Source organism: Engystomops pustulosus, chromosome 4, assembly GCF_040894005.1.
Source record: "Engystomops pustulosus chromosome 4, aEngPut4.maternal, whole genome shotgun sequence".
Lineage (NCBI taxonomy): Eukaryota > Metazoa > Chordata > Amphibia > Anura > Leptodactylidae > Engystomops > Engystomops pustulosus.
In genome coordinates, this window is record NC_092414.1 from 86,173,919 (window position 1) to 86,246,007 (window position 72,089).

The 72,089-nt window shown below is 44.0% G+C and overlaps 2 protein-coding genes across 2 annotated transcripts in view; both read right to left on the reverse strand.

Moving 5' to 3' along the window:
* The window catches only part of UBE2N (ubiquitin conjugating enzyme E2 N), a 16,110-nt gene extending 5,303 nt beyond the window's left edge, over positions 1-10,807 (reverse strand). The window contains exons 1-2 of the mRNA XM_072146571.1: positions 10,654-10,807; positions 3,189-3,435 (exon numbers count right to left, since the gene is read on the reverse strand). Of these exons, the coding sequence (XP_072002672.1) occupies positions 3,189-3,435; positions 10,654-10,683 (277 nt within the window). The 5' untranslated portion in view covers positions 10,684-10,807. The remainder of the gene's footprint in view (positions 1-3,188; positions 3,436-10,653) is intronic.
* A 7,284-nt stretch (positions 10,808-18,091) lies between these two features.
* On the reverse strand, positions 18,092-28,230 carry MRPL42 (mitochondrial ribosomal protein L42). Its single transcript, XM_072146576.1, has 5 exons — positions 28,096-28,230; positions 25,273-25,330; positions 24,216-24,300; positions 21,766-21,923; positions 18,092-18,245 (listed from the first exon to the last, which is right to left on the reverse strand). Exons 1-5 carry the CDS (start codon positions 28,205-28,207, stop codon positions 18,200-18,202), a joined length of 459 nt encoding a protein of 152 aa, XP_072002677.1. The 5' UTR covers positions 28,208-28,230; the 3' UTR covers positions 18,092-18,199.
* Positions 28,231-72,089: the final 43,859 nt, after the last annotated feature.

Sequence of the window (72,089 nt, forward strand, 5' to 3'; positions counted from 1 at the left end):
TCTTGATGCCTCAGCACAGCATCACATGGGAAGCGATACTCACTATGCTATCCACTCTCATGCCCTGTTTACACCTGCATTTGATCTTTCCACTTCACTCTGTTTAAGGCTGTATTCACTCAAAGGTGGGCATAAGTCCGGCGCAATGGAGAGGAGGAGGGGTCACCCCTCCCTTCTGCAAAGCAATGCATGGCACAGGGCGCCGCAACACAAGGAAAGATTGGGCAAGTCCCATCTTTTCCTCGTGTACGGGTATCGCTCCATGCGCCCATTGCTGACCTATGGGGGACGTATGTACGGCCGACTGCTTACAGCCGTACATATGTTGTGCGAATACAGCTTAAGGATTATATAACAGAAACACAGAATGTCTTCCTTTCCCCATAGGACTTTAACAGGCCTTCTGTTATGTATCTGTCATTAATAGCAGAAAAAAAGCCTATAAAAGGAGCGCAAATAATCATCTTATTATACATTTGTTAAAGGAACCTAATATTCAACAGTAATTTTGATGGGAAATGCGTTTTCCCTTACCCCCCAATCCCGGTCTAAAATTTGGTGGACACTGCAGGGTCCATCCACAGCCTGTGAACAGCTCCTTATAGAGGTATAGATTAATGCCTCAGACTGCGCATAATATGGAGAGGGGGTCTAATACCCTTCCGGTATCCATCATGACATGCATATCATTTGTGTTCAACACACAGAGCATCATGGATGAAAGTGATAACAGATACAGATATTGTGTGGCAATCAACATGATCCTTCCCAGAGCTCATAAGCACTCTCTCTCCCTCTCTCTCGGATGTAGTTGAACAGTTTAGGGCAAGCCATACTTCCTTATCCTATGCTTCGGAAAAGGTTGGGTTGGGCACCTTGAGAAGGTGTCTGCTATAAATATATCCAACCATGGACGGTATGAGGATTCTATGAAGAACTCTACTAGGAGTGCCTGTGGCCCCTTGCTAATCATAATTTAAGCAATGCTGAAGGTTGGTACCAGGATGAAAGTTTACCAGCTGGAATTTTTTCTCTTTGCTAAAATGTGTGTTGTGACTACCACAGGTTCATCTCTGTTCTGATGGTTGAAGTTTTATATTTATCTGCTATCCAGAGGATAAGAGATATTATATACTATTATAGGTGGTTCAACATGAACCACGGAACGGTGACCTACACGGACCACAGATCTCTGCTGTACACTACTGATTCAAAGGGAATCCCTCACCACTAAAATAGCAGCATCCTGAAGATAAAATATATATATATATACTTTCTAACATTGCTTCTTAAGTGAAACTTCCCCCAAAGTTGGGTGAAAATCAGTCAGGTTCAGAAGGTGGAGAGCAAGAGTCACTTTTGATGCATATATCTTGGTTTCTAAAGCACAACCTTGGTTCTAGTTTAAGAATAAAGAAGAAAATTTTCTCTTTCAGAATGGCAGGAGGCCTGTGGTTCTCTGTGCTACTGAAAGCGGGATATGATGCAAGTAAAATACAGGCTATGGATAAAGAATCCAAGTTTGAATTTAACGGCCCATATCTGCCAGAACCACAAGTCTAGTGCAATTTGAAAGAAAATTCCCTTCGTTAATCAGGTACCAGAGCCATGGAACTAGAACCGGAGATATAGGGATTTATAGTGACGCTCCCTCCAGTCAGAATTCTGGAGTGTAAGAATGGTAGCCCCCTCCACCAGTGTATTTCAATCATTGCTTCGCATCTGAAAATTCCTGGGACTCATTTCTTTATATGATCTCACTGTGACCTAGTAAGAAGTACAAGCCTTTCTGTATCTAAGCAGGTAGGTGATCACTTGTCTAAAGGCTGATATTGAAGGTGTACAGAGACGCTTAAGGCCATGCATACTCCCCTGGGGATTCTGGGAATAATGAAATATGTTTTAACGAACAGGATAAGGAAAACTTTCCCTAAAAGCACTGGACCTTAGCTGTTCTGCCAACTGTTGCTTTGTTGAGTTCAACATCAAAGTTACTCTCATGCTTAGTGTGGTTTCCCCATTTCTGCTTCCTATTGAAGAGATCAAGTATCTGAGATGGTATGGAAGGCAGCATTATGTGCCCCAAGGGAAAGCAGTTGTTTGCTTCTCCTCATTCCATTGTATAAATACTTTTATCTACACTGAAGATAGCTAGACAAAGTGTAGACAATGTCTGCAGTGGTCATACAGACTGCATTTTTCATCCAAGAAAAAACTAGTTTTGGTCCCTGAATCCTCAGTAAAACCTCAGTTTTTACTGCACCCTGTGGATAATATTTGTATACACCCCATCCCCGTTCGCTGCTAATGTAACTCGGTGTAGGAACCTACCATGTACAAATTAGGGATGCCAATGTAGAGGACCTGTCCCCTCTCCTGACAAGTCCATTTAGGAATTGCATGCATTCCTCATGAAATCATAATTTTGTTGCATCTTTTCTCATAAAAGTGCTTAACGCAGTCAGTCCCACTGACAAGTAATGATAAAACCTAGATCCAAGGCCCAGTTCACCACTCCAGAACATATGCATAATGGGAAGACTTACATCTGTTCTGTGTGTTTGACCACTCTGGGTTTTAGCTCCAAATAACTGATGAAAATAACTGAAGACCTAACGGAGATGTGATCTGGCCCTAACAATTGATGCTCCAGTTTTTTTTTATCCTCCAGTAAGCATTTTTGCACCAGAAAACAATTTTTTATATAGAATGATCAAATAACTAAAATAATTTTTTTTAATAGCAAAATTGGAGGTGGCTCACTTCAAGCGGTCATATCTCTTGAACCCTGGCACCTAGAAACACAATATCAGGTTTGTGTTTCTAGATGAAACAGAACCAGAGATATCAACTAAATGTTACAGTCAGGAATTTAAAAATAATATTATTTACTATCAGTGTTTATATGCCTGATTCTGTTTCACCTAGAAACATCATCTTATAGTGTTTCTAGCTTCTACCTTAGCACCATCTCCTAGTGTGTCCTGATGTGCCCGAAGACTCATAGGAAGTTAAGTGCAGCAGAGAACGGAGACCACTGGGGCTGCAATTATATTTTTAGTGTCATCCTGTACTACCCCCTTTAAAATCAATTAGGTCTGTTGTTGGCCCTTTGGAGACATCACAGATGTCCCTATTAATAGTGCTTTAGGGATTTTGCATTATAGAGACACACATAGAAGACTTACCTTTCAAGATATCTAAACATATCCTCCCCAGCTTGTCTACATTGGGGTGATAGATTTTGGTCATGAAACGTACTTTAGGAGCCGCCATTGGATACTCTTCAGGAAGGAATAATTCAAGTTTAAATGTCCCTCCTTCAAATGGTGAATCCTGTGGACCCGCAATAACAACATGGAAGTATCGTGCATTGCAGTCATCTGGCTCAGCTTTTATCCCAGGAACTGGCTCTGCCATTAAGCGCTGGGTTTCCTACAAGAAATAACAAACAAGGTCAAATGCACTCCCTTCTGCATATATAGCTCAAAAACATAAGGGGGACGCTAAAATACCACGACCTAAATCTTAATGAATGAAATATTGCAGTTCTTTACATTAAGGGTTGTCCACGACAAAAACAAAAAACAAAAAGGTTGCTCGGAGAGGGCTGCTTAAAAAAAAATAAACATGTACTTACCTCCCAGCGGTCTCAGAGTGTCCTGTGCTGCGGCTGCTCCGGTCCGTGTCCCATGTAAACAAACATGACCGCGGAAGCAGCGCTGCATTCAGCTTCAGGCTGGACCCAACACCCATCCGGACAGCATATAAAATGCTGTGAATAGGGACGGGTGGGCGTGGTTGGCCACCTCAGCCGGCCAGAAGTTGAATGCAGCGCTGCTTTCATGGCCATGTTTGCTTACATGGGGCACAGACTGCAACTACAGCAGTGCTGGAGGTGAGTACATGTACATGTTTATTTTTTTAAGCAGCCCCCTCCGAGCCATCTTGTTTTTTGTAAAGTCTCGAACAACCCCTTTAAATAGTGAAATCTGTTGAGAACATAAAATGATCAATGAAAATAAAAATTAATATTGAATGGAGGTCTGGATTTGGAATGATATTCAAAATCAAAGTGCAAAATCTCATTTCAGGCTGATTCAACTTCAGTGTGAATGCCTCAAGACCATAGAAGGGGCAGTAGTATGTGTGACCTCCTACAACACTTGGCCATGCTTCTCCTGAGGGATATCCTCCCTGACCTGGTTAAAAGTAACAGTCAACTCCTGAACAATCTGTGGTGCAATCTGGCATTGGTGGATGGATGGGGAATATGCCTTTATTATGTAAGAACTGGCGATACAATAGAACCACATGATGTCTTGTACACTGTCCTGCATCAGAAGGAACCCAGGGCCCTTTTCACCTGAATATGCTCTCCCTGTAGGTCCTAGGATCTCACCTGGTAGCTGATGGCAGTCAGAGTAACTGTGGCTAGAAGGGTAACTGTGGCTAGCCGGATCATCAACCCATGACCCATTGCTGTGACAGCTAGGAGTAAGACTCCCGGGTATAACATTCAGCACACTATTATACATCAATAGGAAAATCTCCATATACCGAAATGCTGTAGTATTCGGGTACCTTGTAGGGGGTCATATAAAAAAAAAAAAATTTTTTATTAAAAAGCTCAAATCACCCCCTTTCCTAAGAACTGATATAAAAATGAATAAAATCATAACTGTTAGGTTCATTCCAAAATACGGTACCCAATCTAACAAAATATTGAAACAGTTATTTCTGGGGGTGAACCCTATAGCAGAAAATAGCGCCCAAATGTCTCAAATTATATTGTTTTTTTGCCATTTTGCAACACATAAAAAGGTTAATAAAAAGTGATCAAAATGTCAAATGTTTAAAATCTAGTAAAACATAAAATTTGGAATGGTTCAGAAAAAGCAGAGGTGTCATTTGTAGTACACAGTGAAATCTGTAAAAATGGGGCCCAAAGGAAAATGGTGCAAAAGTTTTTTTCCAGCTTTCAAGTACAAGACATGGACTATTAACCACCATCACTAGGACATACAATTTGTTATGCAGAAAACAAGCCCTCATACAGCCCTGTACACTGAAAAAGTTAGGTTTTTGAAGGCTTGTATCCTTAACAGGGTATTCCCAAGAAGAGAAGTTGCAAGCTACAGGAAGATAAGTTATCCGGGGGGGGGGGGGGATCAGGGAGGTAGGCACATATCTGTGAGTACAGAGATGTAGCAGAACTGACAGTGTCTCATTATCTCTCTGTGTCAGATACTAGTACAGTGTTCAGAAGCCAGATGAAAGTGTATATCAACCTTGTATCCTGATAATCTAACCACATTTCCAGCTCACAGAACAAGATGGATCATAAATGTGTCTGCTTACAGAGTCCCCGCCCACACTCTGGGATTTTGCACTGACCATCACTGAGTGATAGAAGCTAATACAGCAATAAAAATGTAAATCTAAAAATTGTAAAGTAAGTGGTTAAAATGATCTTTATTGTGTAAACATCACTAGGGGATTGAAATTTGAGAATTTTCTTTTGTGGGAAAACCACTTTAAGGGGTTAAATGCTCCAACTCCAAAGTACAATGTTCCCGCATAATACAAGCCCTCAAATGGGTCTATAGATGTAAAAAAAAAAAAAAAAAAGACAGAAGTTGACAGACAGAAGTCTAGTTCTTCTTACAAAGGCCATCTTGTAATGTGAACGGTTGCTATAGGCAACAGCTCCACTTTTCTTCACCTTTAATATGATAAAGTATTCAAAGGCTTGTGCTCAAATTTGGGCAGATGCTGCAAGTGCCATAAGAGATTGTGTAAGGTAAATGACGCAAATCATTTGGGAGACACTTTGACTTATCAAAAAACATGTCAAACATTCAAGAGCTCCTAGGGAGACTTTCCGAAAGAAAAACTTGGCATGCTTCCTGGACCTCATAGGTGACCTTAGTGCAGAAGATAATGCAGCCATACTATGCTCCGGACTCTTCTCCAACACCATCTATTCAATGAGCTGACCCCTCCATGCCTGCTCTGGCTGTATCAATAGAGGCAGCACAAAGCGGAGAACAGATTCTAAAAAACACAAAGTAGACACAAAAGAGTGGAAGGGATGGACCTACTGGGCTACACAGCCTGTCTGGAAGGCTCATCACAGATTCATGATGGATAAACCTTCCTTCAGCTTCACACATGTAATGGGATCCCCCATCTGTTCTCCACTTTCAGGAACCAGGGTCTGGAGACACTTTAACCTTTTACTCCACATGTACACATCACTATGAAAGGTGATGCCACTGCCCAAACCGAGGTACATCTGCTCCTGAATATGGAATATGTAACAACATGTAACATCTTCATGACCAAACTACCATTTTTATTTATTTTTTCTGTTTCATATATTTTCTATTTTTTTTTATTCTTTTAATGTATCATTCCAAAAGTTGGCATGGCCATAGCAGAACCAAGGCTTTTGTTTATTTGTGTTTGTGTTTTGTATTGTATTTGTTTTTATTTGTTTTTTAAACTGTTGTTAAATTACATTATACATGTGGATATATTTATATTATACTTTTTATTCATTAACCTGTCTCTTTATTGGGGTTTTTCATGTGGGATCGCTCTGAATGTGGCACACCCACCACTTAAGGGAACCGAGGACATGTTGTGAGTCTGTCTTTAACAACTTTACACTGTTCTATGCCAGTTTCTACATAAAATGTTTGCAGCAGGACAACCCCTTTAAGCCCCACTGTCTGCAAGCAAGGCATGCAAGTATCTGTGAAAGCACCTTTCCCTGGAGGAGATGATGGAGTCAGACACATGAGGTCACCCCATGACCTGCCTCACGTGGGCACCTAGCTGCAATTGTTGCTTCTTGATGCCTTGCACTAGGTAATGCAGTGAAAGCAGATTAGCTGAATGGCTGGCACTCTGCTCTGAGCTCACGGCTCTTGGGCTATTCTTTGAAGCCAATCCTGTCTGACTAATACAATAATCGGGCTGATCAGACTGACTGGCAACATGACATAAACCTGCACTATTCACCCCTGATGGTCAGGAAGCAACTGTAACTAACACTAGGCCGCACAGCATTCCTGACATAAGAAGGAAATCTACGTGCAGAGACTTCTAGAACGTTCTATGTTTACACTTACAGCAAACCTGACCAATCTGCTCTCCAGGCCTCATGTGAATACTGTACATAGACACAAACAGTTATGCCGCATGAGGAGGTCTATTGCCTGCAGTCTCACTTTCCTCATTGGAGCTTGTGTCAGACTGAGCCCTGCCACTCCATTCAAGTCAATGGAAAAGCCAAGCTATCAGATACTGGTCATATCCCATAGATTATGGGGAAAAGCTATTTAACCCTTTTCCATTTCCCTTTTTTATTTTTCCCCATTTATAGAGCTGCACAAGGGTTTATCTCCGGAACAATTTGTACTTCCTGGTGGCTGGGAAAAAAAATCAAAATGTCGAGATTCCACATTCATAGAGGTTCTGTTGTAAAGAACTTCTTAAACAAATGTCTGTACGTCGTCAGATTCTAAGACGTGCAACTCTTTTTAATTTTATTGCACAAAGACGTGTTAGGGGTCATTTTTTGCAGGACAAGCTTTCGTTTGTGGATGGTGAAACGGAGGCATTTGGATGTTTACTTATGGTACAGCATTCACAGCGTGGAATATTTTATCTTTATTTTAATAATTCCCTCTGTTTATGTACCATACTCGGCTTTGAACTAGGACTAAGGTGGACAAGCCAAAACGTGTCAATCGTCTCTGTTGCAATGGGTTCATATTTAAAAGGGTTTGACCACAAAAGAAAGTTCCCAAATCTTAATCCCCTAGTGATGCTAACATGATAAAGACAACTTTTTAACGCTTACTTTGCAATTTTGCTCAGTTTTTTTTTTTTTGCTGGTGTTGCTCCTATCCTATCATCAGCTAGGTCAGCGCAAGATTCTGATCTGTGGGCGTGGCCTAGCTGATAAGTCACTTCCTGACGAGAGTCTGCGGCGCTCGTGAGCTTCCTGCTGCTGCCTAGGTTATCATTCACAGAGCTTAGCTACATTTTCTTTAGTTTTCTACTTTTACTAATAATATCTACATATAGAAAACGAGATATGACAAGCATATAAAATCAATGAGACATCTATACATTACAGATACATATCCCTTGCTGCCCCCTGTAAAGAGGAAAGCCTTTTCTGCCCTAGCACTACAATTATCAATGTGTAATGACAGCGTAGGTATCTGCTGAATTGCACTGCTCTTACCCTCTGTTAATGGCCACTATTGAAGCCGACCATGTGAAAGGAGGCGTGGCTCACTAGCAGCCAGGAAACTGCACGATTCTTCTATTCTGAATATAACACATATATACTCATTTGCATACCAGCAAAATGTCTGTAATTAAGGTACAGTGCCAAAGTGGCAGATCATTTAAAGGTGATTTCCCAAACAGGATAGGGCCTAACTTGCTTGATCGGTGATGATCACAAGAACAAGGGGTCCCAGGTACCTCCGCCTTACCCCACGTCGAACTCCAAGATTAATGGAGTAGCCTGCCGCGCATGTCCGTTCTGCTCCTTTCATCTCTGTGGAGCAGAAAAATTGCCGAGCGGAGATCAAGAGGATCATGGGTGAGTATCTATAGGTTTTTTTTGTTTTTACAACTGGTTGATTTCCTTTAGCATTACCAGGACACCCTTCATAATAGACAAAATGTCATAAAACACTGAAGCTCTCCTCGCAAAACGTTAGTTGAAAACACTTACGTGACTGGGCTGAGCCCCGCCCCCAGAAGTTTGCATTGTGTTTCTAAACGAAAATGTAAACACCTCGATAATACTTTCTTTTATCTTGAAAGTATAATATCGGTATCACTTCTCTGAATATCATATCACACTAAAAATTCTTGTATCTGTACAACCCTAGTTTGTATGCCGGCTTACTGGTGTACAAGCCCTGAATCCATCATTGGAGGCGTGCAACCCACAACTGAACACTACTGCATGCAAGTGTCCACAGCGGAACAATAGTGCATGTCCACGCCAGGCGGGCTGGAGCCTTCTGATGTATCTGACGCTGCAGATTTTCATCATACAGTGGCGCCCCTAAGAGTGAAAAACAAGATTTCACCATGGTAGGATAACAGAAATCACCCCAAATTTTAAAAGAGGTAAATTGTGACTTAACAGAAACTACCAGCCCACTGGTTTTAAAGGGAATCTGTCACCACATTTTCACAAATACAGTGACAGGTTCCTATAGATCCCTATTAGCTAACAGTCAGCCTTCTTTTAATTCCCTTACATTCCTATAAATCAACTTTATCTTCTATTTTACATGGCATCAATGGGGAAGGTTCCTGCTTAGCCAGCCCCTCCCATCTACTCCTCCCCTGTCTCCTCTTAGCAAGTTATTTGACCAGGTTGATGTCACCCTAAGATCTATAACCCAGTTACATTTGCAACGTCTACCCCCATGTATGTATCTGATCACATGGCAGAATTATGGCCTAATCTCAGCAGCCTCCATGGAAGCTGCTGTGATTTCATGTGATACATACATGGCCTAGCTATTGCAAAAGTAACAGGATCTAAGATGACATAACTCTGGCCATGTTAAGTGGCCAATGAGGTAACATGGCCTAGCAGTAAGACCTGTCAATCGGGAACAAGGAGGCATTGCAATGCATGTAAAATTTACTATGTAGGACTCTACTATGTAGTGTAATTGCACTCACATGAGGTGAGCTGGGAAAGGAACCATTCAAGGATAAGGGCAATGATTTTAATAATTGCTTTTAATGAAGTCATTATTTTGGGTGGTAATTTAAACGACAGGTTTGTTACATGTAATCTTCCAACGGCGGTTGTAGGCGTCCAGTTGAACCATAAACTCTTATTATCCATTTCCTCTGGAGGGTCTGACCACTAGGACCCCACTGTAAATGATCCTCCTATATGAGGTTTATGAGTAGTCTCCCAGAGACATGACTGGAGCATCAGTCACACATGTGCCCTGGCATTTCAGCCCCTGTGATATATAACTTATATGCCCCACCGTGTGTCTCCAATGTATAATCATGATGTTCGGGTACCACACAATGACACAAGACATGGTGACAACTTCTAGAGCGCTGTTCAGACACGGCTCGTATAGCAGGTACATGACATTTCATCTGGTCATGATGTAGTTCTCCCTGTTACCAGTCAGATCAGGCTCGCTGCGGAGTTCACGAGATTAGGAACAGGAAGAGCAACTCCTGTAACCTCCAGGAGCGGCCTCATACATGTGCGTCATAAAGAACGCTCCGGTACCGCACACTCAGCGATGCGACATAAGTAGTGGCGGTACCGCGAAGCTTCTAGAGGGCGTGTGCACTGGCGGCTGTGGGTGTGGCCCCCATAGACCATTCATTGAGTTAGAGGCAATGGGGGCCCGGCCACAGAATACGAGACGCTCATCCAGGATGAAACGCGGGCTGGGAGCTCACAGAGGACACGGGCCATTCATGCCCTGGCCCCGGGCGCCACACTGCAGGCCTCTCCTGCACCCGGCGGCTGCCATATTGGAGCGGGGCGGAGCACTGCCGCGCTTCCACCCCACAAACGAGGTGGCCGGCCCTGGGTATAAGGCCGGATCACCAGCGCTTTGTTACCTTAACGATCCTGCGGGGTAACCCGGCCATCCTGTCTTATAGTGAGTGCAGCCTCGACTCTCTCTGCGTGCCGCCGGATCCTCCTGTCACGCACAAGTGAAAGTGCGACGTCCGTTTCCGAAAACGTCATTACGTCCCCCAAGAGAACCATGGGAAATGTAGTTGCGGCTGAAGTGTGCTGCCCAGTTACTGATGACGTCACCTATAATTAGAATTGTGGTTATTATAACACATTTCCCTCTAGGACTGCATTATTAATACGAACCCTAAAGCACGTCATATCCCATCATGGATTTTATTAGATGGTTCAATATTAATCATTTAATGCCTTATCCACACGTAATCCATTTATAACACGCAGCCACACGGGCCGGAGTAAGACGTATCCGGGTCTAGTGGTGCTCAGTAATGCCTTCCCCCATCTCCAGTGCTTATAGATGCAGGGCCACTTTCAGAGACATTCTGTGCCCACACTCCCTGGTGTATATTAAATTTTTTGCATCCTATACAATATCACATACATCACTACTTACTGTTTGTTTGTTTTTTTTTTGGGGGGGGGGGGTTGTTGGTAGGATTCTGATAGATACATTGGTAGGTTTCTGATAGATTACACCAGATAAACGTAAATAACAGTCATACAATTTCAATAAGGGCTCATACAGAGAGGCGTGTCTGCAAAAAATGATATCCACATGCAGTCTGTATTGTATCTGTTTTTTCACATCCGTGACATAAAGTATGCCTTTCTAATGTATTTTCTACCCTGATCGGTTGGTTGCCATCCGTTTTTTTGCAGATCTATTGACTTCTATGTAAGTCCGGGGTCCACGTGTGAGGAAAAAAATAGTGTATGCTGCTATTTTTTTTCACAGTCTGCTCATCAGACTGAAAAAAAAATTGACATGCGAATTGACCCATAGAAACCAATGAGTTAGTATGTTATATGTAAAAAAAAACAGCATACTGATGTAAAAAACACCTGTCTGAATGACCCCTAACAACTGATGACTCCCCTTTCCCACCCCAGCTCCTAATTCAGAAGACAGACTCTGTGAACGGCACCGCACAGGCTGAGAGCTGTGTTATGTACTAGAAGGTTAGCCTGACACAGGTAGAACTTGCAGAACTGCAGACTTTGCATCCAGATATCTTTGGCTTTTGCAGAACTCCTCCACACTACATCCTGGAAGATTCCACAGCTCTGACAGTATAGTGTCCCCTGGATAACAAGTATGTCCTAAATAATATATGCTCCTCACAAATGATCACACTTTGCCCTCCACATACATATTAGAAAGTGCACTTTTCCCCTTCATATAAAATATAAACCGTTATCCCTGCTTATTCACAATAAATATTATACACCATGTCTCCCAGAATTCTGAATATTACTGTATCATATACACTTCCCCCAATGAGTGATTAATACATTACCCACAATTAGTTATATAGTGACCCCCCCCCCCCAATGGCTTATTATACAATGTCCCCCTTATTATATATACAGTGCACCCAACATGGTTTAATCGTTGGTATGGAAGTCTTAATGCAGTTGGTACAAGCCACTCGTCTTTGAGTACTATTAGTAAGTCATACCATAAAGGGGAAGCAAAACGGCAGTGGTACTGCCCTAAATATATGTGACTTTTCATTGCCCCAGCAGCCTGGCAGTGCATAGTGAGGGGGGCTGTACATAGAACGATGATGGAGCTGTATATAGTTAAAGGAAACCTACCAACCTACTATTGAGGTAGATCAGGTGGTAGGTGCCTCTATTGTACGCGAGGATAGCCCCTGTATCTTTTTATAACTTTTATTTCCCTCATATGTTAATTTTCTAAAGCGGCTACTCCACGCCCCAGTAGCATCTTTGATCCTCCTACCCCCATATCTTCGGCACACAGCTATGGGGAGCTGCGCGCCCTCGTTCGCAAAGCGTAGTTCTGGCTTCGGAGCAGTGACCGTGCAGCCGCGGGCCTGTATTCTGCGGATGGACAGAATGCCGGCTTCGTGGACGAGGGCTCGCAACTCCTTGCCGCAGATATAGGGGTAGTAGGATCAAAGAGGCTACACGGCGTGGCTTCTCCACACCCCAGTAGCCTCTTTAGAAAATTAGCATATTAGGGAAATAGAAGTTATAAAAATATACAGGGGACAAGAGGATTAGGCCTTAAAAGGGCTATCCTCACATACAATAGAGGCACCTACCACCCGATCTACATTAATAGGTAGATCCGTGGTGTTAGGTTTCCTTTAAACAATGAGAGGGCTGTATATAAAATAGCCATGACAAGGCTGTTTGGGAATAATAAACTAGGGAGTATTTTAGTTAGTTTCAGATTTTGCAATGCCACCGCATGACTTCATTGCCCAGGGGGCTACTGAAACCGGACCTGGCTCCAGGTCTCATAGTCCCCTACTCCCAGGAGACACATGACCAGGACACTGGATCACAGTTGCTGTACTTTAGAGACCCGGGCTCTGGAGTGTAGCAGCATTAAAGGGTCTGTCTGGGATAATTCTTTTTATTTCCTAATATCAAACAGTGCACACTAAAATGTTCTGTAGTGGTGTAGTTGCATGCAATTGACTTAAAGGGGATGTTCGAGACAAATGAAAAATACATATGTTGCCGGTCGGGGCTGCGTAAAAAAATAAAGTTGGACTTGGAGGGACCGTGGAGGTAAGTACAGACTTTTCTGATATGCAAATAACCTTTTGTGACTCATGTCTGGTATCTGTGCCTATTCTCTCTCTCAGGCTGACAGTAAACCACACCCCATTATTCTGACTGACAGCTCTGTGTCTCATCATTTCACTGCTCTACCCCTTTGTACTTTGGGACTGTCCGCTAATATTCAACTACACACATAAAAAGTTTTATGTACAGATGGGAAATATTGTGTCAATCATTTTACACGGTGCCTTGTGTTACATTCATGACATGTGACCAGTGACATCATTGCAGGTCCTTCAGCCTTCTAAGAATAGCAAACTGTACACCATGTATGCGATTACATGAGATCACAGCAGCCTCTATGGAGGATGCAGAGGAGTAGAAGTCCATGGAGGCTGCTGTGACTTCATGTGGTCAGATACATACATGGGGTATAGTTTGCTATTATTAAGAGGCTAAAGGACCTGAGATGATGTAACTCTGGTCACATGACATGAACTGTCACCAGTAAGGAGGCATAAGGCATGGGGAGTATTAGATGGGAGGCGCTGGCCGAGCAGGACACGCCCCCCTGATGCCAGGTAATATAAGGTAAAAAGTGATTTATGTGGATGTAAGCGAAACAATTTTAAGCTAAAAGACTGTGTCAGTCAGTTAATAGGACTCTATAGGAACCTGTCACTGGCTGTATATGTGCAAATGTGGTGACAGGTTCCCTTTAACATCACATCAGCTTCTGTATACAAAAGAGTCTGGTACACTACTTGATGGGCATTAATACATTCATGAACAACCACATTAATCCAGTCTTATTACCATTAAGGGCCATGTGTGAATGCACGCTAAGACCTCCTGCACACAAATGTATGTCACCCGCATGCCATCGTAAGCAAGCCTTATTTATAAAAAAAAAAATAAATAAATAAATAAATTTTACGGTGACCTGGCAACCCCTATAATTTTTTTCTTACCTTTTACTAATTTTGCAGAATAAAACCTAATGTGGGGAAAAAGCTTTTTATTTCCAGGTGGCATAAGGGTGCTGTTGGACGTAGCGCTTTCAACCAGTTTAGAAATGGAATCAAAGCACACAGGGCATGCTACAGCACCTTGTATTGTCTAGAAAGCTGCTTTGATGCGTTTAACACGGAACATGTGAATGCAGCCGTTGGCACCTTTCATATTTGCGTTGCAGATCATGTCGGAGTCTGATCAGAAAGCAATCAGGGTTCGGTTAGTGGAAAAAAAAAAAAAAAAAAAGACATTTCATCAGAGCTCAATCCGTTTTCAGTCAGAGTTTGTTCAGTGTCTCAGATTTTCACTATGGTCAATCTTTTCTACGGCAATTGATCACTTGATGAAAAAAGAATTCCAGTTATTGATGTCTCCGTAGAGTTGCATGGTAAATATTTTGTGTGTGTGACTTGCAAAAGTAAAGCATGCTGAGATTTTAACAGATGTGTTTGCGTGAAAAAAAATGCAAGTGTGACAACACCCATTGAATAAAATAGGTCAGACTGCAATGCAATTTCTGCACTTCATATACACACGTGTGAAAAATGGAAGTGTGAAAGAGGACTTTTCTTTGTCTGTGTTGAGAGCTGCTAACAGCCTGTTAATTATAGCTAACACCAGTGTTTCCCAAAGCTGGTTCAGCTCCGATGATGAGCTCAATTGGCGCCGGCTCCATGACGTACAGCTCTTTTCATTTACATTAGTGCATTACACAGAACAGAACTCCCACAGCCTGATCCTGAAGACAAGATGGACAGGATCATTAACTCCATGGGGGAGCCACTTCCCATGTCCACAGGCTCAGCAGCACCGATCGTTTTCATAAAATTCCCCACATGGCCAATAACTTCAAATGACCGTTATAGAATTGCAGTCCCAGATAGCAGGTATATGTCTGGGATCAGGGTGAACGCATATCTGGGTCTATTCTGGAAGCCTTGGAAGAGGAGATACACAGAACTCAGAGCAGAGAAGTGGATCATGTTTGGTCTCAAAATATAAGGGATATCTGGCATGACCTCTGATTGAGAATTTAGAACTCAACTTAGAGTTCTTGGATTTGGTCAAGGTAGGTGGTTTTCTAAAACCTAACTTGGGGTGCGAGGGGCGTTTCTACACCTCCATTAAAAGCAAGTCGCTCCTTTTGGCCATTGCTCTTTTCCTGTGGCACTATCACAACATTGAGGCAGGAAGAATCTGAAAGTGCTGAGCACCATTGGTTCGGCACAAGGGAACTGACATTTCCTTGATTGCTTATACTTGTTGTACTCCAACTTGTACTCTTCCAACTGTAAATATATTTCCTTGTGTGTATTTGTTTAAAGTGCTCTCAAGGTAATATATAAATTTAACCTGCATTACCCTTACATTGATCTACAAATACAGCTCGGTTAGCTATATGCTACCTGGGTTGGCTTCAGGCCCGATATAATCCCGCTATGCACTGGTCTTATATCCAACGAAAGCTAGTAGAAACTACCATGCAGGGCTGTGAGCGAGTGTTGTGCCATATCGGAGTTGCCTCTCAGAACCTGTGCGTCCAGGGAGTGTCTATGAAAAATAACGTTAGGGAGTTCAGAAAGTTACATATCCCTTTTACCTTTTATTGTTAAAGGAAATCCACCACTAATAATAGGTCAAATTAAACTTCACATACGGTTGCGGTCTTCCCCAGGATCCAGGCGCTGATCTTCAAGCTTGACATGTGCAATGATCCATTGCACAACAAAAAGTGTTAGAAAAAGCAGGCTCGGCGCTCCAGGCTGTTAATTATTCACGCCTCCTCTGTGATGTCACATTCCTCTCCAACATGGGAGAGGGAAATGACGTCACATAGGAGACAAGAATAATTGTATCCTGAACTCCGGCCTGCTCTAACTTTTTTTTTTCCACCGATCCCGCAGTTCATGATAAGAGGCCGATAGGCAAGTATGTTTATTTTACTTTATATTGGTGGTTGATTTTCTTTAAAGTTAAAGCCATACACAAAGAAAATGCAGCTAAATTAGACTGTACAAATGCTGTTGCAAAAAGACCAGGAAGTTGGCTATTTATTGCTACATTACAAAAGGTTGAAATCCGTAGTTAAAGGGGTATTCTCGTCTGGGCACTCATATTCAGTTTCATTAATCTGCCATATATAAACATGCTATTATAAAATTTGTTCCTGTGTGAAGATAATTTCTCATAAAATGTAGTCATATAGTCCCTTAGAAACGAGATAGCTTCCTCGGATACGGCCACCTCTGCTGCAGTGATTGCACAAAGAAACAAATTGTTTTTGTATATGAAATGTCCAGGAGTTACTGCATATCCCCCAGCTGCCCTGTGGTAATGTATGCTAAATCCAGGAGGTCAGGCAGGAATCAATAGCGCATGTCTGGCCACCGCAGCCAGAGTGTGACGTGGTCGTATCCGAGGAATCTCGTTTCTAAGGGACAACATGACTACATTTATGAGAAATTATCTTCACACAAGAACATTTTTTTTAATAACATCCAATTGAAGAAATGTTTCCATATGGCAAATGAATTTAATTAAATATAAATACCCTGATGGGAATACCCCTTTAAAGTACTACGCTTTGACATGTTTGAAACACTAAGAGCCCGGTTCAAAGAAAGTTAACCCTTAAAAAGGACCTGTCACCTCCCAAAAATACCCCCACCAAATATGTTCCCCCTAATTCTGTCCCCAGCCCTTTATATTTATTTAATTTTTACTAAAACTTATGTTTGCAACGTTTGTTTTAATCGATCTGACCTCTTACCAAATAAGAGGTCAGATCCTCGTATTCTGTCCCCTGGCAGTCGGCCGTATTCATAAGGATCCGGCCGACACCCCCCCTCCACGCCACTGTCATTCGGGGACCTGTAAGAATAGCCGGCAGCAGTGCATATATTGTGGAATTGCTCCCGACTCTCTGCGATGCTGCGCACTTGACAGGGCCAGCCGAACTGACAGCGGCTGAGCTGCACTTATTTACAGCACCGGCCAAACATTCAAACGGAGCAGTGAATAAGCACAGCGCGGAGCAGCCGGCGCTGCCAGTGCACAGCAGAGAGCCTGCAGCGATTGCACTGCTGCCGGCTATTCTTACAGGTCTCCGACTGACAGGGGTGTGGAGGGGGTGTGTCGGCTGGCCCCCTCATGAATATGGCCGACTACCAGGGGGCAGAATACGAGGATCCGACCTCTTATTTGGTAAGAGGTCGGATCAATTAAAGCCAACTTTGCAAACATAAATTATAAGGGGCTGGGGACAGGATTAGGGGGGACATATTTGGTGGGGGTATTTTTGGGGGGTGACAGGTCCTCTTTAAAAGAGACTTTTCTATCAGCCACCAATAGAAAACTGGTGTGATGTACTGTAATGAAGCGTTGATCCAAGTACTGTATGTGAAATCACTGTTTTAATCCCAGAAAACCTTTTAAAGGGGTTGTCCTCTGTTCTTATACATATCATGCCAAATACAGGCCACAGCCCGAGACTGTAGGTGAACACTGTTGTAGGCCAACGCATCAATTCTGAGCCTCTGTATACAAACAAGACACCAGTAGTTACACTGCAGAAGAGTAATGGGCTGAGGCAAGTATAACTTAATACCCAACAACTTCTTACATCCCTCAAGCCTTTACTTCAATCATGTTAAATTTAGCAGTGGAAATCTAAAAATAATCTCCAACGGGCAGGTAATAATGAAAAGTATATTTCTTGTAAGTTATACATGCACCTTGAGACAATTTACAAACTTCAGAATTTATTGTTCCTTTTATGGTTAGAGTGTAGATACAATGATGTGTGGAATGAGGGCATCTTGGAATTTCAATGTAGAAAACCGGTCATTAAAATTATCGATCCTTAGGAGGGTTCTTATTTATTCGTCTTCTATGATACCTAAAAGAACAATATTAAAATATTTTTAAAGCATAATAGACAAAGTCACACAATGGGATAGATGTATCATACACATGATAGTGGCCATGCCCCCCTGCTGGATACATAAAGAGGCTGAAGCCTCTTGACTTATCTGGCTGGCGGCGCAGTTGCAGATTTGTACGCAATATGTAAAAATATTGTGTAAAAACCTGCAAACAAACGTGCACAGGTTTTTAAAAATTACACAAGCACAGGGCAGGAATGCCTTGTGCCCTCCCACCCTGCTGGCCGCGCTCCTCATGCCATGGAGATGGTGTAGTCACAGCAAGTATCGCAAATTCTTGCACTGTACGATTTGCAATTCTTTCTCTGCTTCTACGTCAGAAAACTGCATTGTGCACATCAAAGTAAGAGACTCCAGTCATGGATTTGGTCAAAAACATCAACACTGTACAGCATGATGCATATATTCTGGATGTAAAATTTCATCTTCCCTGAATAAAATGCAATGGCAGTCCCTGGGTTACGTACAAGATAGGTTCTGTAGGTTTGTTCTTAAGTTGAATTTGCATGTACATCAGAACTGTATATTTTATCATTGTAAACCCTGCCAAAATGTTATGTGTCGCTGTGACAATTAGACGCAGACACCTTTGGTAACACCTGCAGCTGATCATTGTAGCCTGGGGCTAAAGTACAGTAAATTACCAACATCATTACACAGATCTAAGCACAAATAGGAACACAGTCTTATTTCTATTTTAGTAGTATCTGAACATTTTTTAGACCTCTTTTGCATGGTAGTAGCTTGGCTCAACTTTCTTTTGAAAAGATCCTTAAAGGAGCAGATACTTATTAGTAATGTTTATCTTGAGAACAGGCAGGTCCAAGCGGTTATTTTTAAAGGGGTTATCCGGGTTTAAAAATTTTTTTATGGCCGGGCTGGGGAGGGCTAGTTAAACATAATAAACATGTACTTACCTCGTCCGGCGCCACTGATGTCCCGCGCCGCGGTCCCTTCGATCCGTGCCCCTGTTTGTTTACAGGGGCACGGAAGCCGCGCACAGGGAGCTTCCGGTCTGCGATGTGGACGACTCCTATCTCTCAGCATTGTAAGCGCTGGGAGATGGTGCGCATGGGAGCTTCCGGCCGGTCGGAAGCTCCCTGTGCGCCCTTGTACTGAAACCGGCGCATGGAGAAGACGTCCCGCGCCGTGGGACATCGGCAGCACCGGAGGAGGTAAGTACATGTTTATTGTGTTTAAATAGCCCTCCCCATCCCGGCCATAAGAAATTTTTTAAACCCGGATAACCCCTTTAATGAAATCTGCTTGGCCTTTGTAGCCATAAGTGATGTTTACCAGTGAACGTGTGTAGTCACATGGCCTTCACTGCTCAGTATCCAGACCAGTGTGTTCTTGCTATAAGCTGCTTCTGTTTAACTGAGGAAATTAAGGACTTCACAATACATATGGGGAACTGGTACAATGTATGCAGGACGTGACTCCTCCAAGCATCATAGTAATTTAGAATGCAAGGAGTCCCTGCAGAATCCCGCTGTTTGGTGGAAAAGGGACTCCTTGCATCATATATCACCCGAGTACCTTTCTTGCCACTTGCCAGTTGTGTAGTTCTGCTTTAAGCATAAATTGACAATTATTGCTTTGTTGAGCAATTTCTGGCACCTGCCTATCAAACTCATGGGTGTGATAAATACCCCCTATTGCTAAAAATACAATAACTTCCACTTAGGCCGCGGTCACACGATCCGCTAGGCGTCCGTTCATAACGCGACGCTAACGCACAGGGGGAGGTCCTCGGCACGAACGCACATGCGTTAACAGGGAAACGCATGCGTATCCCTGGAAACGCATGTGCGTTGGGGCCGAGAACCGCCCCCTGTGCGCTAGCGTCGCGTTATGAACGGACGCTTAGCGGATCGTGTGACCGCGGCCTTAAAATGTTGTGGTAATTGCTATTTTTTCAAAAAATTACCTCTTTATTGCTGCAGGCAGGAACCGAGAAAACAAGATGGCCGCCGCACTATGCATTAGGACTACAAGTCCCATGATGCTTTGCTCCCACCCACCAGAGTGTGCTCATGCACAGAATGCACAGCAGCAATTGGCAGCTTGTGCTGTGGGCTTGTATGATAGAGGAGGCAGGCAGTGTCCATACAAGTAAGTAGGCTGTATGGAGAATTAACTGTGTGCAGCCCATGTGGGCGCACACAGGAGGGTGAAGACTGCAAGTGGAGGTGGATCGCAGACTGCTTACCACGCATGCGCGGCCAGCGCTGGCGTTTGTGAACTTGTTGTTTCTCTGGAGATGGGCGACTATAAACACCTTGTGACCTTATGACTTTATATTACATTATCTCCCTAGAATCGTTAATAACTTAACCGGTTAAGGTTAAGGGCCCTTTCCTGTTTTTTCATGTCCATTTTTCACTCCCCACATTCAAAAATCTATAACTTTTTTATTTTTACACGTAAAGAGCTGTGTGATGGCTTGTTTTCTGCGTAACATATTGCACTTCATAGTGATGGTATTAAATATTCCATGCCATGTACTCGGAAGCGGGAAAAAAATTCCAAATGCAGTGAAAATGGTGTAAAAACGCATTTGCGCCATTTTCTTGTGGGCTTGGATATTACGTCTTTCACTGAGCGCCCCAAATGACATGTCTACTTTATTCTTTGAGTCAGTATGATTAAGGGGATACCAAATTTGTATAGGTTTTATAATGTTTTCATACATTTACAAAAATTAAAACCTCCTGTACAAAAATTATTTTTTTGATTTTGCCAACTTCTGGCGCTAATAACTTTTTTATACTTTGGTATACGGAGCTGTGGGTGGTGTCATTTTTTGCGGAATTTGATAATATTTTCTATGATATCATTTTTAGGACTGTACGACCTTTTGATAACTTTTTATAGATTTTTTTTATATTTTTCAAAATGGAAAAAAAGTGGCATTTTCGACTTTGGGTGCTATTTTCCGTTACGGGGTTAAACGCATTGAAAAACCGTTATCATATTTTGATAGATCGGGCATTTTCGGACGCGTTGATACCTAATGTGTTTATGATTTTTACTGTTTATTTATATTTATGTCAGTTCTAGTGGGTGATTTGAAATTTTAGGGTTTTTTTTACTTGGACCCTAGGATGTCTGATCGATCCTATCATATACTGCCATACTACAGTATGGCAGTATATGGGGATTTTCCTCCTCATTCATTACAATGTGCTATCAGCACAATGTTCTAGCACTGATCGCGGGTGTTACTGGTAAGCCTTTGCTGCAATATGCAGCAGCCGTGAGCCCTCTCCATGCAGCGCGACCGCGAACCGGTTAAATCAGTGAAGGGAGTGACTTTTGATTATCTAAAAGGTGCTTGGCAATGTCTGACCGTACAACCCCCAAGAGTGTATAGGAGTGGTTTGTGTGTTATGTGGTCAGCCAAACATCATGCATTACTACTGTGTGCTAAATGCTATACAATCACAGGTAACATTCTTGCTTAGAACTTACTGTCCAAAAGGATACCATCGGTGCTTGGTGGTGTAGAACATCTTGCTTAGCTCTTCCATAGTTGGTGCTGGTTTACTCTCCATTTCATACAGTCTGGCTTTAAGAACCTGCTCATGTGATTCTTCCTGGTTGTATAATGGATCTGGTCGAGGGATGGGCTAAACAAAGTTATAAGATAAGATAAGATAAGATAATCCTTTATTAGTCCCACAGTGGAGAAATTCACAGCGTTACAGCAGCAGAGAGGGTACAGAGAACATTAGGGATAAATGAACAAAAAGAAAATGGGGATAAAAAGACAACTGATGAGATTCTGGTTTCTAAAAATATTTTTGCTGCACTCTGAATGAAGTTAATTATACAGCCTACACCCACTGCTGACAACCACGATCGGTGGTGTGACATCGGGGTGTTTTGATCTATTTCGAGGGCAGCCTGGAGTCTGTATGAGACTCCAGGACCTGTCATTCATCATAATCAATAACTGAAGCAAAGATTCATAGAAAATTCTCCATATACTGCAATACTGTGGTATTGCAGTATATGAAAGGAGAGATCAGATCTCATAAGGTTAGTAAAATAGTAGTCTAAATAGTAAAAAAAAAATTATAAAAAAAACCCAAATTCAAATCAACCCCCTAATATAAAACTAAACAAAAACATGGTCCTGAACTATCCACACATAAAAACAGTTATTCTCTGCAGTGAACCCTGTAACAGAAAATAGCGCCCAAGTAGCCAAAATACCACTATTTCGCCATTTTGCAAAACATAAAAATTAACACCTTATAAAGAAATTTTTTCTGCAAAAAAGGCTTTAATATTTTTCAAATCTATTAAAACATAACCAGATTTATATCAGTTTTATTATTTCCACAATCATACTGACCCAAAGAATAAAGTAGAGGGGTCATTTAGAGTGTAGAGTGAAAGCTGTAAAAACTGTCCCCATGAGAAAATGGAACAAATGCGGTTTCTCTACAATTTCATCACATTTTGAACTTTTTTTCAGGCTTTCCAGTAACCGGCGTGGAATATGGGTTCCTGTCACTAGGAATTTCTCTGGCAGAAGCAGGCTGGAAAATTCTGAAAACCAACACTTTTTCATGTGTCGCAGGCACTGACAGCTGAAGCAGCAACCCAATTCAGAGCACCTATGCCAAATGTCTCTTTAAGGACACCTGTCATCAGGTCTGTCACTAGTCCTATCACTACTACCTGTTGGAGCAGCTCATAAGAATTCCATCCCAGCCTTTATCTAGTCAATTCAAACATTAATCATTATAAAATCATATTTTCTTTATTATGTAAATGATGCTGGTCACATGGTCAGAGGCAGTGATGTCACCCCTGTTCATGTCTGTGTGCAATGTATAGTAAAGCATTGCTAGTGTCTGTGCTTTATCTGCTGACATGCTCTCCCTCCTAATACACAGACATCAGCTACACAAGTACCTGACATGTTCTTCTATAACATGGCTGCCTGGAGCTGTTGTATCTATCTTCTACACACACACAGGCAGCAGGGGTTGTGGCCGTCAGCACCAGGAAGCACATGGAGAAGCCATTACACCATTATACCTCACACCATTATACAGGCTGTCAGTCATGTGTATAGGAGTAACTCATACACACAGGCTGCAGGGGGTGTGACTGCCAGCACCAGGAAGCACATGTAGGGGCCATCACAGCATTATACATGCTGTCAGTCAAGCACTGGGGGTGTGGCTGTGCCTCCCACTTATGAATAAGCTTGACAGTTTGAATATGATAATGACTCATTGGACATCTCACAGGTCATTTGCATACAGCTTTAGGACCTCATTGCTTAAGTTTACAGGTATATAGAGGGACAATGAAGGGATAGAGGCAATGCTTTCTAATGGCAGATTATGAAAATATATTTAGTGTAGGGGGTTAATTTGCCTGACGGGTTCTCTTTAAGTGACGAAGGAGAAAAAACTCTATAATCTTTTTACAAAAAAATTAGCCGCTTCATAATATGCTTTTCCAAAGTCAATTACAAACATCTCTTTGTTCCTATTGAGGTCATGATGTTTAGTCTCTAGAAATATGTATGCATGTATCCACATACTTCACTTCAATATGGTTCACATGTACCTGTATGCTAAATACATTGAAGAAATGAAAGCGGCACAAGCAGCCAACTTACTGTCCCCACTAAAAAAAAAACTTCTGACACTCCCTGCTGCTCGTCTCCAGCAGTAGCGCGACGTAATAATGTGCGCGCCAGCGGAGCACACAGAACTAGGTAGCGCAACTGCTGAAGAAGAGGAGAGAAGATGAGCCGCGGGGAGCGACAGAAGGTGAATACTTACGTTTTGTTCTTTATGCGCTGGGGCTGCAGTGTGCTGGCTAAATTTTTTTTTTGAGATGCGCCCTATACAACAAATTACCTATTAACTGCCCTGCACACTAGATTATGTTACCTTTGTATGTTCATATGGAATCTCTACTGTTGGATGGTAGCAGACTATGGTGTTCCCATCAGAGGTCACAGCCAGCTTCACTTCACTAAAGAGAGGGGTGGAAAAGAGAGAAAGAAACAGATGTGCTTGTTACTTACTATCAGAATTCACATCCAGTCTACAGAATATATCATAAGGAAAGTAAACTGTGGAGGGTATTCACTATACAGATATATACGAAATTGTCTATAGATCACACTTCGCCAGTACAAGATCTGTTTTATTCTGAAACGGTGCAGAGGCCTTATTAATGTATAAACAAGAAACAGCCTAGCCACGTGGGACAAATCAGGAGAGAGATCTCATCTGCCACCCGAAAAGCAGCGCCAACATAACTGTTACAGAGCTGCCGCTGTTCAGCCAGCAAAGACTCCTTGTATCTTAACTCACTACGATGCAAGGAATCCCTTTCACTACACTGTGCTGTGTCCATGGGAACTGAGCAGGTTTGTGTGCAAGGGCCTAATATTTTTTTATTCCTGCTAAACAGTGATCATTGTAATTGAGGAACCTCTTGCCAAGTTTTATGACATGCTTTGTCCATCCTGGCTAAGATCCAATATAAATGCATGTTGTGTTTCTGTAAATTATATAGGTGAAAATGAACAAGCTGCTGTGCTATTTTTGCCATTATAAATGATGCAGGAGCATAACGTAAAAAGAATCCCAGTGGTGTGAACTGAGCCTATGCGGTCATACACACGAAGGTTGTGTTTGTCCATAAGCTATCTTCTGCTTCCACGCGTAGCACGCAGGCTAATACATTTCTATGGGCTCATATACATGGACATGGTTATCAATACCCTGTGTATATGCCTACTACCAGAGCCACAAGTCTCAGAGCTCGTCCTACTCCTGCCCGTGTTTGTGGCTTGGACCGTCTTTCCTACCGTTATCAGCGTGTCAGCAGACCTCACTTGTGGTTGACAGATGGGCCGTGGATCTTTTGTTTGCGGACTGTGAAATGCAATCATAACATTAGTACAAGTAAATATAATCTGTTAACTGAGATACATACCAATTATAATTATCAGGGAGTACGGAATAGGAAGATTCTCTGCGAGATGAACACCGGCCTGTAAAAGAGATTCACTGGTTCACATCATCAGCAATCAAAGACTACAAACACACAAACATGTAGGATATTGAGACACAGGAAGTTGCTAGAGCTTTGTTATGTGTTTATTTCCTTGTATATATTGTGTTCCTTGTATATAATGTGTTTATTTCCCAGTCTATAGTAGTACACATACTACCACCATGTCTATTTCCATGATCACTATTCACACACGAGGAGTGGGCGCCTTGTGATACACTACTTTGTATCACTAAGTTGTAGAGTGGACTAATGAGGCATCTGGCCCTGATGTGGGGACTGGGAACGCCGAAATGTGTAGCTGCAGCGATCAATAAAAAACGTTTAACGCAATTTTCTTCGGGTTTTTAACATACATCCAATGTTCATTCACACACTTAACAGCAGTGAACATGGTTCAGGTTAGATAATACATTAATACCATAGTACTGTTTCTAACATTATGTCAACCTGAAACAGGGACCATGGAACCAGCTTTATCTTTACTTTACAATTTTACTCAGTTTTATTGCTGTTTTAGCTCCTATCACTCCACATGCTGCTGGGCGGGGCCTCTCTAGCAGACACATTACTGTAATATCCATCTAGTTCTGTGGGGTGACAATTTGGTTACATTATCAGGGTACAGGACTATATACACTTTCATCTGGCTTCTGTACTAACACACTGACAATAGAGAGAGAGATGAGACAGATCAGAGATGCATGAGATGCCTATTGCACACACAGCTCTACTACATCTCACAGATCATGAGATCCATTTGATGCCTATTAGACACACAACTATGCTACATCTCACAGACATGTGCCTGCCTCCCCCATCCCCTAGATCACTTAGCTCCTTGTAGCTTGCAGCCTCTCTCTCTCTCCAAAAGAGCCGGCTCTTCTTAGTGAGCGTAGCCTATTGAGCCAGCTCACTAAGAAGAGACGGAATTCCCATCACTACTGTGAATCAGTGAGTCTCTGAGCTCTGGGCAGGGCTACAGCCACACAGCAGAGACAGACAGAAACTCAGCTCCACAATCTCATCCAAGACGGCCCGACCCTTATTCAGAAGTTACAGGGTCGTGTCTATTGAAGACTGAAATCGTGAACACCAGGACAGGTTGGACTTATTTCTGTGAAATGATGCATTTTTGTTAATAATAATGAATTAGAGCGTGTGTTATTTTGTTATCCTGAGTACATATAAGAAACTTGTCTTCGTGGTTATACCCCTTTAATAGGTAGATTCCCAATGGTAGCTTTCCTTTAAAGGGAACCTGTCATCAGAAACTGGCCTAATAAACTACAAGTTTGATGTCTAGCAGCTTTACACCTTACCTTAAAGATCATGTTTCTTTCACGGTCCCGCATGATTCCATTCCCCATAAAATCATCTTTGAAGTGAAATGTAAATTGGTAGCATAAAGTCAAGGAGGTGGAGAGTTTAAAGGACATCTATCACCAGATCAAGGATTGTAAACCAAGCACACTGACATACTGATGTGTGTCCACCTTTGGCAGGATCTGCTCTTATTTTAGCTTCTAATGCCATTGTTTTTAAGGGGAAAAAAAAAAGGCTTTTAAAATTATGCAAATGAGTCTGGAGCCCCTCAGCCACATTTGCATAATTTTTAAAGCCCCTTTTTCTTAAAAACATGGGCATAAGAAGCTAAAAGAACAGCAGATCCTGACAAAGGGGGCACACAGCAGTATGTCAAACTTTTGGGTGCAGAACCATTAATTAAAATTACAGTGAAGGGGCGTTCTTAGACCGGGAAAGCTTGAATTCAGTGTTAAACTCTCCTCCTCCCTGACTTTTTATAAGCAATCTGCACTCATTTTCTGGAGCATGCCACCACACTGGACCATGAAAGAAATATGCTAGGGGCATAGTGGCTTAGTGGTTGCATTACAGCCTTGGAGCGCTGGGGACCTGGGTTCAATTCCCCGGGTCAACATCTGCAAAGAGCTTGTATGTTCTCTCTGTGTTTGTGTAGGTTTCCTCTGGTTTCCTCCCACACTCCAAAACATACTGGTAGGTTGATTAGATTGTGAGTCCCATTGAGGACAGGGACCAATTTGTCAAGATCTGTGTGTGCTATATAAAGGAATTAATCAATTAATGTGAAATCAGAGCACGCTCAGTATGAACAAGCTGATGGATAACGGATACAAATAAAGACCACCCACGTTACATAGAAAACAATGTAAAATTATGAAGGAGAGGAGACTTCCGTTTCTTCTGAAGAGAACCCTGCCCAGCAGCTTACATCCAAGTATCTGCTCAAATATCGGAAGACGTAAAAACAGATACTAACAATTAACATTGCAAGTCCAAAGCAAGAGGGAAAAACGGTTCTGTTATCCATCTGCTTTTATACGGAAACTACAGATGGGATTATTGCTTTACTGCATCATTGTGGTGATATATAATGTGCAGGTCACCCCCGCAGCCAATCACTGGCCTTTACAGTGACCTCTACAGAAGATCCTAAATGCTGTGAGCACTGGGCACCTGTGACCTATCTATGGATATAGGGGTCAGTATAGCCGTCCTCCCTATAGGCAGCAACACAAGGCTCAGACATTACAACTATATATAAAGGAGACATGGAGAGGCCCGGACATCACAGCTCCTGCAGTCCGGTGCCAGCCCCAACCTGTAACGTGTAGTACATGTAGTACATGTGCGCCCAGCGCCGCCGCTGAGGTCACATGCAAGGTCACCGGGCACAGGACGCCACCCCCGGGCATGGCTTACCTCCTACTAGCCCTGTGCTACTCCCGCCAGGAATCCCGCCCACAACCGGGCAGCGGAGGGCTCGGCAGCTGACCAAAGCTCCCCTGCACCGGCTCAGTACGGAGGCCGCCATGATGTGCGGGAAGAGGCACAACCGGAAGATGCAAGAGGAAAGAGCAGGCACCGGGAGGTGGCGCTGTAACCCCGTGTATGTGTGTATGTGTGTGTGTATGTACCCACAGCGGAGCGGCGCACATAGTGACACATATACTCACATTCATAGGAGCACAGTTACCAAAAGTAGACATTTGCGGGTAACTCTGAAAATGTTGGGATGACTTACATTTATGATTTTGTTGATTCATATTTCTCTTCCAAGGATAAGGGACTGATCTAAATGTGCACTTATTTTTTTTACTTACATTTTATTCTTCACAATTTTTCAGACCTCAATATTACAGTTGTTTAAACCTCAGGGGACTGATCACTCATAAATTACCGTATACAGGCAGTCCCCGGGTTACATACAAGATAGGGTCTGGAGGTTTGTTCTTAAGTTGAATTTGTATGTAAGTCGAAACTGTATATTTTATAATGGAAGTTCTAGACAATTTTTTTTCTTTTGCCCCAGTGACATTTGGAGTTTCAAAATTTTTGCTGTAATCGGACCAAGAATTATCAATAAAGCTTCGTTACAGACACCTTACAGCTGATCATTGCAGTCTGGGACTATAGTAAAGCATCCAGAGAGATTCACCAGAGGTCACATGGGGCAGAGGGGTCCGTCTGTAACTATGGGTTGTCTGTAAGTCGGGTGTCCTTAAGTAGGGGACCGCCTGTACATGATAAATACATTGTATTGCAGAATGTTGCACTGGCTGGCTGGATTGCTGTGTGAGAGCCATTAGAGCATCTCAGAGGCTTCTACCCCAATGAAATTATGAGGGGTGCGGATCAAGGTCCAGGTGACCCATGTGTCACTGGCATGTAAGTGCAGAGGTTAGCACTGGCGATTGGTGCCAGAACTGATTGTGAGTGTTAACAGCTGGTATAATACAGCTGTATGCAGGGCCGGATTTAGATTGGTGCCGCTCAGTAATACATATACAGCCCCCAGTAATAAATATACAGCCGCTCAGTAATAAATATACAGCCCCCAGTAATAAATATACAGCCGCTCAGTAATACATATACAGCCCCCAGTGATAGTGATACCTCCGGTAGCGCTATCTAACACTGCGGCAGGGTACAGAGTAATCATCGAACAGCTCGCAAAGCTGTCCAATGTATTCATGAGGGGGTGGTCCTGCCTCTTCCCCGGACCTCCCCGCTCGCTCCATAGGCCGTCAGTGACCCCTAGCCTCTACCCCTAGCCACGCCCCAACCCCGTCCCCTCATGAATACGTCGGACAGCCGCGCTATGCGCAGTGTTAGATAGCATTGCCGGAGGTTTCCCACTGTGCCGTTTGATCAAGCACTAGGAGCTGCTTACTTTAGTAAGCAGCTACTAGTGCCGATAAATTGGGTGACAGGTCCTCTATTCTTACTCACAGATGTTCATCTAAATCCATAAAAGTCCAAATCCACAATCTATTTGTTTAAATCCACCTTTCTAGTGTCGGTATACTATTACAAAAGTTCTTCGTTGTGTAGATGGTCCGAGCAGCGATAACCGCCCAATGTTTTTTATTATTATTTGTTCCTAATGATATTTCATTGGTATGTGAGTAGAGATGGGCGAATTTGTCAAAATTCGATTCGACCAGGTTCATAGAATTTTTTGAAAATATTTGATTCGACCCGAATCGAATCATATCGAATCACGTTAAAAAACAGGTATTTCCTGGCTGCAGAGAGCCTGTAGGGTGTTGTAGAACGTTGTGCCATGCTTAAATATGCATAGGGAGCGTGTTTTGGTCTTCAAACAATGTTGTGTATGACACGCACATGACAGCCGCAGCTCTTAGAATCGCTTCACTTTTCAATTCCATGGGCACTTACAGAGGCCAACTTCACCAAATAAGCAAAGCAGGAACGCAGCCTGACAAGGTAACGTCTGTGCCAGCTCGAAAGGACTGAGCTGAGGGCCAAGATCCCACTATAACATCAAAGAGTGCACTCTTTTTACACTGACATCAGATGATTCCATAGATTACGACAGAACCTGTTAAACGCTGATACATCTAGAAACCCGCCAAAGGAGTTGCAACACCCTCGCCGATGCAAGGCGGAGGAGTGGTTGCGAATACGTCCCACCATGTAGCTTGCAGCCTGTGTAGGGTCTAGTCAGCCCCACAGCATGTCACTACATCACACTACATAGTCCTTATAGGACACAGGGGAACATTGCAGTGGTAGATCCTGCCTGGTAGGGCAGGAGTTAAGTGTTTTGTCTGATGTAATATGTGTCTGATGTAATATGTGCCAATCACGTGTATTTCACTCTGTTTCTGTGAGCTGAGATGTAATTGGAGGAGTAGCCACCACCTGACCAGTGGGGAGTAACAAAACCCTGGACAGGAAACTTTTAGAAGTCAGTTCTCTCAGAAGAGAGTAGAGAGCAGTCAGACCTAGGAGTCTGCAGAAGCAGACTGGAGTTACTCCAGTACAGACTCTGTACAGCTAGCATACCAGACCAGAGCAGGAAGAGCCTAGCCCCTGCCTGAAGAGTGGAACTAATAGCTAGTTTAGTGAGGAAAGGGGTATCATCCTACCTTCAAGGGTGATACCTGAAGCAACCCAGGACAAGCTGAAGCATCCTTTTAGGACACAGCTACCTCCCAGCCTGCCCTCTGCATCCAGGCTGGCGCTCTACATCCTGTGGCTCCCTCCAACTGCATCTCAGCAATCTACCATTCTGTTAAGGCACGTTGCTGCGGTTCCTGTCGGTTCCAATAAAGAACTGTAAGTTGTTTTTGTTCAAAGTCTGCCTCCGTCTGGTCCCTGCTACTACGGCTGCCATCATCACAGGCACCCTGTCCACTACACAGAGACTCATACTCTAGACACCAAAGGGTTGCCCCAGGGAGAACCGCTATAGCAGCCTCTCCCTCATCATTTCTTGCCAACACCACCCTGCTGGAGACCTGCCAGGCTGTAGGACAGCCCTCCGGTTCCCCATACCAAGCACCGTGACACTAGCGTGCCTAGGCCGCAACCGGCAGCCACTCAGGTACTGCAGGCCCCGGCTGACTCCAGGCCCCGAGAAAAGGCTAGGCCCCGGTGGGGGATGTTGCAGAGTGGAGAGGGTATCGGCAGTAATTCTGCATTGACGTCACTGATCATTTTTCCCTTCTTTTCATTCATCAGTGTCAACTTTCAATCGGTCAATAATCCATCAGAATCCATCCCCCCCCCCCCCCCCCCCCAATCCTTCAGGGAACAGGAACAAATCTGAGAAATCTTTTAAAGGTGTCCACATCCTGTTCAGTAAATGTTGAAAACTTTACTAATAATTGTTAACATTTTGACAGGCCTCAGTCAGTCACTGACACTCTGTGACTGACTGAGAGGCATTAGTGGCATCTAGTATCTTATAGATGACATTCTCCTCCATCAGGAAGAGGACTTTATTCAGGCTTCTTCCATCCATGACGTATCACTGCTGAATTCAGGGCCAGATGGCTTCAGTTATATATAGCCCCTAATCATTTTTTATACAGTGCCACCCTGACGAATCAATATATATGTCACGGTTCAGATAGGCGAAGCGTCAGAGAGTCTCTGTAGAAAGAGTCTGTGGACCCTCTGCACCACCGCGGGGGATTATGGTACTAGCCGCAACCTGGTCTTCGCCAGAGCCTGCAGCAAAGCGGGATGGTCTTGCTGAAACGGGGTGCCACCAGGTTGTTCCACGGGTGCGACTAGGCCCACGCTGGCAGCAAAGGTAGGGAAGCAGGAAACCGGAACCACAGGATGGCACAGGAACCACAGGGATGGATCACTCGAGTAGGAACCACTGGAAGGATCACAAGACCGGGACACAGGAACGGATCTCGGCGGGAAGGCAGGAGCTCGGCAGGATGACAGGACCTCAGGACGGCCACAGGACCTCAGGACGGCCACAGGAATACAGGACGGCCACAGGAATACAGGACGGCCACAGGAATACAGGACGGCCACAGGAATACAGGACCGCCACAGGAATACAGGACCGCCACAGGAACATAGGACCACCACAGGAATGCCTCGGCAGGATGGCAGGACCTCAGGACAACCACTGGGATACAGGACCGCCACAGAGCAACACAGGAACACCACAGGGAAACACAGGAAACCCAGGAACACGGATGAACACCGGAGTACCGACACACAGAGGAATCCTGGAAACTCTGGAACACTAGGAAACACAGGAGGGCTTTCACTTCAGGAATACTAACTTGAGGATCCGGCAGTGAGTGAAGGGAGGTGCCGGATTATAAAGGCAAGCCGGATTAGCCAGCGCCAATTAGGAGGATGCTGGCCCTTTAAGGCTAGGTGTGTGTGGGTGGTAAAATGTGTCTCCTCGTGGAACACTTGGAGCAGTTCAGACACAGAAATGTACCTTTTTTCCTTGCAGCTAAAAAAAGTTGTTGGAACTTTAATAGAACTCCCCATATCTGCTTTGATCAATTTTTCTTGCAAGTTTTGGTACAGTTATCGCGGATACTTCTGCATCAGGGGCTTTTTTCAGTATGTGTCTAGGGTATCCTATGTCAAAGAATCTTTGTTCCATTTCATCAAACCTTACGTTTCTAGTATCAGACACTATTCTGCAGACACGTTGAAACTGAGACTTAGGTACTGATTTCTTTGTAGAATAAGGATATAGATACTGATGCAGGGACTAGCTAGCCTCACATCCCAATATCAAATGTATAACATGAGCTAAACAGCGGGGATGTGCATAAAAACTGGCCAAAAAAGGATAATCATCAAATATATTGTCACATAACTCCTTACTTTATTGAAATGTAGTAGCACTAACATAAAAACATTTAAAATCGCAGGGCCAAATGTGCCATAACACAATGCATAGATACGTCCAATGTGTGTAATATTCTCACAGCCCCCAATAGGTCCGGTATGGACCAACACTGGTGTGGATCAATACAAGAAAATCCCAACCTGCTAGGACTAGTTGTATAAACAATGCAAGTTAATCCGGAGAGTAAAGTGGCAAGTGCCTGTTAAAGTGATAAATATGCATCTTATACCATAAGCAGTCAAACACATAAAGTCCAAACGGCATAAAAGTGATATCATCGTGCAAATGAAGCTAGTGAAACAACAAAAAACACAACAAAATCATTAGTGCAAGTGTGTTTTTTGTTGTTTCACTAGCTTCATTTGCACCCTTTTTGATTACTTTGATGCAGCCAGCATCTCAGAATACGAACATTGGCATCACTTACCTGAAGAAAAAAATCGGAAGATTGCCCACACGTATGCACGATCTGTGGGACACAGTATCAAGCACCATAGGAAGAGTCACATTGCGGACTACACTACAAAAAAGGAAAGCCATGATTGGTACACAAGAGATGGTCCAAATCCTGGACCATACCACAAATTTTCACTTTGAATTGGATATTCATGGACTACAGGTTTCCCATCCACTTTTTTCAACATTTTTTCATTCATCATTCACTCATTTTCACAATACACGCTAATAGCGGCATGTTTACAGGGTCCTACCTTTATTTATATTGCAGTTACTAACATCATTACATTTTCTTAGCTGCACCATTCTGAGCTTACATTCAATTACCCCGCATTTATATTCATGTCGGGGCATAATTTATGTAAATAATGGCACCACGCATACCATCCATGGTTCATGTCCATTGTACTCTTCCCCCATTGGCTTTGCGCCACAGTATGTCTATATAGAAACATCTCTAAGGTTCCAACTAAGCTATCTAAGACCTAAACACATCATATGTGCCACGATCAATGCCACCCATAGTCACTATGAGTTTATTTTACTTACCATTCATGTTGCAGGCCCGTGATGTTACATGGGGCGGCACCGGGGTGTGTGCCGTGGGTGCGTCTGCCTGGTGACGCGCGGCCGGCACAAGCAGGAGGCGGAGGATTGTGCCGGTCTCGCGAGATCTGGGCGGGCGCATGCGCGGCACGCCCCTACTCTGCCGTGACCGTACATGCCAAACATACTTCATACACGAGATCTACACAGGTGAGCCCTCTCATGTGCAACATCCCCCACCGGGGCCTAGCCCTTGAGGTGAGGCCTGGAGACAGCCGGGGCCCGCGGTACCGGAGTGGCTGGCGGTTGCGGCCTAAGCACGCTATCGTCACGGTGCTTGGTACGGGGGAACCGGAGGGCTGTCCTACAGCCTGGCAGGTCTCCAGCAGGGTGGTGTTGGCAAGAAAAGATGAGGGAGAGGCTGCTATAGCGGATCTCCCTGGGGCAACCCCTTAATGTCCCGAGTGTGAGTCTCTGGGTGATGGACAGGGTGCCGGTGATGAAGGCAGCCGTATTAGCAGGGACCAGACGGAGACAGAAGTTGAAGAAAACAACTTACGGTTCTTTATTTGAACCGGCAGGAACTGCAGCAACGTGCCTTTAACAGGTAGATGGAGTGCTGAGATGTGAGTTGGAGGGAGCCTCAGGAGATAGTTCACCAGCCTGGATGTAGAGGGCAGGCTGGGAGGCAGCTGTGTCCTGGTAGGAAGCTTCAGCTTGTCCTGTAGGGCTTCAGGTATCACCTTTAAAGGTAAGATGATACCCCTTTTCCTCACTACACTAACTCTAATCTATTACTCCACTCTTCAGAGGCAGGGGCTAGGCTCTTCCTGCTCTGGTATGGGCTAGACAGAGATTACTCACTCACTCACTGATTCTCCTAGGATTCCACACTAGAATAATCATCCAGAACATTCCTGGCCAGAGGTTTTATTACCTCCCTTTGGTCAGGTGGTGGCTGCTCCTCCAATCACATCTCAGCTCACAAAGCACAGGATGTAACACATATCATTGGATGACAGCATCCTGCATTATACAAAATACTTAACTCCTGCCTTGCCAGGCAGGATTAACCACTGCAATACCCCTATGTCCTATAAGGACCATGTAGTGTAAGGTGATTACATGCAGGTGGGACGTATTCGCAAACCCTCCCTCGCCATTGCATCGGCGAGGGTGTTGCATACCCCGGGGGCAATTGAAAGAGCCGCCCTCGGCTCGACTATAGATGTTTTGGGGCACAGAGGGGGCTAAGGGCACTTCTAGGAAGTGCAGGCTATGTGAGGTGTAGGGACAAACCGCCCATGGTCCTGGAGACAGGCACCTGGGTTGGTGTCGGACTAAGACAAAACATGTAGCTGTATGACAGTTGGTCGCTGACGCCATTAAACCGAACTGTACAGTAGGAAAGGTGTGGTGTCATGTCCTGTAATCCACTCCTTGCACCAAGGCCTGTATATTTGTTTGATCAACACTTCTTCCCTGGCGGCAATTATATGGTGTCTATCTGCATTGCATGAGCATCCGCAGATTACGGACTACCCCCACGTGCAAACCTCAGTTTGAGGGATCAGGTAGCGGTCAGTGTTTTACACAAAAAGACGGTCCGACACAGCCACACTACAACCTGAAAAGCCTATGAAAGGGTTAATGCAGACTACTGGCAGATATGACAGTGTGCAACAGGTTAGCAAAATCACATTGGCTTAGCAGCCCAATGGGTACACATCTTATAACATAACGTTACAGATAGATAGGCTACTCAGAGTAGCACGGTAGCAAATGTCTCTTTTCCTGCAAAGGAAAGGCATAAAAAGTGCAAGCAGAATGTCCATACCTAAAAGGAAGGCATTAAGTGCAAAATAGTAGTCAATAGCAATAGCAACTTTTCCCTGGAGTATCTGGCAAAAGTCTCACAGAAGGTCTCTACTGACAAAGTCCATCTTCTGGGTACAGCCCTTGATGTGGGGAAAAGTGCACTGAGAAGCAAAGGGTCTCCTCTATGGGTAGAGGGACAGAGTCCTTTGAAGAAATCTCTGCTGTGGCAGAGGAAGGGTGCTATCATAGCACAGGCCAATAATCAGTTCAAGGTATGTCTCTTGACTGAGATAAATAAGGGTGAGAGTCTCAGGAAAGTCTCTGGCTCTTTGGGGTAAGGACAGAAATATACACAATATGTACAGTACCTGAAGTGGGCTACAGCCCTTCAGGGGTTACTCTGCATCTTCCTCGGTGGTAAGTACTTCGGTGTCAGAAAAACGTACCTGCCTCCTGCTCCTGCGGGTCACCAGCTGGTACTCCTGCAGGTACGCAGGAGCTTTACCTTTTGTCTCCCTTTGAGACCTTCGAAGTTCCGGCCTGGAGAAGATAACAATCTCCTCATCGTCGTCCTCTGATTCAGGCGCTGGAGTCGGAGTCTCAGCTGGCTCTGATGTTTCAGGGGTTGCAGACAGTGGAGCCGGATCATCCTCCACAGGCAGCAGTATTGGAGACTGCGGTGGGGATGATGGTCTCTGCGAGGTACCTCTTACTGGAGTGGAAACAAAACAGAATTGAGGCACAGTCACAAGTTCCAAGAAACTGGGGGTAGGCGAACACAAGGAGGTCTGTAAGTTGGGGGTCGAGGTGAGAGGTGTAGACATAGGGGCAAAAGGACGAAGACATCTCTTCAGCCGGTTCCTATGTACCCGGAGTGGTGGACGGTCTCCTCTTGAAATCTCGTAGACTTCAGGGGAGAGACTGTCCCTAACTAGGTATGGCTCACGCTCCCAACGCCCATCTAGCTTACTGGTAGGATGGTTGTTGCGCAGCCACACTCGATCTCCTGGGGCAAAAGGCTCAGCACAGGCATTACGATCGAAGTCCCTTTTTTGTTTCTCTCGGGCCTCTTCCAACCGCAGATCCACAACTTCTCTGGCATCCGCCAGGCGCCTCTGGTGTTCGTGAACCCAGTCAGTCTGGGGGAGTAAAGACTGGGAATCAGGGGACTCCATGTCCCAGGTCATATCCGCAGGGAGATGTCCATGTCTCCCGAACATCAGATAGTACGGGGTGTACCCTGTGGAGCAATGAGTGGTATTGTTGTACAGGTACACTAATTCGGGCAACAGTTTTGGCCAGTCAGCCCTTTTTGCAGGGGTCAGAGTCCTCAGCATATTGATTAGAGTCTGATTCATCTTTTCACACAGCCCGTTGCCTTGGGGATGATAAGCTGTGGTCCTCAGCTTCTTGCAGCCATATAGGGTGCACAGCTCCTGGAAGACTTGGGACTCAAATGCTGTTCCTTGGTCTGTAAGGATCTGGTCCGGACAGCCATAGGGGAGGATGAAGCTCTTCCACAGGGCCGCTGCGGTAGTCCTTGCAGACAGATCTCTGACAGGTACTGCAACCACAAATTTGGTATAGTGGTCGATGATCGTAAGAGCATAACTGTGACCGGATCTGCTGGGCTCCAACTTCACGTGGTCCAATGCCAGGATCTCCAAGGGCCGTTGGCTCACAATGGGACGTAGAGGGGCCCTTTGATTGTGTCGCTCTCCTCGAGCGATGGCGCAGGCTGGGCATTCTCGACACCAGGCTTCAATGTCGGACTTCATGTTGACCCAGTAGAATCGCCTTCGGAGGGTGGCTTCAGTCTTCTGAGCGCCAAAGTGTCCGGACTGGTCATGGTACATTTCCAGTACTATCTTGGCGTCCCTCCTGGGAATCACAATCTGGTATAGCCGGTCATAAGTGATAGGGTCCAGAGTTCTTCTCTTTAGCAGACCCTGGTGCATGCTCAGAGTCTTTCTCTGGCGCCACAATTGAGACAGTTCTCCATCAGCTCTTCTGCGCCGGATTCTTTCAGGCACTCGCCCACTAGAGAGATAGTCCATTACTTCTCCTATGGCACGGCTATCAGCCTGAAGACTCATCCAGAGGTCCTTTTCCGCAGGGGGCTCTGACTCTTCTTGAGGAGTAGCTGGCGCTGCCTCTGTCGGTAGGGAGTAAACTCTCTGGGCATCTTGACGCACAAACCGGGCATAGAACGCTGGCATCTCCACATCTTCCCACTGAGCATCCGTGGAGGGTCCCTCCCACTGGTCAGGGAGACGGGACAGAGCGTCGGCGTTGTCATTGGTCTTACCAGCCCGGTACTTGATGGTAAAGCTGAAATTGGCAAGTCTGGAGGCCCACCGTTGTTCCAGTGCTCCAAGACGTGCGGTGTTCAGATGCGCCAACGGATTATTGTCTGTGAAGACAGTGAAAGATGATGCAGCTAGGTAGTCCTTGAACTTTTCGGTCACAGCCCAGACTAACGCCAGAAACTCCAACTTGAAGGAACTATAGTTCTGGTCGTTTTGCTCCGGTTCTCGGAGGGAACGGCTGGCGTAGGCTATGACCCTTTCAGTTCCGTTTTGGAGCTGGGATAATACCGCCCCTAGACCTTGCTTGCTGGCATCAGTGTATAGGGTGAAAGGCAGACTATAGTCTGGATATCCCAACACCGGAGGTTCAGTCAGCCGTTGCTTGAGCATCTGGAAGGCAGCTTCTCGTTCGGCCGTCCACTCAATGGATACTCGGGAACGTTGGCTCTCCTTTGGCAGGCCCCGTAGAAGCTCTTGCAGGGGAGCCGCCAGCTGGGCAAACTTCGGGATGAAACGCCTGTAATAACTGGCAAATCCCAGGAAGCTTTTGATGTCCCGTACGGTTGATGGGGTAGGCCAGTCGTGGACAGCTGCAATCTTCTCTGGATCTGGCTCAATTCCATGAGCGCTCACCACATGTCCCAAGTACTTGACGCTAGGTTGTAGCAGGTGGCACTTGGATGGCTTGACCTTCAACCCATGTTGGGTCAGGATTTGGAAGACTTCAGCCAGATGGTGGAGGTGGTCTTCATAAGTCTTGGAGTAGATGATGATGTCGTCCAAATGTAGCAGGACGGTCTCGAAGTTGCGATGACCCAAACATCTCTCCATCAGCCGTTGAAATGTGCCTGGGGCGTTGCATAGCCCGAACGGCATGTTGTTGAACTCGAACAGGCCCATTGGGGTGGTGAAAGCCGTCTTCTCTCTGTCTTCCGGCGCCATGGCCACTTGCCAGTAGCCACTGGTCAGGTCCAGGGTAGAGAAGTAGGCAGCTGACCCTAGGGCTGCGAGGGATTCCTCGATTCGAGGCAGAGGATAGGCGTCCTTGTGGGTGATATTGTTGATTTTCCTATAGTCAACACAGAATCGAAGGGTTCCATCCTTCTTCTTCACAAGGACCAGCGGGGCAGCCCATGGGCTGCGACTCTCCCGGATAACGTTGGCTGTCTTCATCTCTTGTACCAGCTTCTTCACCTCTTGGTAACGGGCTGGAGGTATGGGCCGATATCGTTCCTTGATAGGAGGATGAGAGCCAGTAGGGATGGTGTGTTGGATCAGAGTAGTCTGCCCAAAATCCAGTGGGTGTTTGCTGAAGGCCTGGTGGTGCTTCATAACGACATCCAGGACACCTTGTACTTGGTCTGCAGGAGTAAAATCGTCGTCTCCAATATTGAGCTCAAGCCACCAGGATTGCTCGGCAGGCTCACCTTCAGCACTTTGCTTCACTTCCAACTGTTGGGAGGCAGACAGAGCGGTTTCCACCAAGTCTTCAGGATGCACGCTGAAGAGAGTGGCTACGGCTTGGTACTTTCTCAGATCCACTGGGGAGTCTCCCACATTTAGTAGTCGAATGGGTACTTGTCCTCGGGACACAGTGACTAGGCTCCTGGCGGCTAGAATGGGCAGGTCTTCATCCGCTGGTAGAGGTTCTACTATCGCCTGGTAGTCTTGACCTTGGACGCCCATGCAGGCTCGACACCATACTAACGTCTCAGTCCCAGGTTGAAGGCGGACAGGTTGGGGATCCTTGATCCGGGCTCTGCAGATTTCTCCATTAGGGCCAGCAAACTTCTGTTGCGCCGCTAGAACCTGCATAGTCTCCTGAATTACCTTCCGGGAACCGTTGGGCACTGTTGGCAGGGAGTCGTGGAGAGCCTTCAGCACTTCAGGGTAGCAGTTGCGGAGGACATTGGTACCCAGTACCAGGGAGAAGTTACCGTTTTCGGGCACACGTGTCACCACTACGCCCTGTCTGGTTAACTCAGTGTCTCCAATGGTTAGCGTGGGCTCCCAGTAGCCGCGGATGGGTACGGGTTTTCCGTTCGTAGCAATAATGTTCAAGTAAGCCTTGGGAGGCTGGATTAAGGATGCTTTTCCTCGGCATTTCTCAAAGGCAGCACTCCGGAGGGTGGTCACTTGAGAGCCGGTATCAATTAAGGCCGGTAGGGTAACTCCATTGATGGTTACATGAACCATGGGGCGAGTCCCCACGAACCTGGGCATCCAGTTAGCATCTCGGGGACTTACAAGTTCTTCCCTTGGAGGTCGTCCCTTAGCTCCAAGGGTTTGTCGTTTAACTGACGACAGTCATTCTCTTCATGCCCATATTTATGGCAGTAGCTGCACCGCTGACGGGGTTTCTTCTGACTCCAGGTGCTTAACGACTTCGCTTCTTTTGGGCGCTGTTTAGTCGGAGATTCACGAGGAGTAGCTGACCGTACCGGGTTCTCTGGAGGTTTCCTCCTCATAGCGGAGACAGTCACTTCCAACTGGGTCAACCGATTGAGGATTTTATGCAGGGTGTCCGCCAGATTAGAGACCTGTCCTGCTAAGTCAGCAACTTCCGTAGCCACAGGAGTAGGTGATGTCGACTGTGTTGGATAGCAAGCTGGAGCAGATTCTTCCATTTCCACGGATTCAGGCTCTTTCTGCGGTCCAGTAGGCGGTCGGTCCCCTAATATGTCAATGGCAATTTCCTTAAACTCAAGGAAGGAGGCCTGGGCATGTTGAGAAGAGATGATCTTTAGTTGACACCTTTGATTTCTATCAACAAGTCCATTAATAAATTGTTCCCTTAAGGTTTGATCAGAGGTTTCAGCGTCTTTGGGCTCAAGGCAGGGGATGGCCTTCCATGTCTCCTGTAGGGAGAGGGCAAAGTCTCGGAGGGACTCTTGGGGCTTCTGTCTTTTCCCGAAGAATTTCTGCTTCAACTCGGAGACAGTACACTTGTCAAAGGTGTTGCGTAGCCTATCAAGAATCCGGACCACGTTCTGACACTGTTCTCGGGGCCAGGACTTGACTTCCCGGAGAGCGGGTCCTTTCAACTGCCCGATGAGGATGCCCACTTTCTGTTCCTCTGTGAATGGGAGCAAGGCGAAGGTGGCTAACAACTTGTCCCTGAATTCAGGGAGAGTATGTGCTTCTCCCTCGTAGTAGGGTAACCAGGGGGCCCCCAGATAGTAGGGCATAGTCAGCGGCATCATGGTGGGAGTCCCAGGGGCACTAGCTGTAGCAGGGCTGAAGGGACTCTCTGGAGGACTTAACATGCTCCGGTACCCTGAGGAGGGACCAGGGGACGGGACTTGCGCCAGTCCCGTATCTTCGTCCTGGGCGGACATGACTGGCCTAGCTGAGGGAAGTCTGTAGGGTTACACAATGTCCGTTGCTATGGGCGATGGCTAGAATGGGACGTGGGCACTTTAAGACACAGACACTATTCCCTGGGAGGTGAGCCAATAACCTAGCATCGGAAACAATCTCTACCCCCCTTTAACTTCCCCAGCGGTACTCACTCAGGATCAGCCGCGGTGACAGGACAGCTCCGGTACACGAAGGTCTCCGTTCCCGATGTCCGGCAGGCAGCAGGGCTCAGTGATGCTCCGCGGTGTTCTCCAGTTGCAGGACACGTGCGCCGGAACTCCGGATGAGGTGCACACTGCTGGCAGGCTTCCGGCGCGGCCTGCGCCGAAATCCAAGATGGCCGATTAACCCTCTTCGTTGCCGGCCACACACGCTCCAGCTCCTCCTCCACGGTGCTTCGCGCCACTCGCGCAGGGGGCGGAGCCTAATGACGCCTCTGGAGTTCCCGCCAGTGAAGATTTGGCGGGCTTGAAATACTTGCTGCGCCACACGCCTCTGAGGTAAATGCTTCAGGCGCCGCAGCGCCGGATGTAGCAGAGCTGGTACAGTTCTTGCAGGAATTAACCTCTGGAGTGCTGGAGCGGAGCTCGACAGCACGTGGCAGCAGTATAAAGTTCAATGTAGAAACACACAAATACTTGGGCCTAAACCCGGATGGCAGCAGGGTTAGGCAGCACAGTCTTTTTCTTAATAAAGTACAGTCTTTAGTGCCAGAATAAGGCACAGAAGTATATATCCTGTTCGTGACGCCACTCGCAACATCCCCCACCGGGGCCTAGCCCTTGAGGTGAGGCCTGGAGTCAGCCGGGGCCCGCGGTACCGGAGTGGCTGGCGGTTGCGGCCTAAGCACGCTATTGTCACGGTGCTTGGTACGGGGGAACCGGAGGGCTGTCCTACAGCCTGGCAGGTCTCCAGCAGGGTGGTGTTGGCAAGAAATGATGAGGGAGCGGCTGCTATAGCGGATCTCCCTGGGGCAACCCCTTAATGTCCCGAGTGTGAGTCTCTGGGTGATGGACAGGGTGCCGGTGATGTAGGCAGGGGTAGTAGCAGGGACCAGACGGAGGCAGTAGTTGAACAAAACAACTTACGGTTCTTTATTTGAACCGGCAGGAACTGCAGCAACGTGCCTTTAACAGGTAGATGGAGTGCTGAGATGTGAGTTGGAGGGAGCCTCAGGAGATAGTTCACCAGCCTGGATGTAGAGGGCAGGCTGGGAGGCAGCTGTGTCCTGGTAGGAAGCTTCAGCTTGTCCTGTAGGGCTTCAGGTATCACCTTTAAAGGTAAGATGATACCCCTTTTCCTCACTACACTAACTCTAATCTATTACTCCACTCTTCAGAGGCAGGGGCTAGGCTCTTCCTGCTCTGGTATGGGCTAGACAGAGATTACTCACTCACTCACTGATTCTCCTAGGATTCCACACTAGAATAATCATCCAGAACATTCCTGGCCAGAGGTTTTATTACCTCCCTTTGGTCAGGTGGTGGCTGCTCCTCCAATCACATCTCAGCTCACAAAGCACAGGATGTAACACATATCATTGGATGACAGCATCCTGCATTATACAAAATACTTAACTCCTGCCTTGCCAGGCAGGATTAACCACTGCAATACCCCTATGTCCTATAAGGACCATGTAGTGTAAGGTGATTACATGCAGGTGGGACGTATTCGCAAACCCTCCCTCGCCATTGCATCGGCGAGGGTGTTGCACATGCCACTTACTTTTAGGGTACAAATAACGCTCAGCACTTGTACAAATCATACCCCTGAGGAAGCCCGTGGAGGCGGAACGTGTAGGGCACAATCTTCCACCCCCCAACGTTAACACGGTGATATCACTTTTATGCCGTTTGGACTTTATGTGTTTGACTGCTTATGGTATAAGATGCATATTTATCACTTTAACAGGCACTTGCCACTTTACTCTCTGGATTAACTTGCATTGTTTATACAACTAGTCCTAGCAGGTTGGGATTTTATTGTATTGATCCACACCAGTGTTGGTCCATACCGGACCTATTGGGGGCTGTGAGCATATTACGCTCATTGGACGTTTGTATGCATTGTGCTATGGCACATGTGGCTATACGATTTTAAATGTTTTTATGTTAGTGCTACTACATTTCAATAAAGTAAGGAGTTATGTGACAATATATTTGATGATTATCCTTTTTTGGCCAGTTTTTATGCAGTGTCTAATGGAATTGAGATACAATAAGAATTTGTTTAGGGTATCTTGTGGCCCCACCCATATGCAAAACATGTCGTCTATAAAGCGACGCCAAAGTTTGACATTTTGAATGTAAAGAGGGTTAGTATGGACGCAGTGTCGGACTGGAGTACCTTGGGCCCACCAGAGAAATTTTTTGGGGGGCCCACCCTTCATGTAATGAGAGACTACCTGACTACTCCTAATTGAAGTGTAAAACACGTTCTGGCGGATTTATTAGAAACATCTAACATTAGATGCAGGGCCAGAACCAAGCCCAGTACAGCTTTCAGCCAAGCTTACTATATACATCCCCACCCCCTACAGCAGCCATTAAAGCCACCCCCTCCCACCCCCTACAGCAGCCATTAAAGCCACCCCCTCCCACCCCCTACAGCAGCCATTAAAGCCACCCACTACAGCAGCCATCAAGGCCCCCTTCCCCCTGGCTCTCCCAGAGCTGCCATTATGCCATCACAGGGCCGAGAGCTGCCACTCACCTCCGGCTCCGGGTGTAAGCTGTTATGCGCACGCGCCTCTGTCAGGCGCCGCACGCTCCTGCCCTACTCACAAGAGCCATTAAAGCCCCCCCTCCCACAGCCATTAAAGCCCCCCCCTCCCACAGCAGCCATTAAAGCCACCCCCCCTCCCACCCCCTACAGCAGCCATTAAAGCCACCCCCCCTCCCACCCCCTACAGCAGCCATTAAAGCCACCCCCCCTCCCACAGCCATTAAAGCCCTCCCCTCCCACAGCAGCCATTAAAGCCCCCCCCCTCCCACAGCAGCCATGAAAGCCCCCCCCTCCCACCCCCTACAGCAGCCATGAAAGCCCCCCCCCTCCAGCAGCCATTAAAGCCCCCCCTCCGACCCCCTACAGCAGCCATTAAAGCCACCCCTCCTCCCACCCCCTACAGCAGCCATTAAAGCCGCCCCCCTCCCACCCCCTACAGCAGCCATTAAAGCCCCCCCCCCTCCCACAGAAGCCATTAAAGCCCCCCCCTCCTACCCCCTACAGAAGCCATTAAAGCCCCCCCCTCCCACCCTCTACAGAAGCCATTAAAGCCCCCCCTCCCACCCCCTACAGAAGCCATTAAAGCCCCCCCCTCCCACCCCCTACAGAAGCCATTAAAGCCCCCCCTCCCACCCCCTACAGAAGCCATTAAAGCCCCCCCCCTCCCACAGCAGCCATTAAAGCCCCCCCCACCCCACCCCCTACAGCAGCCATTAAAGCCCCCCCCACCCCACCCCCTACAGCAGCCATTAAAGCCACCCCCTCCCACCCCCTACAGCAGCCATTAAAGCCACCCCCTACAGCAGCCATTAAAGCCACCCCCTCCCACCCCCTACAGCAGCCATTAAAGCCACCCCCTACAGCAGCCATCAAGGCCCCCTTCCCCCTGGCTCTCCCAGAGCTGCCATTATGTCATCACAGGGCCGAGAGCTGCCACTCACCTCCGGCTCCGGGTGTAAGCTGTTACGCGCACGCGCCTCTGTCAAGCGCTGCACGCTCCTGCCCTACTCACAAGAGCCGCGGCGTCCGCGCTCTGATGCTGGCAGGGGCGGCGCTTGCGTACATCGTTGTGCGCAGCACGTCTCTGCCAGCGGCCCTGCTGGGGAGTGTCCAACTCCCAGCTGTGATCAGGTGCTGGCGGAAACAGCGTCCGCCAGCTCCCGGTGGCCCCGGCAGCCCGACTCCACTTCTGAAGTCAGCGTCGGTACTTAGGGCCCACCGGAGGTTTCTCCGGTAATCCGGTGGGCCAGTCCGACGCTGTAAATGGACGTATTCCTCCTCAAAAGCTACCATATAACAATTGGCGTGGGGCGGGGGCATATTCGATCCCATAGCCATTCCTCTTTTTTGCAGGTAGAATTCATCCTGTACCAAAAAGTAATTCTCAGAAAGAACAGTATGTAGTAATTCCGGTAAAAAATCCCTGTGTTAAGATGTTATTTGTGAGTAACGTTGTAACATCCTATAGACTGCTTTAATGCCCAAATTATGGTCTATTGACATATACAAGCTTAGAACATCAATGGTTACTAGTAAATCTGTTGATGTTATATTATCTAGTCTTGTAACGTGATTTATTTAATTAAATGTCCTCGTGGATACCTCTATATTGGAGAAACAATAAAGTAATCTGTAAAAACAAGGATTAATAAAAACAAATCCACTATTAGGTGCAATAATCGACTATTACCCATCCCTACCACTTTCATGATAGGAAACATACTATTGCTCAATTAAAATTCCAGGTTTTTGAGCACATTGAAGTACCAAGAAGAGGAGGCAAAATCAAAACCCTCCTCTGTCACCAGGAAGCCTATCGGATTCATACCCTTGGTACATTGGAACCGAGAGGGTTAAATTGAGACTACGATCTCAGTAATATTTCATAATGTATTTTTTCATATATGGTAGTCACCTTATAGTCTACATCTGTATGAGATACTGAGTGAAAATTTGATTCTTAAATTTGCTTTATGCTTTTCCCTAGAAACTGAATCTAAATGAAGAAGACACCTCAGAACACTACATCACATGTGAGTCAACAATCCAGTAGGACGTGACGTTAGTGGACAGGGTTTACTATGTTACTTTGTACACTGTAGTTGAGAAAGGCTTGTGGTACGAGTCAAAACGTGTCCTACTGTCGCTGTGATCATGCTGTGACGCACAATAAAATTTTAATGCTCATGAAGACTACGAGTGCCAGGATCTTTTGTTTTTTACAAGTCTCAATGAGACTGCAGGCTGCCATGGCAACCAATTACAGCCCTCCAATGACGTCACGGGCGGCTGAGATGGGCCATCCAAGATGGTGGCTCCCATGAAATGGTAAGTTAGGTGCTGTGGTCGGGTTCGACTGTGCCAGCCCCGACTGCGGGAGTAACAGGTGGGTGTCAGCTGTATTACACAGCTGACATACGCTGTGAATGGAGAGAGCTCAACATAAACTTCCAAAATTTTCAGGATACCTTCCTGCAGCTGGGATTCAGGGTCTGGCAATGGAGGTGGGGTTCTGGCTGCTTGAGTCTGAGAATGCAGAAAATAAAGCCAAGACAGGGCACTGCTTTTTCACTGCACATTTGTCTGGTATTCAGAATATGTGAACTGTCCTTGGCTTCACTATAATCAGTGTGCATGACCTGGGGTCCCAGAATGGACACCAGACACCCACCCCACCTTGACCACCTTAAATCTCTGGAAAGCCACCAGAGACACAGTTAAGGTAAAAAGTCTTGGCACCCTAAACTGCATTAAAGCTTGCAGGAGGCTTAGGGGCCCCAAACCTTCTGACAGGTTTCCATTAAATGTGTTTTTTTTTCATTTCTGTGTCAGTTGAGTATGTTATCAGAGTGTGCGATGCCTGGCTTGTCTGCTGTGCCAGGATCTAGATGCAGAGGGAAATTCCTAGCATTTACAGTAGTGCGCTAGACACAGTCTAGACATTGATCAAATGACCTATACATGTATATATCATATATTTCCCTACCTTCACGCTAGGGGAGTGGACTGGCACGGGGCTTTCCTGTCCCTGCACACTCACTATAACCGGCATGTTTTCATATGTAATTTTTCATTTCTACACCGAGTAGGGCTGGCTATCATACACCAGTGCACAATAAATAACTCTCTATATGTCTCACTACTAAGCCTCCTGATTTTTGCAAGTCAACATTTATTTGAAGCTGGCCCTATGCATTTTCAACATCCCCCACCGTGGCCTAGCCTTTTCTTGGTAGCCAGGAGGCAGCCTGGGTCCAGAGTACTGGAATGGCTGGCTAGTGCGGCCTTGGGCACGCTGTGGTCACGGTGCTTGGTATGGGGACCGGAGGGCTCATTTACAGTCTGGCAGGGCTCCAGCAGGTGGTGTGTGCCAGAAATAAGGAGGGAGAGGCTGATGCAATGGTTTCTCCTTTGGGCAACCCCTGAGGTATCTGTAGGATGATCAGACTGGCGCTATTCACAACTACCACCTTGCCTATATGTTGGCAGGGGTGTTGCACTTCGACCCATCCACACACTGATATTTGCTCTTACGACCTTCCATGATTCTTAATAAGAACCTGTCAGCAGTAATTGACCTAATAACCCATCAGTATGTTGTCAAGCAGCTTCCTTGATAATGCTTGGGGTTGTTTTTCAGCAGCCCTTCATCTCCAGTGAGTAGAAATCTTATTGCTTTGACATACCAAGAAATTTAGGACAATTGCACAGTTTCACATTTATAAGAACAACTCTTTTCTGTTGTAGTATGACTTCACCCCTTTATAAAACGTCTTCTGGATGAATGGGCAAAAAGTATACACAACACTTAAGAGTTAGCCATAAAAGTGCAAGATGTTTGAGCTGCAAAGAGGAAACCAGTTTTGTATTGATGACTATGGAAAGAAACGCTCATGTAGGTATAATCTATGGGTGCACCAATACTTTTGCCTATATGGCAGTGATTTATAGCATTGGAAACCTTTTGTACCTGGTTGTTATAATATGACAGTAAGGTTCATTATGGGTCACAACTTCTAGAAAATATATAATATACTATAATATACCAGTATGTATAGTTGTATAAATATGTTATGTAGAATAATCTGGTGTAATCTATAGGTTTGTCCTGAAGTAATAGTAATCCCATAAAAATTTCCAAAATGTTTAGTGAAAGTTTTGTCTTATTTCGATATCTCTCTCTTTATTGAATACATTTTTCTAATTAAAATCAAATGCCTTTAGGGTTATCAGAGACCACATGCTTTTTCAAGGCAAACCACTGGATGGCGCTATCACATCATATCTGGTTGAAAAAATACACCATTCCATTTGAGAAACAAATCTTTGGATTTAACATTATGAGGGCTGTTCAAATGTAGAACTGCATAATTTTGATTATTTTAGATACTTAAGGTGGATACTAAAGGGAATCTACCATCAAAAGCAAGCATGATAAACCAGGGACACTTACTCATACATCTAGGCACTGCCACTGTGATAATCTTCTTATATTTGTTATACTGTATATGGCCTCCTTACTTCTAAAATTACCTTTTATCATTATGCCAATAAGCCTGTAGGGTGTACCAGAGCCCCTCCATGCTGTAGCATCAGCCTAACGCAATCTCACTGAACAAGGAAGTTACAGCGCACAGTGGAAGGCTCCTTGCACACTATAACAGTCTGTTAGCATAATTAGGCTTATTAGCATAATTTTAAAAGTTGATTTTAGAAGGAATAAGGCCATTGAATCATCAATGATTATATTTATTTTTGATTAGTTTTTTTGCATTATGATGTTGCTAATAATGTAGATTTATACTTTTTTTTATCTCTTATACCTTATATTATAACAATAAATAAAATGAAAATTTGGAAAACAAAAATGAAAAAAATATTTTAAGGAAAACAGGTAAAAATATCATGGCTCTGATGCATCAGGAATGCATGAATACATTCTGGAGCACAGATATACATTTGCAAGTATGTGACTTTTGGAAAAGGTCAAAAAGCCATAAATTATTATATAATAAGGTAATATATAAACGGATATATCGGGTCCACTCATTTAATTGTACTTTAGTATTGCTGACTTACAAACAACTGTCTACAAGGAAACATCTGCCATGTGGCATGTTGAGTAACTCGCCTCAGGTGGCATATTGCGGGTCTCTTTAAGGGGGGTGGAGCCAACACCAGCAACTCTGAGGATGCAGTCACTCATCGCAGTTAAAACTGTATCGCAATTAGCTATGAGGTGATTTTAGGTGTAGGTTTGTTTATTTAACAGGTAAAAGACATCTGTTGAACAGGTGAATGACATTTTTGAAACAGGGTTTCCCCTTCAAAATCAAATTCACCCATTCAGTTGTCTTTCACCTGTTAATTTAACAAAACTGCACCTAAAACCACCTCAAAACTGATTGTGATGCAGTTGTAACTGCAACGTGTGACTGCACCTTCATTATCAATGGCATGTTTGGTGTTAATACATGGATACAATTGATTATGAGAGCAGAACAGATAGAGAGAGATATCTCTGGCATATTGGTCCATGATTTTATTTCTGCTGTACGATGGTCCTGGATTGTCCTATTTAAACTATTAGGTGGTGCTGCTGTGCTACATATAAATTATTGAGGCATGTGGCTTCTGTGCTACATTGGAATTTATTTTTGGAGGAGGGGGTGCTGGTGCTACTGCTACAAATGAATTAATGAGGAGGGGCTGGGGCTGTATATAATTTTTTCTTTTAAGTATTTATTTATTCAAATTTTTCAAAACTTTTACAATTATAATAAACCAAAACTGATCAACATGACAGCCGGCTAGGTCTCATTCTTCACCACATTAGAGCAGTAACAAATATCATCATAAGTAATGATCAGTATGGTACATCTTCAGTAGGGAACATGTTGTATACAGCTTCTGTTTCAGAAAAACATCAGAATATTGTAGCCAGCCAACTTATTGTAACACAAATTAACCTCGACGCTAGACAATCACACTCACACACACATACCAATACACTCCTCCTTCGTTATAGGAACATATAGAAATCAGAGAGAAGTAAAGAGGTGTGGGATTCATACACCATCTGGACCAGATGCGCTCAAATTTCTGGGGGCACTTCCTGTTGACATATAACTAGCGGTAGTGAGGAATGACACTGTTAATGAGTAATATCCATCGTTTTAAGGGGGGAGGGTCTTGGTCCTTCCTGAACCTGAAATTTTTTTTATCGTAGTGCCCTAGGAGGCATACTGTAGAGGACATTAAGCTTGGGAACTCAAAGTGTTAATTAAGAAACTCCAGAACTTCAGACCAGAAAATATTCATCTTAGGGCGGACGGCACAATGCGGATCCCTGTAAAGGGCAGTGAAATTTGCCGCTCTAAAGTGGGCGATTCGGGTAACGCCCGAATCGCCCACCAGCTAAATAAATTGCGCCTGTCTCTTTAAGACACAGCGCCTTTCCGGCTGCTGCGTCGCTCCGTTCTAAGCAGTGACACAGGTGTCATGACGTCACGCCGCCTGTGTCACTGTGCAGAGCCGCGGCTCATCTGTGAAGACGGGACCCGCGCGCTGAGGGAGCAGCTGCTTGCAGGTGAGTATGATTTTTATTATTTTTAATGCACTTTCATTAATTCTATGTGGCTAGTAAGGGGGAGTGGGGAGGTGTCATGTTATCGTGGGAGGGGGGAAGTATATTTTATATGGAGCCATAATTGTTTTATACTGGGGGGGGGGGTTGTATATTTTATATGGGGCCATAATTGTTTTATACTGTGGGGGGTTGTATATATTATATGAGGCCATAATTGTTCTATACTGGGGGGTGCTGTATACATTATATGTGGCCATACTTGTTTTATACTGTGGGGGGTTGTATATATTATATGTGGCCATACTTGTTTTATACTGTTGGGGGGGGGGGGTGTATATATTATATGTGGCCATACTTGTTTTATACTGTGTGTGTGGGGAGGGGGTGCTGTATATATTACATGGGGCTAGAATTGTTTTATACTGGGGGGGGTAGTACTGTATATATTATATGGGGCAATAATTGTTTTATACTGGGGGGGTACTGTATATATTATATGGGGCAAGAATTGTTTTATACTGGGGGGGTACTGTATATATTATATGGGGCAAGAATTGTTTTATACTGGGGGGGTACTGTATATATTATATGGGGCAAGAACTGTTTTATACTGGGGGGGATGCAGTAATGCAGTATATATTAAATGGACCCTGAGTCATTTATACTGGGGCGGGGGTGCTCTATATATTATATGGGGCCAGAATAATTTTATACTGGGGGGCTGTATATATTATATGAGGCCAGATTCTTCTCTTCCTGGGGGGGGAGGGTTTATATATTTATATGGGGTCAGATTTCAGCTGGGGGTACAGTATATTACTAAGCTGGGGAGCTGTATATGCGATACAGTATATTGCTAAACTGGGGGGGGCTGTATATTAGGGGGTGCTATATATTCACATTGGTCAGTATAGCACTGTATGTAAAATCATGTAACATAATAACAGGGTGGGATATATTAGTTGTAGGATACCATAGATTACTTTGCATCATTTAAACCAAATGTTAGGGGTCTGTATTAATAAATTAGGGGTGTTATATATTGATCGGTGCTGTGCATGCTATAATTCCAGTAGAAATATATATATAATGAAGATATGTTTTATATGTGGGGAGAGTGCGGTCAGTTGTGTTGTGAGGGGTATATATTATTTAGGAGCACAGTGTTGTTATCCAGGAGACTTTATACCGTAAGTGACTGTGGTATTTTTAGGGATGCTGGGTGGAGATGCTGCACGGAGCTGAAGATATCTGGCCGTGAATTCACCTGTGATAAGTCATGGATTGGAGAACCTGGAATAAAGTCCTCCTGATGGAAGAGATTGTCATCTATATGGTAGTAGATGCCACTAATGACCTGTAGTCAGTCACAGTGTGTCAGGGAGCTGCCTGTGGGGATGTTTATTGTTAGTAAAGTTTTCAGCATTTACTTAACAGGGAGTGGGGGGGCAGCATTTTAATATTCTCCTCAGGCAGCAAATATGCTAGAATCGGCCCTGGGCCAGACACAGTGCAAGAAGGATCCTACTTCAGCCTGACAGTGGAAACACAAATCATTGGGCATTTGCACGGGTGAAATACACTCGGTGGAGGAATTTAGACTGGATTAGGAAGTCCCTAGCACTTACCACACCTTTAAAGTAGAATAGTTCAACCTCCCACCAGTCATCATCCGACAGGTCAGGGATGTCGCCCCTCCAACACTCGAGGGATTTATCAAATGGTCTGTTCCTTTGTTCTTGCAGGAGAGCATATACCTGGGTGAGTGGTTTAGGAGGTCCAGGGTGCTCATCAGAGTCTGAAGGAAGGAACCAAACTGGGTCCTAAATGCATGACGTCGTTGTGTGTAATGGAAACTAGCCATGGCTGGTACGACATGTCTTTTTCTTATCTCATTAAAGCTAAGTAGCTCTGCATCCGTAGATAGGAGCTGACCGAAGAACTTTACACCTGCTGCCTCCCAAATCGTCCATCCCGGGAGTGAGAGGAAGTGAGGGAGCCAAGGATTGAGCCACAATGGAGTCCTAGGCGAGAGGGGAAGGGAACTGTTCTCTCCTACCAGAATTTGCGCCCTGCGCCAGCACACCGCTACCGTGCACATAGGAAGTGGAATATCAAATGGGGATTTATATTGGTATAGAAAATTCATAAGAGCTTCATAAGAACCAATTTTAGCCCTGTCAATACCTATCCACCATTGGGCATATACTAACTGGACGGCCAAATAATATAAATGTAAGTTTGGAGCTGCTAACCCACCACAAGACTTGGGAGCCTGTAGCTGGGCTAAACTAAAGTGCGGGGCACCACCCTGCCAATAGAAGGACCTGAGACAGTGCCGGCACCAGCACCCGGCATACACGGGCAAGTGCCGGGGCACAGCTGCTGGGAGGGCCCACTCGAGGTCCTCTTTTTGCTTCCTGTCGGGGGTCAGCGGCAGGTCCTCGCACAGGTCCGTGGCGACATAATAGTGTGTGCACAGCCATCATACAGGGCCTGTTGGACCTGCGCAAGGCCAGCCGCTGACAAGCAGAGGAACTGCTGGGGGTGTCAGTTAGGTGAGTATTGATTTTATTTTAATTTTTACTCGAGTATAAGCCGTGTTTCGGTTTTTCCGGTACATTTTTTGTGCTGAAAAAATCGGCTTATATATACTGTATACTACTAAGCCGACCCGAGTATAAGCCGAGACCCCTAATTTTGACACAAAAACAGGAAAAACCTATTGACTTGAGTATAAGCAGAGGGTGGAAAATGCATTGGTCACAGCCCCCCAATATAAAGACTCCTAGCCCCCTGCAAGTATACAGCCTGCCAGCCTCCTGCAAGTATACAGCCTGCCAACCCCTGCTTGTAAGGAAAAAAAAAAGTTAACTCACCTTTTGACATCCAGCATGAGTCCGACATCCAGCACGAGTCTGACATCGGGTCCCGGTCCTTCGCAGTCTTTGTGACGTCAGCCGCAAGCTGACATCTAGGTGTGTGCCGATGCCAGCACACACATTAGAGCGTCAGCGTGCAGCTGACGTCACGAAGACTGTGATGGACCGGGACCCAATGTTGGACTCGCGACTCGAGTATAAGCCAAGTTAGGGGTTTTCAGCACATTTTTTGTGCTGAAAAACTCGGCTTATACTCGAGTATACACGGTGTATGGTATGTCTTGAACTGCCTTTATCTCCTTTGCTCATCTCAGGCAAAATATGACTCTTTTCTGACCATTTTTAATACTACTTTGGAGGAACTGGTGAAATTTGACATAAAATTTGGAATTCTAGAAAGGATATTTCATTCCCTATCAGAGGGTTCTTGTAGTTTAACGCAGAATGGGTTTTAGATTTACAGATATGTGTTAGGGCTTGTTATCTGCGGGACAAATTGTACTTTCTCGTGGCGTAATTTAATATTCCATGCAATGAACTTGAAAGTTGTAAAAAAAAAGCTGGAAATTGACAAAAAACCACATTTGTGGGGTTTTCTTGTGGGCTTTGTTTTTACAGGTTTTATTCTATGCTACAAATGACACTTTCTCTTTATTCTTTGGGTCGCTACGATCACGGGAATATCAAATGTATATAGGTTTTATTAGGTTTTAATAGATTTAAAAAAATTAAAATCTTGTGTACATAAAAATTATTTTCAATTTTGCCATATTCTGAGGCCAATAACTTTTTCATACTTTGGTGTATGGACCTGTATAAGGTGTCATTTTTTAATTATGTGCTGTCATATTAATTAATATCAACTTGGGACCTATATGACTGTTTGATCATTTTTTATTCAAATTTTCATGGATGGAAAAATTGGAAAAAAAGAAGCGATTCGGACATTTGGGCACTATTTTCCGTTACAGTTCACAGCCGGGAATAATTGTTTTTGATAGAAGGGGCATATTGGGACGTGGCAATACCTAACATGATTATGATTTTTACAGTTTATTTACTTTTAAATGTGATCTAGGGAAAGGGGGGGGGGGTTTAAACTTTTACTTTTTTACATTTTTTTTATACATTTAAAAAAAATATTTTTAGATTTTTACCATTATTCATTACTTTAACCCTGCAGGGTCTGATTGCTAACAATATAAACTGCAATACTACTGTATTGCAGTATATAGCAATATTACTGGTGATATCTAATAGCCTGCCATCTGATGGCTGTTAGTGACCTGGCAAGCCTACAAGTCTCATTGAGACTGTAGGCTGCCATGGCAACCAATCGTCGACTTCCAATAATGTTACGGGGGGAGGCGATCGGCCATCCAAGATGGTGGCACCCATGACATGGTAAGTTAGGTGCCGCAGTTGGGTTCGACCGCAGCAATTAACAGTTTAACTTTCGTGACTGGTACCAGCAGTGACCGCGGTAGTAACAGGCGGGTGTCAGCTATATTATACAGCCGACCCCACTGTGTATGGAGAGGGCTCAGCTTGTGAGCTCTCTCCATACACACCCATAGCACCAGGAAGTTATAGTACGTCCTGGTGCACGTAGGGATTAAACTAAATTCAACTTGACTTAAGGCTAACTTCACACCTGAATTGTTCTTTCCATTGCTCTGTTCTGTCATAGAGATAAATAAACTGATCACTTTTTTTTTTTTAACACTGTCATAGATACATTATAGATGGTGATCCCTCCAAAATAGGCGTCCGATGGCTTCATTTCCCTGAGGGTGGTTTCGCATTGGCATTTTTTTCACATCAGTGATTTTTCACTGAAACCATTTTGGCTTATGGACACATACAGATTGGTTTTCTCTCCATGGCTTAAGTGATTTTTCCCTGAAGCTTTACTGAACCATTCCTTTCCATTCCTTTCCATTTCCTTTTCACACTTCAGTTTTTTCAGTGATCAGTTTAGAACCTGTTCATTTTTTGTTCACTGACAACAGTGGATCAGTGGAAAAAAACGAAAGCGTGAAAAAGCTCATTAAAAAGAAGGATTCAGTAAGGCATCAGTAAAAAAATCATTAACGCCAAGAAGAGGAAACCAACCTGTATATGTCCATAAGCCAAGATGGGTTCAGTGATAAAATCATTGATGTGAAAAACAACACCAAAAACCTTAACTCTCCATTCAGATCTATGGGAGTACCTGAAGTGAAACCACTTCCTCGACATCACATCTACCTGCTGTTCATGTGACTATAGGAGGGTCCAGTATCTTGTAGAAATTATAAAACCTTTTTAAGCCTCCATCCAAAAATGCATCACTGTCTTCTCCAGAAAGCAAATTTACTATTTCCACTCACGAGAAATTGGGTGGATGTATTGCCTAGAATTATTTGTGTTATCCCATTACTTCCGTTCTTGTCTAGCAGTAATTGATGCATGTAATAACCTGCAGCAATCATTTTAATTGATCACCATTCTTATTGGAGAAAACATAATTAACAAAATAAATGGCCATCGAGTATCCCCCTGCGGTCACTATACTACGGTACTACGGTAGAGTAATTGTCATCCAAATGAAACATAGTTAACACTTGTCTAAAATCAGTCACAGTCATCAGTCTTGGACCAGAAGTTGCAACTTCCAAGAATCATTGCTTGTAAGGCAAGCCTTTTTATGAGCTCTAAAATCTATTTATAAGATGTTAATTGTTGAAAAGATCAAGTGAAGACTTTTCCCCTGGCAAACTGGAGGGAATTAATATTTTATATTATATATATATATATATATATTCTGATATAAACTCTATTTTAAGTGGCAAAGTTTGATTTTATTTATTTATTTTACAAAATATGTGACCTTGACAAGGACTGACACACCCCATGCCCATTTTGTTAAGAAAGCTTTGTCAGGAAACATGCATCATGGTGTTTTCAGTATTCCCGGTGGTCCGAGCTTGTTGTTTCTCCTGTGTACTCACCAATCATGGCTAATGGTAAGTGATTGATCTATTTTCACTCCGCCAAGCAGTACTCTTGGGGCAGTGTTGTATAATTTTCCGCTACTACCACCAGTGCCATGTTATTTTGTTTGATTATGTTATTTATCATGCCTCTAAATTGACAAACTCCACCAGGGGTCACACATATACTGTTAGTGTGCAGTTACTCACTTCTATCTGTTGAATTGATTGCGGCTTGCATCTCTTCATGGAGTCTTCCAGGTTTGTTTTGATTTCTGTGTGTTTTTTCTGTGTACCTTGTCAGGCCTTGCTCCCCTTTGGTTGGGGGTAGCTATTAGGGAGAAACAAAGTAGACTAGCATATTATAATTGGGGTTGCGAGGGAGTAGAGAGGTAGAGTTGTAGCGTGTGACAGCGAGAGGAAATATCACTGTGTAAGTGGAGGCCGGAAGTGTATATATGCGTGCGCAGACAAACTAGGATTCCCGGCCGGCCAGCAAGCCAGCCCTCTGTGACACAGTGCTAGGGATAAGGTGACAAATAAGAGAAAAGAGGATAAGGATAGGATAGGATAGAATAAGAGAAAAGAGTCTAGGGGAAGTACCTTAGCAATCCCTTGTTCTAGAAACATCTGTGGAAAAAGGGGGGGGATTGGATAATGGAGATAATATGAATAATTTGTGTATGCAAAACGCCTCTCTTAACCCCTTCATGCACCAGGACATTCTATAATGTCCTGGTGCTGCGGGTTGTATAGAAAAGACTCTCGGGCTGAGCTCCTTCCATAAATAGCAGGGTCAGCTGTATAATACAGCTGACACCCACCTGTTACTGCCACGGTCCGTGCTGGCACAGATAGCGGCAGTGAACCTGTTAAGGGCCGTGGTCAAACCTGAACACAGCACCTAACTTACCATTCCATGGGTGCCACCATCTTGGATGGCCGATCGTCGCCCTCTTTGAGACTCGTAGGCTTGCTATGTGTAATTATCTTTAATAGCCAACAGATGGCAGGCTATTAGAGATCAGCAGTAATATTGATATATACTGCAAAACAGTAGTATTGCAGTATATAGTATTAGCAATCAGGCCTTTCAGGATTAAAGTACCTGAGGGGTCTGAAATAATGGTAAAAAAAATTGTAAAATTAAGTAAAAGTTTTAATCACCCTGCTGTCTCTAGATCACACATAAAAATAAACTAAAAATCATAACCATGATTGGTATTGCCGCATCCCAAAATGCCCGTTCTATCAAAATATTAAAAAGATTATTCCCAGCCAAGAACAACGTAATGGAAAAGAGCGCAAAATTGTCTGAATCACCACTTTTTTTTCCATTTTTGCATCCATGAAAAATGATCAAAAGGTCATATAGGACCCAAATGGATATAAATTAATGCACAAGCACGTACCTAAAAAAATAAAACCTTACATTAAAAAAGATATTGGCCTCAGAATTTGGCAAAATGGAAAATATTTTTTACGTACAAAAGATTTTCATTTTTAAAAAATCTATTAAAACCTAATAAAACCTACATCAATTTGGTATCCCTGTGATCGTAGCCACCCAAAAAATAAAACCCGTAAAAACAGAGCCCACAAGAAAACACCACAAATATGTTTTTTTGTCAATTTCTCTGTACTTTCTCAGAATTTTTTTTCCAGATTGATATATCTGCCCCATTGTGTTGTGGTATTGATGGAGAAATGCGATACGTTTGCTATCCTCTTTGTGTGGTCTAGGTGTAATAGATGTCAAAGTTGTGCAGTCATGAGAAAGTAATTTAGCATTTTTCTCGTTGTGAAAATGTTTCTTTCATTTCGGTGATTTTGTTAGATAGTTGGTGTTAATAAGAAACTATTCCTGTGATACAGGAAAATTTGGATTTGGAAAGTGACTATTTACAAGCCACAGGGCAGTGGTGGAGAACCTATGGCACGGGTGCCAGAGGCGGCACTCAGAGCCCTTTCTGTGGGCACCCAGGCCATCACCCAGCACACCAGACAGGACTCAAAGAATCTTCCTGCAGTTCCAAGCAACTTAAAAGATGCTGCTTCCAGTCATATTTTGATACTTACTTGGCTACTTGGGACTGTAGGGAGAGGAAAAGTGAGTAGACAGGGCCGAATTATCTTTGGAGGACTTCCTGCTAGCCCCACAATTTTCTCTGTACAGAGGGACACTGGAAATTGAAAATTGAAAATTTTCCATCTTTCCACTGTGTTGCTGTCCTCAGGAGGCCAATATGATTGAAAGTTGTTGAAGAGGGAGCAATAAGTTAATGCTTTAATTTTTGGTTGGCACCTCACGATAAATAAGGGGGGTTTTGGGTTGGAGTTTGGGCACTCGGCCGCTAAAAGGTTCGCCATCACTGCCAGAGGGTGACATCTAGAATAGTGAAGTAGCCCATTCCTGTTTGTGGGCTTAGCATAATGATCTGCAGATATGACCTGATTTAGGATGAAGGATTATAAACCAAGCACACAGACATACTGGTTAGTGTGCCCCCTCTGGTAGGTTCTGCTTTTCTTTTAGCTTCTTAGAATCTTCTTAGAAAAAAAGGTTTTAAAAATGATGCAAATTAGCCTGAGGGTCTCTGGGCTCCATAGATGTCAATGAAGCCTGGAGCCCCTTAGGCTCATTTGCGTATTTTTTAAACCTTTTTTTTTCTTAAAAACAAGGGCAAAGAAGCTACAAGAAGAGTGGATCCTGCCAGAGGGGGCACACGGCAGCATGTAAGTGTGCTTAGTTTACAAATCCTTCATCCTGGTGGTAGAGTTCCTTTAATGATCGAGAGAAATGTCAAGAGAAAATCAATCTGATTTAAATCATGTTTGATAGTACACTGGAGTTCGGCCATATCTGGTTGATGAATTCGTGAAAGGTCAGCACGGAGTCCATTGGGTCCGCCCATAGGCAAACAATGTCCTCTATATATCCACGGGGGCTCCCTAACTCTATATTGCATGTAGCATGTTGTGCAGCGTGACACAGGTTCCCCCTTTAAATGTTACTTATAAGTCTCATCCATGCTTTTGATGGTGGAGTAGAAAATGGAGCGTGAAAAATATAAATACATAAATGAAAACAGGACAGATAGATTGGACAAAGTCCTACTGAACACTTGAACTACATTGAACAAGATGAAACGGGCCCTATTGTGCCCTAATATCCTCAACTCTGGAGGTAAAGACAATGAAGGGGGGAAACAAGAAACACAACAAACAGAGAAAGTAACAAAAACAGCAGCAAAAGGAAGTCGGCTAAGGGTTAAACAATGAGATCAAGACAGCGATGACAAACCTATTGGGAATACAATAAATCACAATCAGACCATCTGAACACAGTACCCTGTGTGAGAATGAGCTGTCTATGAAGGGTGCCCCTGGGGCCAGGGCCCACCACATTAAACAACATTTAAGGATCAAACATTACTACAAGGTCAAAGGAATAGAACAAGAGAGCCATAGTATGTATCAAGCTACTGCAGAGCCCACACAATCCACCTAGGAAGGAACAGGGCAGAATGTATATAGGACTTTATGACCAAACAGATGAAAAACTAGTCCTAGTTATATTGGTATGGGATCATCCTCGATATTGGACTGGGCTCTATTGGGCTCTTTCAAGAAGCTAACGTTCCTGGGCTGTTCAGCAAGGGAACCTATGTGGTCTTTGCTGTTGAAGAGGGAGATTTGTTTGGAAGAAACATTAGCTAGTCCTGGATGGAGGTCTCAGGCAGGTTGAGTTCAGCAAGAAAAGCAGGAAGGTCCCCAGGATGACAGAGACTTGTTGAACATGCAAATAACATCTTTGGGATGGGCAGGGTCAGTTGGGGGGGGGGGTGAGAGCTTGATGTGCCCTGTCCAGTTCCACCGGGGAATTGTCTGGGATTCCCAGGATTTTGTCAGGTATGTTTTTGGGGGAACTGTCCAGCTGCTGATTGTAAACCAGTTCTGGTAGACCACAAACTCTTACATTATTCCTACAGCCTCTGTTTTCTGCATCACCAAATTGATTTTATAGAGCCTGTAGTTGCTGGACATGTAGTGATAACTGAGAATCATCAGCCACTAGTTGTTCTGATACAGTACGGTGAGAAGAGGTGGTGCTGGTGACCCATTGTTAAAGCTGGTGGACCTCATCATGCAAAATGGAGAGCTCAGCCCTGAACAATTGTTCAAGTCTGACCATGTAGCAAGTGATAAGGCAGGACGATTTTGGATTCTGTGACAGAAAACCCTGGTCGGCACAGTAACTAAGCAGGGTTGCATCCTCACTGCTCCTTAGCCAGGCCACCTTCCTTCAAGAAGAACAATTTTATATGTAGGAGTTGCAATTTTTTAATACCAATTTGGGAAATAGGTGATCTCTTGTAATTAAATTTGTTTGGTCAGCAAACTGCTGAAAAAATGGTAGCTTGGAAAGCTTTTTGCACTATGTTATTAACCTACAGGATAAATATTTGGGTATTTTAATAGATGGGGCATTTTTGGACACAGGGATGCTTTATACGTTTATTTTATGTTTTGTTCTTTATCTCACAAAGCTCAAAATTCTGAGACTCAAAAACCTTCTTATACATTTGTGAGATCAGATCTTTTTGAAAGTCACATTTTTATAAGCTGCATAGTTTAGGTTTAGAGCTTCTTTAAATTATTCATAGAAATGTCCTCGCTAGCTTTTCAGGAGTGGCATTTTCCCAACAGCAACAAGCATTTCTTAGAAAGAAAACATTTGTATTAACACTGCAAGTCATATTTATTCATTCTGCTAATTCAATGCTCGAAATAACTGATGTTATCATAAGCCTGCCCACGTTTCTGGCCAACATATGGCTTAATTAGATGGGCGTGAGTTCCTAGAAGAGCAAAGACTGAGAGCTGCTGTTTATGTGCAGCTGTTGCTTAGCCAAAGACTTATGGGGATATATTATGTGGCAATGACTATATCAACCATTGCCAAGAACAAATGCATAACTCAATGTAAATGACCTTATGGTATACATAATGGACTGCAGCGTCCGGTTGTGAATAATAACTATAAAAACGTCTTTCAATTCCCCAGAGCTTTAAAGGAAATCTACCATCTACCAATTATAATTGAAATAGTCATGTATTGATCTCCAGTATTCTTGCAGCACAGGGTATTCTCATGTCATGTGGAAAAACCGTTCCCCTAGCATTACATCTTTTACAAAAGTTGGCGGGTTACCTGTCCAATTGTTTAAGACAAACCGGGGTGAGGTACTGAGGCTGCAGTCCAGTCGAATTGTAAGAGGTGGTCTATAGCACTAACCACGGCTAATCTCTTTTAACCTCTAAGACCACCTCTGGGTAGTTTGCATTGGCTTGGGTCCACCAGGAAGCATATATTAAAAAATCTTTTAAATCTTTAAATAACCTTATGGTAAACATAATGGACTGCAGTGTATGGTTGCATATAATAACCAGGGGCAATTACTAAAAAATCCAGGCACTAGGACTGTGGTAATCTTCTTCTACTTATACCCTGGCCCCCCTGTGTTCTGTCTTTACAAATTGTTGTTACAAAGGGTAGCAGCACATCTCAGTCTCACCCTCCCCCCTGTACTTTCTTAAATCTCAGCCCACAGTGGGAGGAGGGAGGTGCTCCTGCACCCTAACAGCCTGTGCAGGTACAACACAGAGAGGCTAGGGTAGACCTTCTGGCTCATTAGTATCATTTCAAAAGTTTATTTTAGAAGGAGGCTATGGATAACAAATATAACAACATCAGTAAGTTTCTTTAAAGAAAATCTACCATCAAAACCAAGCATGATAAGCCAGGGACACTTACTCATAGATACCTAACCCCCTTCTCTCTCCCTCCTCCCTCTGCCTGTGTAATGTAGCAGCAGCAGGAAGTGCAGGGGAGGGGAGACTTGTTCTGCTAATTGAAACATCCAGTGAAGTTACTGCACTGTGGGGCTCTGAAAATTACCCCCAGAGCCCATCAGGTTCAACAGCATAAACGTTGATTTTAGAAGAAAGAAGGCCATAGATAAAAAATAAGAAGATTTCTACAGTCACGGTGCCTGGATCTATGAGTAAGTGTCCCTGGATTATCATTATGGATTTTGATGGTAGATTTCCTAAGTTACAAAAAGTTGATTTGCTTTCAATTTCAAATCCCCCAAGGCATTTGCAGGATCTATAGTATTATAGTATTCTTAAAAAATATTAATTCCTATTTTCCTATACGTGTATTTCAGTGAATAAAAGTGGATGTATCAGCAAATATATATTATTCAATATGTTATGTAGATTGCCAGGTACATATGTATCACTTATGCAGAGCATTTGGATAAAGTATGAGAAGAATGCATTCCAGCAATGTTCTGCTGGGAAACCTTATTTCATAGCATTATAATTCTTGAATGCTCATAACTGCTCATAACTCAGTAGGATAGTACCTATGCCCACACTACAAAAATCATTCAGAAGGAAGTGAGTGATCATGACAAAGGGATCAAGGTAGAGGCTTAGTTTGATTGCTATGATTACGGGCCATATAGCCTGAAACGTGAAAGCTCCTCCCACTTTTTTTGGCATGCGCTAATGTTTTTGATGGACCTAAAAAAGTTTTAAAGCTAATCTTTTATATATACCACTCACCTGTTGCTGGACTTGGTTTCCAAATTCCCACATCTGCTGAACAAACAACTTTAGTAGGTGCTGAAAATGTCGTCCATAGATGTCGCCCCTTGCAACCTATAGGACTTGGTTACCTCAAAGGTCTAAAATCTCTTCATAAACCATAGATATTTTGATGGCAAAATTGGGTTAATACAATTGGGAAATTCGTCATTGCATCTCTCCTAAGCAAAAATATGATGGCTTTGTATAAAAAAAAGAGTCTAAAACACCTTCTAACATATTCATCTGTTAAAAGGCCAGTGTTCCCCATCCACCAGTACGTGGCCCAAGACCGAACCGTGGAACACCTGATTCTGGTCCGTGGCGGATCTCTGTTAGGAAAAAAAAAAAACAATACTCACCTTCCCTGTTCCCATGCATCAGTCATCTCTTCCTTTCTTAATTTACATGTTAATGCAATGCTCTATTGATGGAGAGTGTGATGCATTAATGCGGAAGAGAAGACTGCTGCAGGGGAATGAGGAAGGTGAGGTTTTATCTTCCACTGTTTCACTGGGCTTTAAAAGCAGAGGGTGTGGGCACTAAAGGAAAGGGGACAATATAAATGGGAGGTTATTCTTCAGGGTTATTATAAGCTAGGCACACAGGGAGTTATGGTGAGGCATGAAAACATACATTTTTGGCTATCAAACTATGACACCAGACTGCATCCCCCAACCCAGGGCTTCCCTGGAGAAAAATTATGTTTACAGCCAGTCCCAGGGCAAAAAAAGGTTGGGGACCACTGTTTTAGACTATTTTATGGTAATAATAATCTTTATTTACAGTATATAGAATATTATTAAAACCAGAAAAATGTTCTGCAGTTCTCACGTTAATTTACTGAATGTTAATGAATGGTGGTTGCAACATATCTGAAATTTATCATCAATTTTATCCAGGCCCTGGCATTGCCTTTAATTTTAATACTGTTCAGTGTAAATTACAAGACATATATCTTTAAAATGCCTTGTGCCATATTAATCAAGAGCTTCAGACAAGTTTTAGAAACTTGTACCACTAAAGTGAAATGGCCTATTTTAGGAATATGACTTCATAACAAAATGAAAGTGGTAAGCTAAGAAAATAGGAAGTCCAAAGGCCATCGGCAAATATATATTATTGTTTGTGTAATGAAAAGTTATACAATTTTCCAATATACTTCCATTTATTAATTTCTCACTGTTTTCTAGATCTCTGTTTGCTGTGGTTCTATAGAAAGCTTCACTGTTTACATCCAGTGAATGGAAATCTGTCCCTGGTCATGTGACGTTACACAGGTGCACGGCTCGTTATATCACAGTACAGTAATTAGAGCCGTATGTTATGCACCTGTGTGATCATGGACTCATTTCTGTCCCCTGGAAGTTAAAAATAGAAGTTTTCTATAGAAGGGCAGCAAGCAGAGATCTAGAAAATCTGGAAAATTGTAAAGCTTTTCATTATTCAAACAATAATACCTACTTTCCAAAACATCTCATCTGTACATCACATGTATGGGGCATGCTCAAAGCCGTCATCAAACGTGATGGCGGCACTTAAATGACGTCACTACAGGAGCCAATATCTTAGATCAATCCGGCGCCCCCACTGGGTGTCGACCATTTCCAAGGCTGTCACAGCAGGATCTGTAAAAGGAGCCTATGATCAGCAATTCTGTACTGTTGCAATATATCAGTTCAAATCACCCCATTTCCCTAGAACTGATAAAAAAAAAAATTAATAATCATGATAATGTTAGGTATCACTGCATCCCAAATATCCCAATCTATAAATATATAAAAACTGTTAGTCCTGGCGGTGAACCTTGTTCTAAACTTTTTTGTCATTTTGCAAAAATTAAATAAAAAGTGACCAAAAGGTCATACAGTCTCCAAAATAGTAGGAATGATTTCCTCATGTCCCACAAAAAATGACACCTTGCACAGCTGCGTATGGATGACACCTTGCACAGCTGCGTATGGCAAAATATGAAAAAGTTATTAGCATCAGAATATGGCAAAATGAAAAAACTTCTTTGTACAAAAAGTTTAAATTTTTTTAAAAGCAAATAAAACCTATATAAATTTGGTATCCCTGTAATCACAATGACCCAAAGAAGTGTAGCATTTTTTCACCAAGTTCACTGCATTTGGAATTTTTTTTTTCTTCTTCCCAGTACACGGCATGAAAAATGAAGTACTGCCAAAAGGCAGTACTGTACAATTGGCTACACAGAAAACACGTCCTTCTAAAGGTGCGTCCACACGTTCAGTTTTCAGATGCAGTTTTTGGAGGAAAAAACAGGTGTGGATGATAATAGGTTGAGAAATAAAACTGCATCTGAAAAACACCCTAAAGCTCTGTACACAGAAAAATAAAAAAATGCATAAGGAGGAAAGCAAAACATATAAAATGAGCATCAACAGTAATGGATTAAAGAAGATCTACCATTAAAATCATGGCTGAAGGGCTCTGGGGGTGCTTCCAGATCCCCTCAGTGGTGTCCTTTCAATTAGCATAATTTTGGCATTGCTGTTGGCATTTTGATCAATGTCAAAACTTCTTTCTGGGTTTTGGTCCGCTCATCACTAATCATGAGTACTGTAGTTGGTCAGTACAAGAGTATGGCAAGTGGTTTGATCTAACAATAGTTCTCAAGCTATGGAGTGTAATTATATCTCTTTGCAGGCAAGGAAGACACAAATCATGTTGCTCCTGCCAAAACAAGAACATATTTGTTGATCGTGCCTTTTTGACATCAATGATGTCACAGGTAACTATGGAAACCCCTATGTAGAAGTATGCGAGTTATGCATATGCAATTACTGAGCTCATATTTAGCACATAGTGTGACAGAGAGGCTGATGTAAAGCAGCCTTTCACATTGCTAAAACTCTATTATAAATATATATATTCACACAATAGGCAGCACTTACAAAGCATCAAGTATAAAAAATATATAAGGAGTTCTTTATTTACCCAGAGAGATTGTATACTTTTAGATGTTCTAGTCCTGTGCACTCTTTACCGATTGCTGGTGTACACACAAACACAAAATACATGGACAAAAGTATTGGGACTAGGCCCGCAGAGAGAGGGGTCCTGAAGATGTCTCAGTTCAATATCTGCCCCCTTCTTCGTGCAGAAAGCCGCAGGTCCCCTGATGCAATGCACCAGCAATCCATCATAAGAGCTAGACGAGCTGTCTAGCTCCAGGCCCCGCTGGTGTCGGGGGCCCCAGCAAGTTGACCTGGAGCTCCGGGCCCCTGTGTGCTGGGCTGTTTTCAGCCTCTTCTCTCTTCTCACTCTGCAGAAGTTGGGTCACTGAGAACAGAGGAGGGTGTGGAGCACAGTAGGAAAGTGTGCTGGCCTCAGTCTGCACAGGAAGAGGAAGCCGAGCTCAACGGCTCACCCCCTGTATTAGTGATGGAAGTCCGGGTCTTCTTGGTGAGCTGGTTCATTGGGCTTCACTCACTAAGAAGAGCCGGTTCTTCTGGCTCCTGAACGGCTTCCTATTAAATATATCATAGGGAGCCACAGGCCAGTCAATCATCCCACACCACTTTTAAACAGATTGTATCGGGTTAAAGGGTGTGTGGCGAGACACAACGACACATCACTACTGTGCATCACCAAGTGTGCTTCAGGCCCTCCTAATAAGACTGCATGTCTAACATTGTCCTTATGCTGGCAAGTATAAATAAATAATTGTAATAAAAATAAATTAACATAAGTGCATGTATGTGTCAGAATGTATCTGGCATATATGTGTGTATATTTTTATGTGTACATGCATTTTTATACATATGTTTCTGTACATGAATGTTTGTCCATGCATGTGCATATGGCTGCATATATGTTTGCGTATGTATTGTGTATTTGCATGTATGTTTGCGTCTGTATTGTGTATTTGCATTTATGTTTGTATATGTATTTGCATGTATGTGTGTGTATGTATTGTGTATTTTCACATATGTGTGCGTATATTGCACATTCTGATTTTCTGCAGCAACTGAGGTGCATATTATGAGCTTTTGCGGCAGGTGTGGTATGAAGTGGTGTGTATTATGATGTTCAGCAGCAGGTAAAGTGTGTTCCGTGATATTCTCCAGCAGATTAGCTTAATGTTACAAGGTTCGGCAGTAGCCAATGTGTGTATAATTTAAAAATAACTTGACAGCACAAACTTTGAGGTTTACCCTGTTGGTTACATGACCTAGAAACTGCACTGACTCCCTTTTCTGCCACTATGCATAGCGTCGTGCAGGACGTCCCAAACAGTAGAAGCTGTTTTAGGGGAACGCCTAGAATTAGGGAAGAAAGTATTGATCTGGAGGAGTTTCACCCTAACAAGACTAATGAGACATTGAAGAGATAAAAAAGAGGAGTCAGTTAAATATTTATGACCTTACAGCTGATTATTGCAGTCTGGGACTATGGGCATCCAGAGAGCTTCACCAGAGGTCAGAGGGGTCTGTCTATGTCTGTAAGTCAGGTGTCCTTAAGTAGGGGACCGCCTGTATACATGTATTGAGATGATGAATGGCATTAAAAGTATTTTTCCTACTTACCAACTATTTTCCATAAATATACCAAAGAATTGTTCCAAAAAAAACCAGGCCTGCCAAAAACAAGGCATTATAATTTCCCAATGAATCAGCCGTGTCAAGTTAAGACATGTACTAACACTTACTACAGTGGGTCAAATGACAATTATTGCAGGGACCTTGCAACCCTGTTAACAGATGGAAGTGTCAGATAGGGAGTCTCCATTAAGAGTGGCCAGGATGACATCTGTGAGCAGAAGTAGCATGGTGAAGATAAGGGAAATAGAAAATCAAGCCCTATATAATGAGTGACTAGTAGCTTTACATTGGCGCAAGACCCTATGCCATGTAAACACATATTCATGCCTCAGAAACAATCATTGTGGGTATCATAAAATATAGATGTCAAGCAAAAGGTGTTTGTGGGACATTGTGGGAGGATAGCTGTGACAAAAACATTTGCAGCTATAAAACCTTTAAGGGTATAAGTGCCAGAATAAAGAAAATTAAGACAAACACATTCTCCAGATCCTTAAGGCCACCAAAACTGTAAGTTCCTAAAAAACATATTTATAATTACAATGCTTCCCAAGTCCATTTTAACACACGCTGTGCTCAGCAAGCAGAGGCCGCTCTATCAACTCTTCTGTTTAGCACTGCTTAAACTAAGCAAATCCAAAAATAACTCTTTCTAGGAATTCAGTAGACAAGAGAAGGGCGTGAAAGATTGCAGAATTCTGTTCGCAGCACATTTGAGCATTTCAAGCTGTCACCTTATAGATGAAATCATCTAAAATAAACACATCATTCTTTTTGTTGAGATAATAAGATCAAACACTTATGAAATGTTCACTTCAGACGTGGCTACAAGGCAGCAGCCGATGTGCGGCAGTCACATGCAGTGAATAGATATCCGCTGAGTTATTATACCGTGCAACCCAGACATGAATTCATCAGCCACAATGTTTCTAGTTTTCAGTTTACATGTAAATAAAGACACTTAAGAATGTTTTTGAAGTAGACAAATGAGAAACAAAATGATTCAAGAGGGATTTCCAAGGTAGGAAAATATTTCCATGTGACGGTCCAGCTAACCATAATTTCAGGTTGGGAACACATCAATAAAATTTGCAGCAAAATGGACTCCGAATTGCAGAGGAAATTCTAAGCTGCGAAATCTGTAGTCCAATCCACAACAACATAAGGGTCTTTTTTTTAAGCCCTTCAGGACATATTCTGACTCTGATTTATCAAAGCGATTTTGAGATTGTTTTTTGTTTTTTCGTCACGTTGTACTTCTATAAAATGGGAAATTTTGGCTAATAAGTTTTGCATTTATTTATTAAAAAAAAAATAAAAAATGCTGAATTCTTTGAAAAAAATGCTAAATCATTTAGTTTTTAGGCAGTTAGTTTTACCACCTAAATTAGTTTGTAAATAACATTTCACATATGTCTGCTTTACGTTTTCATAATTTGAATGAATGTCTGGATAATTTATTTTGATATCATGTGGCTTACAAATCGAACATCGGTTTTCCATATTTTCAAGATTTTGAAAATTTTACTTTTTTTGGTGATCATTAGCGTTTTTAATTAACCTTGAAATATATAATATTAGAACCCCCCTATATAATCAATCCATTTTCAAATATGCACCCTTTAAACCATCAGAAAGAGCTTTTAGGAAAATTATTAAGGGGTATTCTCACGAAAACAAGTTACTTAAATGAAATAACTAAATGAAAACTCCAGCGTTGATACAAAAATGATTAAAAATGGGGAAAACCATAAAAATTCGAGCTTTTAATAAAAAGCCGTTAAAAGCCTTGTGCACATGGAAAAAGGGGGAAGCCATTGATGTGTTTTTGAACTAATCCTTAGTCATAGTGGCGTGTACACGTGTAGAAGCAGAAAACATTTAACAGGTAAAGAACGCCCACAAAGGGAGGACCTAGGAACTGATGTGACAGTGGGAACATGCGAAAACAAAGAAAAAAGCTAATCGGGAAACATCCAGTAAACGGATAACCAATATGAATATTAATAAAAATGCATTCAATTGGATCTGAAATTCAGGACATGTGGATGGCTCGTATTTAGAGTAATTATCCAAAAGGCTTCCCGGGTAAGCAGCATCTTACTCCAATTTCCTTCACGTTTTGGTGCAAATACTTTTTCAATAATTATAGCAGACATAGAATTAAAGGGACTGTTCATTTACGTGACATGTTACAAAAAGATGTTCATACAAACGAGTCTTAAATTTTCTAACAGTATAGCCTACATACTGAGCACGACATTGGGTGGAGCTAATAAGGTATACAACATGGTGACATTGGTCACAATTTACATATTTGTTAATACTGTAAAGAGTATGGTTGTCAGCAGGGCCGATTCTAGCATATTTGCTGCCGGAGGCAAATATTAAAATGCTGCCCCCACCCCTGTTCAGTAAACAGCTCTTGTCTTCTCCCGGCTCCACTCAGAGGCACAGGCGGGGTGATGTCATCATCCGCTGACTGTGTCCCTGCATAGAACGGAGCGATGCCAGCAGCCTTAAAGGCACTGCGTCGCTCTGCATGTAAATCGCACCGGTGTCTTAAAGAGAATTGTCCACATCAGAGCGGCAAAATGCCGCTCTTGAAGGGATCTGCATTGTGCCGCCCGAGGTGAAATTTTCATCTCGCCTCATGGCGGATGCGGCCGTGGTTGTCAGTGTTCAGAGTCAGTGGACCTTTTGGACCAACGCGGGAGATGGTACTAGCCGACACCTGGGACCGGATTCTAAGTGGCATATGGTCTTCACCAGAGCCCGCCGCAAAGCGGGATGGACATGCTGCAGCAGGGTGCCACCAGGTTATTCCACAGGTGCGACTAGCCCATGGTGGCAGCCGAGGTTGTGGTACAGATTCAGTGGGCAGTCTCAAGGCAGGCGGCAGAGGTTCAAAATCAGGGTCAAGTCCGACGAGAGTTCAGAACGGAAACACAGGGAATACTTTCAGCAAAATTTTTCAATGACATGAAGCTCAAAGATCCGGCGGGGAGTGAAGGGAGCCGGTCTTTATGGGAAACCCGGAAGTGGCAGCGCCAATCAGCGGTGCGCTGGCCCTTTAAATCTTCCAGTGCCGGCACACGCACGCCCTGGGGTGCGGGGACGCGTGGCCTAGCCTGGACGGGAGCAAGAGCGTGGAAAGGTGAGTGCGGGCTGGGGGACAGGGCAGCACCGTCACGGAGGGGGGCATGGGTGTGCCTGCGAAACACGCCATGGATCGCAGGGACACCCGTGACAGTACCCCCCCTTCGGCCTCCCCCTCTTCTTTGCCTGAAGAAATCTTTGGAAGAGACTTCTGGCCAGTATATTCTCCTCAGGTTCCCAGAATCTCCTCGGGACCGAACCCCTTCCAGTCTACAAGGAAGAACCGCTTACCCATCATGGTCTTCATGTCCAACACCTCCTTGACTTCATAGACATCAGTAGAGTCAGCCTCAGGAACAGGAGGAGGAGATTGCTGAGAGAAGCGGTTCAAGATGACAGGCTTCAGGAGGGAGACATGGAAGGAGTTCAGGATGCGCATAGATGGAGGAAGGAGGAGTTTGTAAGCCACTGTATTGATGCGCCGAGTCACCTCAAAGGGATTTGTTCCCAAATGGAATTGAGGTCCTGCACCAGGTCCTCTACAGCAGGGTCACCAGAGGAAGTGGACAGATGGCGAGGAGGGCAGGGAATTTGTCTGTAGACAAAAAAGAACGGAGTTGCCCCAGCAGACCCAGAGTCCAGAGAATTGTAGGGAAACTCAGACCATGGTAGCAGATCAGTCCAGTTATCTTGGCAGGCTGAGACAAAGTGGCGGAGATAACAGCCCAAAGTCTGGTTCACCCTTTCTACTGGACCATTCGACTGAGGGTAGAAGAAAAGCCCAGATTTACTTGCAGCTGGTTACACAAGGAACGCCAGAACTTGGACATAAACTGGACCTTTCAGTCGGACACGATGTGTTGCGGAAGTCCATGCAGCCAGAAGATATGTTGGAAGAACAAACTGGCAAGCCGTGGAGAAGATGGAAGACGTGGAAGGGGAACAAAATGGGACATCTTGGAATAATGGTCCATCACCACCCAGATGACAGTATTGCCAGAGGACAGAGGCATATCAGTAATAAAGTCCATTGCCATGTGTGACAATGGGCGACTGGGTATCGGCA

Coding starts and splice junctions, on each gene's coding strand:
- MRPL42 (XM_072146576.1), bottom strand. CDS start 28,207: ATGGCGGCCTCCGTACTGAGCCGGTGCAGGGGAGCTTTGGTCAGCTGC. Junction 25,331..28,095: donor TAGCACAGGGCTAGTAGGAG/GTAAGCCATGCC, acceptor TCTCTTTTACAG/GCCGGTGTTCATCTCGCAGA. Junction 24,301..25,272: donor CTCCCTGATAATTATAATTG/GTATGTATCTCA, acceptor CCCTCTCTTTAG/TGAAGTGAAGCTGGCTGTGA.